This window comes from Triticum urartu, chromosome 5, assembly GCF_003073215.2.
Source record: "Triticum urartu cultivar G1812 chromosome 5, Tu2.1, whole genome shotgun sequence".
Taxonomy (NCBI): Eukaryota; Viridiplantae; Streptophyta; class Magnoliopsida; order Poales; family Poaceae; genus Triticum; species Triticum urartu.
This window is the reverse complement of record NC_053026.1, coordinates 546,465,043-546,537,131: the sequence shown is the minus strand read 5'-3', so window position 1 is coordinate 546,537,131 and position 72,089 is coordinate 546,465,043. Positions and strand designations below refer to the sequence as shown.

Sequence of the window (72,089 nt, the reverse complement as noted above, 5' to 3'; positions counted from 1 at the left end):
TACAAAACCAAATGCTTTGATCACACTATCAAAGCATTTATTCCAACTCCGAGATGCTTGCACCAGTCCATAAATGGATCGCTGGAGCTTGCACACTTTGTTAGCTCCCTTTGGATCGACAAAACCTTCCGGTTGCATCATATACAACTCTTCTTCCAGAAATCCATTCAGGAATGCAGTTTTGACATCCATCTACCAAATTTCATAATCATAAAATGCGGCAATTGCTAACATGATTCGGACAGACTTAAGCATCGCTACGGGTGAGAAGGTCTCATCGTAGTCAATCCCTTGAACTTGTCAAAAACCTTTTGCGACAAGTCGAGCTTTGTAGACAGTAACATTACCGTCAGCGTCAGTCTTCTTCTTGAAGATCAATTTATTTTCAATTGCTTGCCGATCATTGGGCAAGTAAACCAAAGTCCACACTTTGTTCTCATACATGGATCCCATCTCAGATTTCATGGCTTCAAGCCATTTTGCGGAATCTGGGCTCACTATTGCTTCTTCATAGTTCGTAGGTTCATCATGATCTAGTAGCATGACTTCCAGAACAGGATTACCATACCACTCTGGTGCGGATCTTACTCTGGTTGATCTACGAGATTCAGTAGTAACTTGTTCTGAAGTTTCATGATCATCATTAGCTTCCTCACTAATTGGTGTAGGTGTCACAGAAACCGGTTTCTGTGATGTACTACTTTCCAATAAGGGAGCAGGTACAGTTACCTCATCAAGTTCTATTTTCCTCCCACTCACTTCTTTCGAGAGAAACTCCTTCTCTAGAAAGGATCCATTCTTAGCAACAAATGTCTTGCCTTCGGATCTGTGATAGAAGGTGTACCCAACAGTCTCCTTCGGGTATCCTATGAAGACACATTTCTCCGATTTGGGTTCGAGCTTATCAGGTTGAAGCTTTTTCACATAAGCATCACAGCCCCAAACTTTCAGAAACGACAACTTTGGTTTCTTGCCAAACCATAGTTCATAAGGCGTCGTCTCAACGGATTTTGATGGTGCCCTATTTAACGTGAATGCGGCCGTCTCTAAAGCATAACCCTAAAACGATAGAGGTAAATCTGTAAGAGACATCATAGATCGCACCATATCAAGTAAAGTGCGATTACGACGTACGGACACACCATTACGCTGTGGTGTTCCGGGTGGCGTGAGTTGCGAAACTATTCTATATTGTTTCAAATGTAAACCAAACTCGTAACTCAAATATTCTCCTCCACGATCAGATCGTAGAAACTTTATTTTCTTGTTACGATGATTTTCAGCTTCACTCTGAAATTCTTTGAACTTTTCAAATGTTTCAGACTTATGTTTCATTAAGTAGATATACCCATATCTGCTTAAATCATCTATGAAGGTGAGAAAATAACGATATCCGCCACGAGCTTCAACATTCATTGGACCACATACATCTGTATGTATGATTTTTAACAAATCTGTTGCTCTCTCCATAGTACCGGAGAACGGCGTTTTAGTCATCTTGCCCATGAGGCACGGTTCGCAAGTACCAAGTGATTCATAATCAAGTGGTTCCAAAAGTCCATCAGTATGGAGTTTCTTCATGCGCTTTACACCGATATGACCTAAACGGTAGTGCCACAAATAAGTTGCACTATCATTATCAACTCTGCATCTTTTGGCTTCAACATTATGAATATGTGTATCACTACTATCGAGATTCATCAAAAATAGACCACTCTTCAAGGGTGCATGATTAGAAAAGATATTACTCATATAAATAGAACAACCATTATTCTCTGATTTAAATGAATAACCGTCTCGCATCAAACAAGATCCAGATATAATGTTCATGCTCAACGCTGGCACCAAATAACAATTATTTAGGTCTAATACTAATCCCGATGGTAGATGTAGAGGTAGCGTGCCGACCGCGATCACATCGACTTTGGAACCATTTCCCACGCGCATCGTCACCTCGTCCTTCGCCAGTGTTCGCTTAATTCGTAGTCCCTGTTTCGAGTTGCAAATATTAGCAACAGAACCAGTATCAATACCCAGGTGCTACTGCGAGCTCTAGTAAGGTACACATCAATAACATGTATATCACATATACCTTTGTTCACCTTGCCATCCTTCTTATCCGCCAAATACTTGGGGCAGTTCCGCTTCCAGTGACCAGTCTGCTTGCAGTAGAAGCACTCAGTTTCAGGCTTAGGTCCAGACTTGGGTTTCTTCTCCTGAGCAGCAACTTGCTTGATGTTCTTCTTGAAGTTCCCCTTCTTTTTCCCCTTGCCCTTTTTCTTGAAACTAGTGGTCTTGTTGACCGTCAACACTTGATGCTCCTTCTTGATTTCTACCTCCACAACTTTTAGCATTGCGAAGAGCTCGGGAATTGTCTTATCCATCCCTTGCATATTATAGTTCATCACGAAGCTCTTGTAGCTAGGTGGAAGTGATTGGAGAATTCTGTCATGACGCAATCATCCGGAAGATTAACTCCCAGTTGAATCAAGTGATTATTATACCCAGACATTTTGAGTATATGTTCACTGACAGAACTGTTCTCCTCCATCTTGCAGCTATAGAACTTATTGGAGACTTCATATCTCTCAATCCGGGCATTTGCTTGAAATATTAGCTTCAACTCCTGGAACATCTCATATGATCCATGACGTTCAAAACGTCGTTGAAGACCCGGTTCTAAGCCGTAAAGCATGGCACATTGAACTATCGAGTAGTCATCAGCTTTGCTCTGCCAGACATTCTTAACGTCGTTAGTTGCATCAGCAGCAGGCCTGGCACCCAGCGGTGCTTCCAGGACGTAATTCTTCTGTGTAGCAATGAGGATAATCCTCAAGTTACGGACCCAGTCCGTATAATTGATACCATCATCTTTCAACTTTGCTTTCTCAAGGAACGCATTAAAATTCAACGGAACAACAGCACGGGCCATCTATCTACAATCAAACATAAACAAGCAAGATACTATCAGGTACTAAGTTCATGATAAATTTAAGTTCAATTAATCATATTACTTAAGAACTCCCACTTACAAAGACATCCCTCTAATCTTCTAAGTGATCACGTGATCCAAATCAACTAAACCATAACCGATCATCACGTGAAATGGAGTAGTTTTCAATGGTGAACATCACTATGATGATCATATCTACTATATGATTCACGCTCGACCTTTCGGTCTCAGTGTTCCGAGGCCATATCTGCATATGCTAGGCTCGTCAAGTTTAACCTGAGTATTCTGCGTGTGCAAAACTGGTTTGCACCCGTTGTAGATGGACGTAGAGCTTATCACACCCGATCATCACGTGGTGTCTGGGCATGATGAACTTTGGCAACGGTGCATACTCAGGGAGAACACTTTTATCTTGAAATTTAGTGAGAGATCATCTTATAATGCTTCCGTCAATCAAAGCAAGATAAGATGCATAAAAGATAAACATCACATGCAATCAATATAAGTGATATGATATGGCCATCATCATCTTGTGCTTGTGATCTCCATCTCCGAAGCATCGTCATGATCACCATCGTCACCGGCGCGACACCTTGATCTCCATCGTAGCATCGTTGTCGTCTCGCCAAACTTATGCTTCTACGACTATCGCTAATGCTTAGTGATAAAGTAAAGCATTACAGGGCGATTGCATTGCATACAATAAAGCGACAACCATATGGCTCCTACTAGTTGCCGATAACTCTGTTACAAAACATGATCATCTCATACAATAAAATTTAGCATCATGTCTTGACCATATCACATCACAACATGCCCTGCAAAAACAAGTTAGACGTCCTCTACTTTGTTGTTGCAAGTTTTATGTGGCTGCTACGGGCTTAAGCAAGAACCAATCTTACCTACGCATCAAACCACAACGATAGTTTGTCAAGTTGGTGCTGTTTTAACCTTCGCAAGGACTGGGCGTAGCCACACTCAGTTCAACTAAAGTTGGAGAAACTGACACCCGCCAGCCACCTGTGTGCAAAGCACGTCGGTAGAACCAGTCTCGCGTAAGCGTACGCGTAATGTCGGTCCGGGCCGCTTCATCCAACAATACCGCCGAACCAAAGTATGACATGCTGGTAAGCAATATGACTTATATCGCCCACAACTCACTTGTGTTCTACTCGTGCATATAACATCAACACATAAAACCTAGGCTCGGATGCCACTGTTGGGGAACGTAGTAATTTCAAAAAATTTCCTACGCACACACAAGATTATGGTGATGCACAGCAACGAGAGGGGAGAGTGTTGTCTACGTACCCTCGTAGACCGGAATCGGAAGCGTTATAACAACGCGGTTGATGTAGTCGTACGTCGTCACGGCCTGACCGATCAAGCACCGAAACTACGGCACCTCCGAGTTTTTGCACACGTTCAGCTCGGTGACGATCCCCGGACTCCGATCCAGCAAAGTGTCGGGGATGAGTTCCGTCAGCACGACGGCGTGGTGACGACCTTGATGTTCTACTGTCACAGGGCTTCGCCTAAGCAGCGCTACAATATTATCGAGGATTATGGTGGAGAGGGGCACCGCACACGGCTAAGAGATCAATGATCAATTGTTGTCTCTGGGGTGCCCCCCTGCCCCCGTATATAAAGGAGTGGAGGAGGGGGCCGGCCAAGGAGAGTGGCGCGCCCAAGGGGGGGAGTCCAACTCCCACCGGGAGTAGGACTCCCCTTTTTCCTATTAGGATTAGGAGAGGGAAGGAAGAGGAAGGAGGGAGGAAGGAAAGGGGGGCCCGGCCCCCTCCCAATTCGGATTGGGCTTGGGGGGGCGCCCCCTCCCTCGCTCCTTTCCCTCCTTTCCACTAGGCCCAATAAGGCCCATATACCTCCCGGGGATTCCGATAACCTCCCGGTGATCCGGTATTGTCCCAATCTCACCTGGAACCTTTCCGGTGTCCAAATATAGTCGTCCAATATATCGATCTTTATGTCTCGACCATTTCGAGACTCCTTGTCAAGTCCGTGATCACATCCGGGACTCCGAACAACCTTCGATACATCAAAATATATAAACTCATAATGAAACTGTCATCGTAACGTTAAGCGTGCGGACCCTACGGGTTTGAGAACAATGTAGACATGACCGAGACACGTCTCTGGTCAATAACCAATAGCGGAACCTGGATGCTCATATTGGCTCCTACATATTCTACGAAGATCTTTATCGGTCAGACCGCATAACAACATACGTTGTTCCCTTTGTCATCAGTATGTTACTTGCCCGAGATTCGATCGTCGGTATCTCAATACCTAGTTCAATCTCGTTACCGGCAAGTCTCTTTACTCGTTCCGTAATACATCATCTTGCAACTAGCTTAAGTGATGTGCATCACCGAGAGGGCCCAGAGATACCTCTCCGACAATCAGAGTGACAAATCCTAATCTCGAAATACGCCAACCCAACATGTACCTTTGGAGACACCTGTAGAGCACCTTTATAATCACCCAGTTACGTTGTGACGTTTGGTAGCACACAAAGTGTTCCTCCGGTAAATGGGAGTTGCATAATCTCATAGTCATAGGAACATGTATAAGTCATGAAGAAAGCAATAGCAACATACTAAACGATCGGGTGCTAAGCTAATGGAATGGGTCATGTCAATCACATCATTCTCCTAATGATGTGATCCCGTTAATCAAATGACAACTCATGTCTATGGTTAGGAAACATAACCATCTTCGATTAACGAGCTAGTCAAGTAGAGGCATACTAGTGACACTTTGTTTGTCTATGTATTCACACAAGTATTATGTTTCCGTTTAAGACAATTCTAGCATGAATAATAAACATTTATCATGAGATAAGGAAATAAATAATAACTTTATTATTGCCTCTAGGGCATATTTCCTTCACCGGCGTCCCCCGCCGTCTCCCCTCACCTCGCTTCGGCTGCGGCTGCCGCACCCGTTTCCCCTCCTCCCACACCTTCCCTTCCACGCCATGCCTGTCGGCTTGTCCCAACCCACACCATGGTCACCCGCGGCCAACTTGGCAAATTCAAACCAAACCCTAAATACGCTGATGCCAATCTAGCTACCACGTCCACATCCTCTGTCTCCCCGGTTCCCAAGTCTGTGCATGCCGCATTACGAGATCCCCATTGGCTAACAGCAATGCAGGAGGAGTACAGGGCTCTCATGGCGAACCAGACGTGGAAGCTCGTGCCGCGGCCCGCCGGCGCCAACATTGTCACCGGAAAGTGGCTCTTCCGCCACAAATTCAAGGCGGACGGATCCTTGGAGCGGTACAAGGCGCGCTGGGTCGTGCAAGGCTTCTCCCAGCGCCCAAGTGTGGACTTTGACGAGAAGTTTTCGCCGGTGGTCAAGTCCTCCACGATCCGAGCCATGCTCTCCATTGCCGCTGCTCGGGACTGGCCCGTCCATCAAATGGACGTGAACAACACTTTTCTTCAAGGCTTCCTCACCGAGCGGGTCTACTGCCAACAGCCAGCTGGTTTTGTCGACGATCGCCACCCCAACCATGTGTGCCTCCTCGACAGATCGCTGTATGGTCTGAAGCAGGCGCCGCGGGCCTGGTTCGACCGCTTCGCCGCCTTCCTCCGCACCATCGGCTTCACAGCGGCACGCTCGGATCCCTCCTTGTTCGTTCTTCATCATGGCACGTTGGTGGCGTACTTGCTACCGTACGTTGATGACATCGTCCTCACCACCTCCTCGCCACGTGTAACGCCCTCGATGCGGCTATATCTCCCACGTGTCGAAGCACGACTTAGAGGCATAACCGCATTGAAAGTAATGTCGCAAGTGAGGTAATCTTCACACAACCCATGTAATACAATAGGGGAAAAAGATACATAGTTGGCTTACAATCGCCACTTCACACAATTACATGAATAAAGCATTACATCATCCAAATACAACCAAGGTCCAACTACGGAACCAAAATAAAAGAAGACCACCCCAAATGCTACACAGATCCCCGATCGACCCCAACTAGGCTCCACTACTGATCAACTAGAACGAAACAACACAAAGGACAAGATCTTCAAAGAGCTCCTCCTTGAGCTTTGTTGCATCATCTGCACGGACTCATCGGCACCTGCAAGCTGGTTTCGGAAGTATCTGTGAGTCACGGGGACTCAGCAATCTCACACCCTCGCGATCAAGACTATTTAAGCTCATGGGTAAGGTAAAAGGTATGAGGTGGAGTTGCAGCAAGCGACTAGCATATATGGTGGCTAACAAACGCAAATGAGAGCGAGAAGAGAAGGCAAAGCACGGTCGATAAAAGTATGATCAAGAAGTGATCCTAGAACAACCTACGTCAAGCATAACTCCAACACCGTGTTCACTTCCCGGACTCCGCTGAAAAGAGACCATCACGGTTACACACGTGGTTGATGTATTTTAATTAAGATCAACTTCAGGTTTTCTACAACCGGACATTAACAAATTCCCATCTGCCCATAACTGCGGGCACGACTTTCGAAAGTTCAAATCCCTGCAGGGGTGTCCCAACTTAGCCCACCACAAGCTCTCACGGTCAATGAAGGATATTCCTTCTAGCGGGAAGAACCGATCAGACTCGGAATCCCGGTTTACAAGACATCCCTCGACAATGGTAAAACAAGTCCAGCAAGACCGCCCGATGCGCCGACATCCTGATAGGAGCTGCACATATCTCGTTCTCAGGGCAACACCGGATGAACACTACGTACAGCTAAAACCAGCCCTCAAGTTTCCCCGAGGTGGCGCTGCAAGTGGCTCTAGTTTGGACCAACACTTAGACAAGCACTGGCCCGGGGGGGTTAAAATAAAGATGACCCTCGGGATGTACGACTCCCAAGGGAAAAAGGCTAGGTGGCGAATGGTAAAACCAAGGTTGGGCCTTGCTGGAGGAGTTTTATTCAAAGCGAACTGTCAAGGGATTCCCATTATAACCCAACCGCGTAAGGAACGCAAAGTCCGGGAACATAACACCGATATGACGGAAACTAGGGCGGCAAGAGTGGAACAAAACACCAGGCATAAGGCCGAGCCTTCCACCCTTTACCAAGTATATGGATGCATTAATTAAATAAGAGATATTGTGATATCCCAACAAAATATCCATGTTCCAACATGGAACAAGCTCCAATCTTCACATGCAACTAACAACGCTATAAGAGGGGCTGAGCAAAGCGGTAACATAGCCAAACAATGGTTTGCTAGGACAAGGTGGGTTAGAGGCTTGGTTCAACAATATGGGTGGCATGATAAGCAAGTGGTAGGTATCGTAGCATAGGCATAGCAAAAGAGTGAGCAACTAAGCAAGCAAAGATAGAAGTGATTTCGAGGGTATGGTCATCTTTCCTGAAATCCCGCAAGGAAGAAGAACGAGTCCATGAAGAAGACAAACGGACGAAGTCGAACGAATCATCACAAACGCGATGTTATCGGAACTAACCCGAAGAAGCAACACAGGAAAGAAAGCAAACAACATGGTAAACAACCACCACATAAGCATGGCATGATGCACAACCAAGTATGATGCATGTCCGGTTTAAATATGCATGGCATGGCAAAGTGCACAAACAAAACTACAAATTAAGTGGAGCTGAATATGCAACGAGTTGCATATAGACGAAACACCACAACAATTATTTAGTTCTCTCTCGTTTAGGTACCCAACAATATTAAAAGTTGATTAACATGGCAAGAGGTGAGGCATAACAAAACTACACCATCCAAACAATTTAAATGGGGCCGGATATAACAAATAGCGAATCCGGTAAATCCCCATATGCCTTAGCAATTTATTGCAACAACAATTTAAACATTTTAATTGTTGTTATCACGATGCGGATGACATGAACAAGTTTATGCAATTTTTATTAAAATTTGACAAGAGCATTATGAAGCATTTGTCACCGTGGTGGAAAGGAAAGGGGTGCCACGGCAACGATAACGAAAACGGTGCCACGGCAGCGTTCCGGTTCCGGTAACTCGATTGAGATACCGATGCAAAGGAGAAATGTGCGGATGCGTGCAAAAGATGGTGGGGCGCTCCCGGATTTCGGGTGTCCCATGAGACGACGGTAACAAGGCAAAAGAGGGGAAACGTGCATCGACAATTCGAACACGGTTCGAACATGAGCATCTCAAACATCGCAAGCATTCGATCACGGATGTCGTCTCGATGGTTATACCTTCGAAGCGTGCATTATCCGAACGGTTCGGGTCAAGCGGTGTAGTCGTTCACGATCTTCGTGGGAAGTAGTGGTACTCGGCGATGGTAGAGGAAGTAGTTGCTCACGGTTCATTGTGGGAAGTAGTCGTTCTCGTGGCGACGGTAGTAGTTCACGTTCTTAGTCTCACAAGTTTCCGTAGATGTTCAGGGGTACGGCGAGAAACTTGACGTCCACGGAGTCTTCGAGGGTCGACGGTAGTGGTACTTGGCAAAATGCACGTCGATGGTAGTTGTTCTCGTATCGTCATGGTACTTGGCGATTTCAGAGACGGCAGAAGACGAACTTGGCGGTTCTCGTTGACCTAGTACTTAGCGTTATTTCCGGTTCGGTGATCGTTTTAGGCGTCGGGCGTCGAGGTCTCCGGCCGTAGTGATACTTGGTGAATCCCGAAACGGTCTTGGCGTCTTCGCACGTAGGGGTACTTGTTCGTTTACTCCACGGTCTTGGCGGATCCACGCGATGGTAGTGGTACTCTCGAAGAGGTACTCGGCGGTCGTCGTGTAGATGTTCACGTGTCTTCGGCGACACTAGGATGCATCTTGGCGGTCTCGTCTCGGTCTTCAATCCAAAACGAAGCAAGGCAAAAACTCGGGGCGGTGGTACTTGACTCAGGAAGGGGCAGCGCTGGAGATGACGAGTTGCTGCTGAGCAGGGGAAGTCGACGCGGGGCTGCAGCAGAGGGACTCCGGTGAACTTGCCGGGTCAAGGCGAGGTCGCCGGCAGCAGGGGCTGCAACACGAGCGGCGGCCTCCTGCTGGTCGCGGACGGCGGCGTTACAGAAGGGGCAGCGGCAGCAGGGCTCGGTTGCGGGCAGGAGGAGAGGAAGACGGCGCGACGCTCTTCGGTGACGAGGAAGCAGGGCGTAGGCGCGGCGCTCCGGTTGAGGTACTTGGCGCGCAGGGGAACCGGGTAGGAGGAAGGAGAGGCTGGCGGCTGCGGTATAAGAAGCAACCGAGGCGCGGCGAACTTGGAGGCGGGGCGGCGTTGGGTGTGCAGGTACGCAGGGGCCGCGGGTGAGCTCGCTCGGGGAGCTCGTCGGGCGCATCTAGTCGATGACGAAGCCAACAGAGGCGCAGCGAGAGGAGCTCAGCCCCTGGCACGTGTGAGGACGGTAAGGAGTGGCGCGGCTCCTCGGTAGCCGGCGACGGTAGCGGGGCTGGAGGACGAGGGGGATCGGCGCGGGGTTCGTCCCAGATGAAGAGGGTGGCGGCGCTGAGGGAACGTGGGTAAAGAGAGGGGCGCGCACGAGCTGGGATCAAGGGGAGAGGCAGGTTTGGTCGTGGGGCTACTGGTAGCGCTAGAGGAGGAGACGAGGGAGAGTGGGGGTTGGGCTAGGGTTAGAGGAGTTAGGTGGGCCGATGGGCCTAAGTGGACGGCTAGGCTAGGCCTAGGAAGGCCGGCCCAATGGAAAGGAGAACATCCAGGACCTGCTGGACTGCCTCTCCTACTCTTCTCTCTTAACCAAAAAGAGAAAAATACAAATAGATAGATGGGAAAAAATAAAGAGAGGGTATGGATGGAATTTGGGCATGGAAGTTAACTTCCCGGACTCACAAGAATGATCTTGATCCAAGAAAAAATATAAATGGGCATGTGTACAAAGTTTGGATTGGAACTCGTTTGAATTAAATTGAGAAAGAAGTGGACGTTAGAAAGGTCCCAAAATGTTGAGATTTTTGGTAGACCTCCAGAAAAAGATAAAAGAATTTATGGGCGAAGTTTGAGGAGCAAACTCGAAGCAGAAAAGACATGAGATTATTTACAAGTGTGTTCATGGGTGATTCCGAAAATGGAATATTCAATATAGCTCCCTAATATCGGGAGGATACGTTATAAAGAGAATCATCATGTGAATTCCCTTGGTTTAAATGGACCGAAGATCCATGCAATTTATTTAGTTGATCTAAAATGCAAAGATTAATGACATGATGGCATGATGACACGATGCAAATGCACATGATGCAAAGATGAATGCAATGAACCAAACAAATCACACGACGAAACCTGGAAACCCTGGAAGACATCTGAAGCTCCGGTCTTGGGGCGTTACAACACTCCACCACTACGAGAGGATCTCGTCCCGAGATCTAGAATGGCACCGGAGGGAAAAACGGAAGAGAAAGAGAAGAGGTAAAACTAAGTTGCTTCTTTGACAAACGAGTGAGACCAAAGAACCTTGAAAAGGTTAAGCCATTTCGAGAAAAGAATAACGGAGATGACAAATTTGAAAACACTCCGTTAGAAAAGAGGGACAAGGAAGAACAACTTCGGGCAGCACTCCGATTGAAAAGAAAAAGGAATTGAATAAGAACTTGGTAAGGTGAGAAGATGCTTGATGAAATGACAACACACTGCCTCCGGAACTATTGAATGAATGGAGCAAGGGGTAAGAAAGGTCTCAGACAGCACTCCGGTTGAAAAGAGATGCAAGGCTTGATAAGGTGAAAAGAACTTGAGCAAAAGGCACAACCCTCCGGTTAAATGGATAGGCATGAAAAGAACATGATCTTTGACAAAACGAGATGATGGGTTGAAAAGAGCAACATGACAATGCCTCCGGAACAAAAGAATAGAAGATAGATAATTGAAATAGGAGAATGGAGAAGAAAAGGCCAACCTCTGCCCCAAAAGAGCTTGAAAATGCATCTTTAGGAGAAGGGTCGAACGGAGTTGTTGGAAAACCAACAACGAAAAGGATAATCTTGATATGATCTTATGGGATACATCTCAAATTATGAGGTGACAACCTGCCACTCACGGGAAGAAGAATTGGATTGATAAGAACAAGGAGACGAGAAAGCTATATCGCACTGGAAAGGATAAATGAAGAACTTGGATCATTTATAAGCGCCATAATAGCAACAAACCTTAGGGAAGGCTAGGTGAAATATAACCCAAGGTAACTCCAATGACGAGATTGATGGATTTAAAATACCTCATTCTTAATAACATGTGAATCATGAAACATGAACTCAAATTATTAAGAATGACATAATACCACCTCCAAAGATGCGGTAGAAAGAAATTGCACTCCGGATTGCAAGATGAAGAAAGCTTGAGCTCCCTAGAAATGAATCTCGATGAAAGCTTCGAGAAGGAATTAAGTCCTTGATGAAACACCATGTCGAGCCTCCATGAAGAACTCCGGTAACAAAGGAATGAAAAGAAAGAGAAATTGAAAACACAAGGTGAAACCTTGCAATGATTTAGATGGATCTCCGTGATAATTAGAGCTTGGAACTCCGGAAAAGAAAGATGAGCTATTGAACCCAAGAATTTGATGAGCCACCAGAATAGGGAATTAATCATTTGGGTGAATCAAGAATAAGAATTATGTTATGCTCATCCTTCACCAATTTAAATTGATGACAAGCAGCGGATTTGGCATACTACTTATTCTCGTAGAAAAGATTAAGATAGATATAGCACAAACTTGAGAAAAGACTTCAACGAACCACCGTTAGCATTTGGAAAGCACGAATGAATTGATATGATTACCAAGGAAGATGACTCTTGAACGAACCACCGTAAGAATTGAAAAAGAACAAATAAAAGATAACAAATCACCGGGAAGAATTTGCAAATGAACGAAGATGCTCAAGATAATCTAGATACATGAGAACGAAGGGATCACGAACTGATTAGAGATCACTTAAACGAAGCACCGGTAAGATTTGGAGAACCATAGCTGAAAGCTGAGAATGAATAAATTCTGAGATGATGGGCTCCGGAGAAACAAACTGAAAAGAATCTTGAATTGCTCCAGGTGGGTGAAAAGAATTCTCACGATCAAAACAATTATGAGAGGATGGCATCAAGCTTGAACCACGAGTCTCTGAGAGAACAGATAAGATATGGAGGAAAAAACTCTTCTTCGGTCTTCAAATGTTTAGACACTCCGGAAGAATCAAAATGAAGAGGTTGAGCCAACGATGAAAAGAATTTGACAGATCTTGGAGAAAAGCATTTGACTGATGATAAATCATTCTTACGTCAAACTTCAAAAAGAATTTAGGATAGCTCCGGAAAAATAAGAAGAGTCAGGTAAGATCCTGGTAAAAGACCTGTGGGTTAGGGCCCACTCAAAAGAAACACCGTTGAAATGATTGCTTGAAAAGAGAGATTCCACCAGTTGAATTAAATGGCTTGAATGAGGTGACATCCTCGAAGGATCTTGAATGAAAGCAGAGTGGAAACACGAATCTTCGAGATATCTTGAGCACTCCGGAACAATTGAATAGCGAGAAATGAATGAATATGAGGAGCATCGATATGAGAAGGCATTTGAAGCAAGGAAAAGAATATGATCAACACAGAAAAACTAGAATTGAAACCACCGGAGAAGAAAAAAAATTAAGGATGATGAACTAGAAGCTCCGTTAGTATCTTCATGAGAATCACCGGATAAGAACATTGAAGGAAAAGAATGGAGAGGCTTCACATCAATAAGATGGATACTCGATAAAGAAATCTGAGTCCTTAAAGAAAACAAGGGAGGGAGGGCGGGAAAAACAAAGGCAACTTGGAGATGGATGAAACAAAGAACATTGAGAAGAACTGATAATTGATCTTGTGAATGTTGAAGTGATCGGATCCACTTGAAGAGAGACACACCGGTAGAACAAGATTGGCATAACAATCTCGATTATCGAGAAGGATTAGTATTCACATCGGAGTATGAGAACACCATTTGGGGAAGGTATGGAATCAACACTTGACATTGAAGCAACTTGAATACCACAACTCCAAACAAAAACAAAGGATTTGCTTGCAGAATAAGCCGGAACAAACATATGATAGAAATTTCGTCTGAAGTTTTCGTGGTGGGGCCTACACGGGCTCGATCGTACAGCACCATCATGTACAAGGCAGTGCACATGACATACGAAGCGTCCCCGAGTCGGCATAGCCAATGACTCTTTAAGACACAACGAGGCCACTGTAAAACCAACCGTGAATAGGCGGACCACTAGACGTCGAACCCCAATTTCATATCATACATCTGTCGAAAAGATATCCTAAGAGCTACTTGAATTCCCACTTATGAACTCCCGAAACTTTTCGGTTATGCAATCAGGTGTTGGGGATACAGGGGAAGCATAATATCTCACCCAAAACTAACAAATCCTACATCCAGCTGTATCCATCCTTCAACAGATAACCAAGAAACTTTCGGAAATCGTCTACCTCAACCTTCGAAAAGCATCCGTTATACGAGTTATGGCAATACTCCCGAACTCCCGCCCCAGTACTGGGTGGCGTTGAGGTTATCTCACCAACAACTGCATAAAAGAGATTTTCGATGTCGGCAAAACTAAACTCAGGTATTCCAGAACTGCAGCGATAAAATTGTGACGACAACACCTCGGAGCTCAACTCCCCGGGACACTGCCACAACCCCTAAATGTCAGGAGGCACCAAGAACAATGTTCTCGTCACAAATCGATCGGAACGATTCCAAGATACCCGTGTGATCCTAAAAAAATTTAGTGAAATTTGAGAAGAGAAGAGTCAAAACTCTATGTCAGGATGCCTTACCAGAGCGATGAAGGGACTGGGGAGTAAAAACAATTCCTAAACTCTCCGATATATAATTCCTAAATGACTCAAAACATTTTTCTAGACTCAACAATGTCAGCTAATTCGATCAAGTAGTGGGGGCTCCTAAGGTCGGCGAAGGCTCTGATACCAACTTGTAATGCCCTCGATGAACCGGGTAGGAGGAAGGAGAGGCTGGCGGCTGCGGTATAAGAAGCAACCGAGGCGCGACGAACTTGGAGGCGGGGCGGCGTTGGGCGCGCAGGTACGCAGGGGCCGCGGGTGAGCTCGCTCGGGGAGCTTGTCGAGCGCATCTAGTCGATGACGAAGCCAACAGAGGCGCAGCGAGAGGAGTTCGGCCCCTGGCACGTGTGAGGACGGTAAGGAGTGGCGCGGCTCCTCGGTAGCCAGCGACGATAGTGGGGCTGGAGGACGAGGGGGATCGGCGCGGGGTTCGTCCCGGATGGAGAGGGTGGCGGCGCTGAGGGAATGGGGGTAAAGAGAGGGGCGCGCGCGAGCTGGAGATCAAGGGGAGAGGCAGGTTCGGTCATGGGGCTACTGGCGGCGCTAGAGGAGGAGACGAGGGAGAGTGGGGGTTGGGCTAGGGTTAGAGGAGTTAGGTGGGCCGATGGGCCTAAGTGGCCGTCTAGGCTAGGCCTAGGAAGGCCGGCCCAATGGAAAGGAGAACAGCCAGGACCTGCTGGACTGCCTCTCCTACTCTTCTCTCTTAACCAAAAAGAGAAAAATACAAATAGATAGAAGGGAAAAAGAGAGAGGGTATGGATGGAATTTGGGCATGGAAGTTAACTTCCCGGACTCACAAGAATGTTCTTGATCCAAGAAAAAATATAAATGGGCATGTGTAAAAAGTTTGGATTGGAACTCGTTTGAATTAAATTCAAATGAGTTCGAGAAAGAAGTGGGCGTTAGAAAGGTCCCAAAATGTTGAGATTTTTGGTAGACCTCCGGAAAAAGATAAAAGAATTTATGGGCGAAGTTTGAGGAGCAAACTCGAAGCAGAAAAGACATGAGATTATTTGCAAGTGTGTTCATGGGTGATTCCGAAAATGGAAGATTCAATATAGCTCCCTAATATCGGGAGGATATGTTATAAACAGAATCATCATGCGAATTCCCTCGGTTTAAATGGACCGAAGATCCATGCAATTTATTTAGTTGATTTGAGATGCAAAGATTAATGACATGATAGCATGATGACACGATGCAAATGCACATGATGCAAAGATGAATGCAATGAACCAAACAAATCACACGACGAAACCCGGAAACCCTGGAAGACATCTGAAGCTCCGGTCTTGGGGCGTTACACCATGCCTGCTCCAACATCTTCAGCGGCAACTCCTCTCCGAGTTCTCTATGAAGGACTTGGGCCCGCTGCAGTTCTTCTTGGGCATCCACGTCACGCACGACAAGGACGGCTTCTTCCTCTCGCAAGCCAAGTACGCCGACGAGCTACTCGACAGGGCGAACATGTCTGCTTGCAAGCTGGTGAGCACGCCGGTTGATAATCGCAGCAAGCTCTCCAACGACGCCGGGCCGCCTGTCGATGACCCCTCCGACTACCGCAGCATTGTGGGGGCGCTTCAATACCTGACCATGACAAGGCCTGACCTGTCCTACGCGGTGCAGCAAGCCTGTCTGTCGATGCACGACCCGCGTGCCCAACACCTTGCACTGGTGAAGCGCATACTGCGGTACGTTCGCGGCTCGTCGACTCACGGACTTCACATTCGTCGCTCGTCCTCCCTCGACCTCGTCGCCTATTCCGACACTGACTGGGCCGAATGCCCGGACACGTGCCGCTCGACGTCTGGCTATGCTGTCTTCCTCGGTGACTCACTCATCTCCTGGTCGTCGAAACGGCAGCCCACCGTCTCCAGGTCTAGTACGGAGGAAGAGTACCGTGCGGTCGCCAACGCTGTCGCCGAGTGCTGCTGGCTTCGTTAACTTCTCAGCGAGCTCAGCGTGCCTCTGCCCAAGGCCACCGTGGTGTACTGCGACAACATCTCCTCCGTGTACATGGCGGCCAACCCAGTTCATCATCGACGCACGAAGCACATCGAGCTCGACATCCACTTCGTGCGCGAGAAAGTGGCTCTCGGACAGCTGCGTGTTCTCCACGTCCCGACGACGCAACAGTCCGCTGACATGATGACCAAAGGCCTCCCGTCTCCTGCATTTCAAGAGTTTCAGTCCAGTTTGTGCATCCGCCCTCCGGACGCTCAAACTGCGGCGGGGTGTCAACCGAAACCCTCTTGACTCTCTCACGTAGGATTGACCAGGGCGTGCTCTAGGCATGAACCCCACTAACCTAGCGCACGTCGCCCATGTAACCTGCGCTATGCATGCACCTGCAACACTATATATTGGTGATCAACACGACGGGAGCACACAAGGTGCCATTTCCCCAATCCTCTACTTGCTCACAATAATCTTTTTTCTTCTTCTGAGAATCAGTACATAATCTTCTTTTAGTATGGAATCTGTTGTTGAAACGTTGAGGTTAGTTGTTATTTTGCAAGGCCTGATGGGGGGAAAGACGCAAATATACCAGGGGTGTATGTAAAAAATAAGTGAGTTGATCCTATCCCTACACACAAATCCAATGCACCATGAGGCATTGGAGCATGGTATCATGGGAGGCACCGTAGCACTGGATATTTTCCCCGGTGCAGCCGCATGCACCGCCGCCTCAAAACGCGAGTGCTGGAGGTGCTAATGGACCGCCCCGGGGACATTGGGGTGACGATGGTACAATGCGTATGGTGATGGTCAACACCGTGGTTCGTCGTCGATGGGTGGTGGCCGCGGATATGCTTGGCAGAGTGATGGTACTGCGGAGAGACCTTTTCTTGGTCCTCCGGGTGGTTTTGTTGAGGGGGCGTCTGGACCTGACTATCGGCAGCGGGGTGGCTACCGTGGTGTAACACCCTCGATGCAGCTATATCTCCCACGTGTCGGAGCACGACTTAGAGGCATAACCGCATTGAAGGCAATGTCGCAAGAGGGGTAATATTTACACATCCCATTTACTGAATAAGAAAGAGGTACAACGTTGGCTTACAATCGCCGCTTCACACAAGACATGAATATAAAGCATTACATCATCCAGATACAATCAAGGTTCGACTACGGAACCAAAATAAAAGAAGACCACCCCTAATGCTACAGATCCCCGATCGCCCCAACTGGGCTCCACTACTGATCAACTACAACGAAACAACGCAATGAACGAGATCTTCCTCGAGCTCCTCCTTCAGCTCGGTTGCGTCACCTGCAACTGGAGTTGGAAGTAACCTGTGAGTCACGGGGACTCAGCAATCTCACACCCTCGCGATCAAGACTATTTAAGCTTATAGGTAGGGAAAAGGGGTAGTGAGGTGGAGCTGCAGCAAGCACTAAGCATATATGGTGGCTAACTTACGCAAATGAGAGCGAGAAGAGACGGCAAAGCACGGTCGTGAACTAGAAGTGATCAAGAAGTGATCCTGAAACTACTTAAGTTCAAGCATAACTCCAACACCGTGTTCACTTCCCGGACCCCGCCGAGAAGAGACCATCACGGCTACACACGTGGTTGATGCATTTTAATTAAGTTAAGTGTCAAGTTTTCTACAACCGGACATTAACAAATTCCCATCTGCCCATAACCGCGGGCACGACTTTCGAAAGTTCAAAACCCTGCAGGGGTGTCCCAACTTAGCCCATCACAAGCTCTCACGGCCAACGAAGGATATTCCTTCTCCCAGGAAGACCCGATCAGACTCGGAATCCCGGTTACAAGACATTTTGACAATGGTAAAACAAGACCAGGAAAGCCAACCGAATGTGCCGACAAATCCCGATAGGAGCTGCACATATCTCGTTCTCAGGGCACACCGGATTGTCCAAGGTTCCGTTAGGCCAGCCCAGAGTTGCCCCTGGTGGCCACCGACAGCTGACAGGTTGGACCAACACTCAGAGGAGCACTGGCCCAGGGGTTTAAATAAAGATGACCCTAGAGTCTGCAGAACCCGAGGGAAAAAGGCTAGGTGGCGAATGGTAAAACCAATGTTGGACCTTGCTGGAGGAGTTTTATTCAAGGCGAACTGTCAAGGGGTTCCCATTATAGCCCAACCGTGTAAGAAACGCAAAATCAAGGAACATAACACCGGTATGACGGAAACTAGGGCGGCAAGAGTGGAACAAAACACCAGGCATAACGCCAAGCCTTCCACCCTTTACCAAGTATATAGGTGCATTAATTAAATAAGAGATATAGTGATATCCCAATAATAATCATGCTCCAACAAGGAAAGAAACTCCAATCTTCACCAGCAACTAGCAACGCTATAAGAGGGGATGAGCAAAGCGGTAACATAGCCAAACAACGGTTTGCTAGGACATGGTGGGTTAGAGGTTTGACATGGCAATATGGGAGGCATGATAAAGCAAGTGGTAGGTATCGCGTCATAGGCATAACAATAGAGCGAGCAACTAGCAAGAACAGATAGAAGAGATTTCGAGGGTATGGTCATCTTGCCTGAGATCCCGCAAGGAAGAAGAACGAGTCCATGAAGAAGTCAAACGGACGAAGTCGAACGGATCCTCACAAACGCGACGTTATCAGAACTAACCCGAAGAGGCAACACCGGAAAGAAGCAAACAACATAGTAAACAACCACCACATAAGCATGGCACGATGCGCAAACCAGTATGATGCATGTCCGGTTTAAATATGCATGGCATGGCAAAGTGCACAAGCAATCCTAGAAATTAAGTGGAGCTCAAGATGCAACAAGTTGCATATTGACGAAACACCACATCAATTATTTAGTTCTATCTCGTTTAGGTACCCAACAATATTAAATGTTGATTAACATGGCAAGAGGTAAAGCATAACAAAACTATACTATCTAATCAATTTAAATGGGGCCGGATATAACAAACAACAAATCCGGTAAACCCCATATGCATTAGCAATTTAAAGCAACAACAAATTTAAACATTTTAATTGTTGTTATCAAGATGCAGATGACATGTGCAAGTTTATGCAATTTTATTAAAAGTTGACAAGAGCATTATGAAGCATTTGTCACCGTGGCGGAAACGAAAAGGGGTGTCACGGCAACGAATCCGAAAATGATGCCACGGCAACATATCGGTTCCGGTAGCTCACGGAGATACCGGTGTAAAGGAAGGGTGGCGGGAGCGTGCAAAAGATGGTGGGGTGATCCCGGTTACCGGGTTCCCACGGATGGACGGCATGGCAACGAGGAGGACCGAGCAAGTGACAACTCGAACACGGTGCAAACATAGGGTGCAACTCATACAACACAAGCATTCGTTCTCGGACGTCGTCTCGGGGTTATACCTTTCGACGCATGCATTATCGGAACGGATCAAGTTCATAGAGAGAAGTAGGCGTTCTCGCGACGGCGGTAGTGGAAGTAGTCGTTCTCGCTTCTTAGATGTTCACACTCTGTAGGTGTTCGGGGTCAACAAGGAACTTGTCGTCCACGGGTCTTCGAGGGTTGACGGTACATGTTTTGAAGACGTTCGGGCGGGGGTAGCGGTACACGTTTTCGTAGACGTTCGGGGTCGTGGGTAGTTGAACATAGTCGTTGTTGGACTTGCCGGATCCGATACCTCCGGGCGTAGTGGTACACGTTCACGAAACAGGTCGCACACGTCGTCGGTAGATGTTCATTTGACGACCTTCAACGGCGGTAGTTGTTCTCGTTTCGTCGTGGAAGTAGTTGTACATCTCATAGTGGTACTTGACGATTTCGGAGACGGTGGAAGACGAACTTGGCGGTCCTCTTTGACCTGGTAATTGGCACCATTCCCTGTTCGGTGACCCTTGGACTTGGCGTTAACAGCAACAAGCCGCGATGCAGGGACTCAGCGCGTTCAACGCGTACGACCGACGCCTTGCTGGACTTGGTGCGGTCGCGAACGGGGCTGGAGGCGGACGGCGAGGTCCCGCGACAGGGCGTCCCACTGGACATCCACAGCGGTGGGCTCCTGCGAGACTGTGATGACGTGGAAGGGCACAGGGGCCCGTGCTCCCTTGCGACGGGGCGTACACCGATGAGAAGGAGGACGCGGCGAAGATGTGCTGGGCCTCGCTGCTCGTGGAGGAGGGTGCGGCTCGCCGGTGACGAAGGAGAAAACAGGGGCGCCGAACCACAGCAGCGGCAGCCGGAGACTGAGAGCACAGCGGCGGCGGACCAGCTCGAGGAGGAGATTGGCTCGCAGGGCCTCGGGCGCGGCGTGCAGAGGAGGAGGCACGGGCGCTGACGAGGCTGGGGGCGCAGGGACCGCTGTAGCGGCGGATCGGGAAGCCAGGGTGGCCCCAGGCAGTCGAGGTCGCCGGCGGGCTGGATCGCTGGAGCGGCGTGATGTGGTTCCTGGTGGCGGGTCGAGGAGGCGATGGCAGACGGCGAAGGCTTGGCACGGGAGGTGAGGAAGCGGGGTGGAGGAGGCTGCCATGAAGGGGCGGTGACCTGCAGGGTCGCCGGCGCGGGCACCATGGCCGGAGGAGCTCCGATGTCGTGCAGCCGCGAGCTCCTCACGAGCGGACGACGAACGCTGGGGGAGGAAGCCACGATGGAGGAGAAAGAGGGGTGCGGGATCGAGCGCGCGCTCTCTCTCCTCTCCCTAGCGATGCAAGGAAGGTGGGGATCGAGCAAGGGAGATGGCTGCGCTGCGGGAGGGACACGGGAGATGGCGATCGGGCCTCTCCTGGCGGCGCTGGTGGGAGGACGAGGGAAGGGAGTGGGGATCGGGCTAGGTTAGAATTATAGGTAGGTGGGCCGGCGGAGTGGGCCTAGGGTTAGGAATTAGGTGGGCCTGCGGGGGAGCAGGGCGGACTGGCTGGCCGGCCCAGAGGAGAGGGAGGCTGCTGGGCTCACCACTCCCTCCAAATTCTTTCATTTATTTAATTTATTGTTTATATAAATAAACAATCAACAAAGGGGGAAAATCCAGGGGTTTTGGTTAGGGATATGAGATATATAAATATATATCTGGAACCCTGGATTTATGTAGGGTTTGAATAAATTTCTCTGTCATTTTTAGAAGGTAGAAAAATAATTAGAGTTTGAATTATTCTCAAACTTCAATCATTTTTGAACCTGACCAAAACAACTTCGAATGGGATGAAATCTGACAGAGAGGGTGTAGGAAAGAGGCAAGATTTATAGGGAAAAGATGAACATTAATGGAGGAGGGATAAGGTCGCTTGCAAAGACATGAAAGAAGAAGGAAGTGAGAGGTGATGATGCATGGGTATGGCTTGAGAGAGAGATGACAAGGAAAATATATGAAGTTAAGACGGATACAAGAAGAGTTGAAGAGTAATGCAATTGTGTGATGGGTGATTCCAAGATAATGGAATATTTACAATAGCTCCCTAATAATAGTAGGAGACTTTTATATGTTATAAAGAGAATTTCACCATGTGAACTCCCTCGATTTAAATGGATCAAAGATCCATGCCATTTATTTAGTTGAGTTAAGAAAAGAAATGACATGATGTCATGATGACATGATGCAATGCACATGATGCAATGATGAATGCAATGAACCAAACAAATCACACAATGAATCTTGGAAAGCCTGGAAGGCATCTGAAGCTCCGGTCTTGGGGCGTTACACGTGGTCATCGTGGTGGTCGAGGTGGTTGTTTCCGTCACCGGCAGCCTCGTCCGCCTGCGGCCGTCGCGCAGACGGTCGCAGCCAGGGCTGCCAAGACGCCGGAGCTGTCCGGTCAGGCTATGGATTTGGTTACGGCGCTCGCCGATGCTGAGGTACCTGGGACTGAGATCACGACATCATCCTTGGTTGAGGCGGTAGATAGGGCTGACTCAGATAGAGCTTCCAGGTGGGCGCACAAGAAGGAGAAAATGTTGTGCTATCGCTGTGGATAGAAGGGCCACTTTATTGCTGAATGCATGGCTGAACTTTGTGATACTTGTGGCAAGCTGGCACATGATACGGGGGAATGCCCGATTTTGCATGATCAGGTGCCGTGTCTTATGATTTATGGAGTGTACTGTGATGAGTTGATGTTCTTTGAGTCTCCTAGTGCGAGGGAGGTACCAGAGGAGGCCCAGAGTATGACCACTGGGGTGGTGGAAGTTACCAAAGGAGATGTCTCTGAGACCCAGATTGTGCAGAGGCTTAAGGAGTTGGCTCCAGGTGATTTCTAGTGGGAGCTCCTTAGTCTCGAGGCCAACATGTTTAGGGTTGAGTTTCCTTCGGTTGAGGATTTGCAGAGACTTTTGAGTTTTGGGTTGTGCAGAGTACCTGGCACACAATGTATCCTGGAGTTCCATGAGTGGAAAAAGGTCGAGCCTCAGGGCAAGCCTCTTACTCAGGTATGGTTACATTTTTCGGGGACTCCTTCGAAGCCGATGCATGATGCTAGGGTCGTGGCTAGCTTGGGAATTATGGTTGGGAAAACAGAGAGAGTGGATATGGCTTTTACCCGAGCTCACGGGGTGGCCCGACTACTGGTGAGTGTTCTGGATATTGAGTTCGTGCCCGATGTGGTCAAGTGGACATATAGGGGCCAGATTTTTGACCTCGAGATTGAGTTTGAGGATGCTGATCTGTTTGCTGAGGCTATCAATGGGACTAATGTAGACATGCACGAGGGAGATGACAGCTTGGGTGCTAAGGAGGCACCAGTCGATGATGCTGGACGAGAGCTGTCCAACGGATCGGAGCCTGTTTCTCAGACGCCCGGGGATGGGATGGCACCACCCTCTTCGGTGCCAATGACTTCTCTGAGATTTGGGTCTTTTGAGCCTGCTTCTGCTCCTCCCAGACTCTAGAGTGACCGGATGGAGGTTTGAGCGCATGCTACCTACCCTGGATTTTGAGGATGCTGATAGTCCCGTTCTCGAGGGCTCGACGACCTCGGTCGAGGGAGGGGGGAGTTTGGGCAGGTGGCCACTCTTTCGTCCGCACCACCCGTTGTCTCACCTTAGGTCTTGGTACCGGTGATGGAGGTTGTACCTAGAGGAGGGGGTCCGGGGCAGGTGGCCACAGTGCCTTCTTCTCCTATTGCGGCGATGGAGCCGAAGTCGGTGGCTCAACTTAGAGGAGGGGGATCGGGGCAGGTGGCCTCAGCTCCCTCTTCACCTGTGGCGCCTAGGGTGACAGCACCCCTTGTGGAGCCAGTGAGTCCCTCTAGCCAGAGTGCCGGGGTGGGTGGGGAGTACGGGCAGGCGGCCCACGCACTTCCCTCCCCCGGCACGCCTGCGCGGCAGTGCCATGATTCGCTGCTGACGTTGGTGGCGCCGTGGAGTTCCCAGCCGCCGCTTGCGGCTGCTCTTGCTTCTTCGACGGGTGCAGCCCTGCTGGGTGTTGGGGGTGAGGACAGAGGCCCCATTCCGAGCAGGGTCACTCGGGAGCAGGTTATTGCTTTTGGCGGGATTCCGGATCCGGTCTTAGCGGGGCGACGGATGAGCTGCCGTCTACAGGATCATTCGGAGGTTGATGACATGCAGCAGCGGGGCGACGGATAAGCTACCGTCTACAGGATCATTCGGAGGTTGATGACATGCAGCAGCGGTGCGCCATGATGGCGGCCAAGCTTCGTGACATCGAGGTCACTACTGGTATGTCGGTTAATACCTCTAATTCCATTCTGCATTTTTATAATAATGAGATTATTAATTATGCAAACCAATTAGGAGTTTCACTAGGTAGCAATGATAGTGAAATCTCAAATTCCGTTAATGATATCCTGGATTTGGAAGCGGATCGCGCTTTAGAAATGATTCGAAACTTAGCAGCGGTTAAACCCATGAATGATTCCGATATTGATGCATTGGGGGTCAGGATGCTCAATAATTTTTCTGCGGATCTTGCACCATCCCATCCTGAGTCTGAGGGAGAGGATGAAACTTTTGAGGTTGCAGTTGTTAGGTCCACAGAGCCTGGTTGTGAGGACCGGTTGGAGGATGAAAACAAACCTAAACGCAAGTGGAAGCGGAAGATTTACCTGGCTTCGGCAGTGTGTAGGAGTGCTAGGATCCGTACTACTAAAAATTTTCATGACGAAATATGAAAGGAATCTTTTGGAATAGCAGAGGTTTAAAAGACTTGGCTAAAAGAACGTTTCTTGCAGATGCGTCTATCGAGCACAGGCTGGATTTTATTGCATTATCAGAAACTGGTAGAGATAATTTTTCGCCCCAGTTTCTCAGTACTTTATCGGGAGGTATCGATTTTGATTGAGATTGTCAGCCTCCGAGAGGAAGATCGGGTGGGATCTTACTCGGAGTTAGATGCGATTCGCTCGAAGTCCGAAGTATTGTGATGGGAGATTTTGCAGTTAAGTTTCGGGTGCGGTCGAAGGTCGATGGGTTTAAGTGGGCTCTAGTGGCGGTTTATGGTGCCGCGCAGCCCGAATTCAAACCAGAGTTCTTGGCAGATCTTGTTCGGATCTGCGGCTCTGAGCAGCTCCCAATCCTGGTTTGAAGGAAATGTGCCCTAGAGGCAACAATAAAGTTATTGTTTATTTCCTCATATCATGATAAATGTTTATTATTCATGTAAGAATTGTATTAACCGGTAACATAATACATGTGTGAATACATAGACAAACATAGTGTCACTAGTATGTCTCTACTTGACTAGCTCGTTGATCAAAGATGGTTGAGTTTCCTAGCCATAGACATGAGTTGTCATTTGATTAATGGGATCACATCATTAGGAGAATGATGTGATTGAAATGACCCATTCCATTAGCTTAGCACTTGATCGTTTAGTTTACTGCTATTGCTTTCTTCATGACTTATACATGTTCCTATGACTATGAGATTATGCAACTCCCGATTACCGGAAGAACACTTTGTGTGCTACCAAACGTCACAACGTGACTGGGTGATTATAAAGGTGCTCTACAGGTGTCTCCGATGGTGTTCGTTGAGTTGGCATAGATCGAGAATAGGATTTGTCACTCCAATTGTCGGAGAGGTATCTCTGGGCCCTCTCGGTAATGCACATCACTACAAGCCTTGCAAGCAATGTGACTAATGAGTTAGTTACGGGATGATGCATTGCGGAACGAGTAAAGAGACTTGCCGGTAACGAGATTGAACTAGGTATTGAGATACTGACGATCGAATCTCGGGCAAGTAACATACCGATGACAAAGGGAACAGCGAATGTTGTTATGCGGTTTGACCGATAAAGATCTTCGTAGAATATGTAGGAACCAATATGAGCATCCAGGTTCTGCTATTGGTTATTGACCGGAGACGTGTCTCGGTCATGTCTACATAGTTCTCGAACCCGTAGGGTCCGCACGCTTAAAGTTCTATGACAATCAGTATTATGAGTTTTTGTGTTTTGATGCACCGAAGGTAGTTCGGAGTCCCGGATATGATCATGGACATAACGAGGAGTCTCGAAATGGTCGAGAAGTAAAGACCGATATATTGGACAACTATGTTCGGACACCGGAAGTGTTTCGGGAGGTTTCGGACATATACCGGAGTACCGGGGGGTTACCGGAACCCCCTAGGGAGTATATTGGGCCTAATGGGCCTTAGTGGGAGAAGAGGAGGGGCAGCCAGGGCAGCCACGTGCCCCCTCCCCCTCTAGTCCGAATTGGACAAGGAGGGGGGTGGCGCCCCCCTTTCCTTCTCTCCTTTTCTCCCTTCCTTCTCCTCTCCTACTCCTACTTGGAAGGGGGGAGTCCTACTCCCGGTGGGTGTAGGACTCCTCATGGGGCGCGCCATAGGAGGCCGGCCCCCTCCCCCTCCTCCACTCCTTTATATACGGGGAGGGGGGCACCTCTTAGAGACACAACAATTGTTCATTGATCTCTTAGACATGCGCGGTGCCCCCCTCCACCATAATCCACCTCGGTCATATCGTAGCGGTGCTTAGGCGAAGCCCTGGGTTGGTAGCTTCATCAACACCGTCACCACGCCGTCGTGCTAATGAAGCTATTCCCGGAAGCTCTACAGGATCATGAGTTCGCGGGACGTCACCGAGCTGAACGTGTGCTGAACGCGGAGGTGTCGTACGTTCGGTACTGAGGACCGGTCAATCGTGAAGACGTACGACTACATCAACCGCGTTGTCATAATGATTCTGCTTACGGTCTACGAGGGTACGTAGACGACACACTCCCCTCTCGTTGCTATGCATCACCATGATCTTGCGTGTGCGTAGGATTTTTTTTAGAATTACTACGTTCCCCAACAGTGGCATCCGAGCCAGGTTTATGAGTAGATGTTATATGCACGAGTAGAACAGAAGTGAGTTGTGGGCGATACAAGTCATACTGCTTGCCATCATGTCATACTTTGGTTCAGCGGTATTGTTGGATGAAGCGGCCCCGGACCAACATTACGCGTACGCTTATGAGAGACTAGTTCTACCGATGTGCTTTGCACACAGGTGGCTGGAGGGTGTCAGTTTCTCCAACTTTAGTTGAACCGATTGTGACTACGCCCGGTCCTTGTTGAAGGTTAAAACAACACTAACTTGACGAACTATTGTTGTGGTTTTGATGCGTAGGTAAGAACAGTTCTTGCTCAGCCCATAGCAGCCACGTAAAACTTGCAACAACAAAGTAGAGGACGTCTAACTTGTTTTTGCAGGGCATGTTGTGATGTGATATGGTCAAGGCATGATGCTATATTTTATTGTATGAGATGATCATGTTTGTAACGGAGTTATCGGCAACTGGCAGGAGCCATATGGTTGTCGCTTTACTGTATGAAATGCAATCGCCATGTAATTGCTTTACTTTATCACTAAGCGGTAGCGATAGTCATAGAAGCAATAGATGGCGAGATGACAACGATTCTACGATGGAGATCAAGGTGTCGCGCCGGTGATGATGGTGATCATGACTGTGCTTTGGAGATGGAGATCAAAGGCATAAGATGATGATTGCCATATCATATCACTTATATTGATTGCATGTGAAGTTTATCCTTTATGCATCTTATTCTGCTTTGATTAACAGTAGCATTATAAGATGATCACTCACTAAAAATTTCAAGGTACAAGTGTTCTCCCTGAGTATGCACCATTGCAAAAGTTCGTCGTGCCGAGACACCACGTGATGATCGGGTGTGCTAAGCTCAACGTTCTTATACAACGGGTGCAAGCCAGTTTTGCACATGCAGAATACTCAGGTTAAACTTGATGAGCCTAGCATATACACATATGGCCTCGGAACACTGAGTCCGAAAGGTCGAGCGTGAATCATATAGTAGATATGATCAACATAGTGATGTTCACAATTGAAAACTACTCCATTTCACATGATGATCAGTTATGGTTTAGTTGATTTGGATCACGTGATCACTTAGATGATTAGATGGATATCTATCTAAGTGGGAGTTCTTAAGTAATATGATTAATTGAACTTAAATTTATCATGAACTTAGTACCTGATAGTATTTTGCTTGTCTATGTTGTTGTAGATAGATGGCCTGTGCTGTTGTTCCATTAAATTTTAATGCGTTCCTTGAGAAAGCAAAGTTGAAAGATGATGGTATCAATTATACGGACTGGGTCCGTAACTTGAGGATTATCCTCATTGCTACACAGAAGAATTACGTCCTGGAAGCACCGCTGGGTGCCAGGCCTGCTGCTGATGCAACTGTAGACATTGTGAATGCCTGGCAGTCGCGTGTTGATGACTACTCGATAGTTCAGTGTGCCATGCTTTACGGCTTAGAATCGGGACTTCAACGACGTTTTGAACGTCATGGGGCATATGAGATTTTCTAGGAGTTGAAGTTGATATTTCAAGCAAATGCTCAGATTGAGAGATATGAAGTCTCCAATAAGTTCTATAGCTGCAAGATGGAGGAGAATGGTTCTGTCAGTGAACATATACTCAGAATGTCTGGGTACTACAATCACTTGATTCAACTAGGAGTTAATCTTCCGGATGATAATGTCATTGAAAAAATTCTTCAATCACTGCCACCAAGCTACAAGAGCTTCGTGATGAGCTATAATATGCAAGGGATGGATAAGACAATTCCCGAACTCTTCGCAATGCTAAAGGTTGCTGAGGTAGAAATCAAGAAGGAGCATCAAGTGTTGATGGTCAATAAGACCACCAGTTTCAAGAAAAAAGGTAAAGGGAAGAAGATGGGGAACTTCAAAAAGAACTGCAAACAAGTTGTTGCTCAGGAGAAGAAACCCAAGTCTGGACCTAAGCCTGAGACTGAGTGCTTCTACTTCAAACAGACTGGTCACTGGAAGCGGAACTTCCCCAAGTATTTGGCGGATAATAAGGATGGCAAGGTGAACAAAGGTATATGTGATATACATGTTATTGATGTGTACCTTACTAGAGCTCGCAGTAGCACCTGGGTATTTGATACTGGTTATGTTGCTAATATTTGCAAATTGAAACAGGGACTACGGATTGAGCGAAGATTAGCTAAGGATGAGGTGATGATGCATGTGGGAAATGGTTCCAAAGTCGATGTGATCGCCGTCGACATGCTACCTCTACATCTACCTTCGGGATTAATTTTAGACCTGAATAATTGTTATTTGGTGCCAGCGTTAGGCATGAACATTATATCTGGATCTTGTTTGATACGAGACGGTTATTCATTTAAATCTGAGAATAATGGTTGTTCTATTTATATGAGTAATATCTTTTATGGTCATGCACCCTTGAAGAGTGGTCTATTTGTGTTGAATCTCGATAGTAGTGATACACATATTCATAATATTGAAGCCAAAAGATGCAGAGTTGATAATGACAGTGCAACTTATTTGTGGCACTGCCGTTTAGGTTATATTGGTGTAAAGCGCATGAAGAAACTCCATACTGATGGACTTTTGGAACCACTTGATTATGAATCACTTGGTACTTGCGAACCGTGCCTCATGGGCAAGATGACTAAAACGCCGTTCTCCGGTACTATGGAGAGAGCAACAGATTTGTTAAAAATCATACATACAGATGTATGTGGTCCAATGAATGTTGAAGCTCGTGGCGGATATCGTTATTTTCTCACCTTCATAGATGATTTAAGCAGATATGGGTATATCTACTTAATGAAACATAAGTCTGAAACATTTGAAAAGTTCAAAGAATTTCAGAGTGAAGCTGAAAATCATCGTAACAAGAAAATAAAGTTTCTACGATCTGATCGTGGAGGAGAATATTTGAGTTACGAGTTTGGTTTACATTTGAAACAATATAGAATAGTTTCGCAACTCACGCCACCCGGAACACCACAGCGTAATGGTGTGTCCGAACGTTGTAATCGTACTTTACTAGATATGGTGCGATCTATGATATCTCTTACTGATTTACCGCTATCGTTTTGGGGTTATGCTTTAGAGATGGCGACATTCACGTTAAATAGGGCACCATCGAAATCCGTTGAGATGACGCCTTATGAACTGTGGTTTGGCAAGAAACCAAAGTTGTCGCTTCTTAAAGTTTGGGGCTGCGATGCTTATGTGAAAAAGCTTCAACCTGATAAGCTCAAACCCAAATCGGAGAAATGTGTCTTCATAGGATACCCAAAGGAAACTATTGGGTACACCTTCTATCACAGATCTGAAGGCAAGACATTTGTTGCTAAGAATGGATCCTTTCTAGAGAAGGAGTTTCTCTCGAAAGAAGTGAGTGGGAGGAAAGTAGAACTGGATGAGGTAACTGTACCTGCTCCATTATTGGAAAGTAGTTCATCACAGAAACCGGTTCCTGTGACACCTACACCAATTAGTGAGGAAGCTAATGATGATGATCATGAAATTTCAGGTCAAGTTACTACCGAACCTCGTAGGTCAACCAGAGTAAGATCCGCACCAGAGTGGTACGGTAATCCTGTTCTGGAAAACATGTTACTTGACCATGGTGAACCTACGAACTATGAAGAAGCGATGGTGAGCCCAGATTCCGCAAAATGGCTTGAGGCCATGAAATGTGAGATGGGATCCATGTATGAGAACAAAGTGTGGACTTTGGTTGACATGCCCGATGATCAGCAAGCCATCAAGAATAAATGGATCTTCAAGAAGAAGATTGACGCTGACGGTAATGTTACTGTCTACAAAGCTTGACTTGTTGCGAAAGGTTTTCGACAAGTTTAAGGGGTTGACTATGATGAGACTTTGTCACCCGTAGCGATGCTTAAGTCTGTCCGAATCATGTTAGCAATTGCTACATTTTATGATTATGAAATTTGGCAAATGGATGTCAAAACTGCATTCCTGAATGGATTTCTGGAAGAAGAGTTGTATATGATGCAACAAGAAGGTTTTGTCGATCCAAAGGGTGCTAACAAAGTGTGCAAACTCTAGCGATCCATTTATGGACTGGTGCAAGCCTCTCGGAGTTGGAATAAACGTTTTGATAGTGTGATCAAAGCATATGGTTTTATACAGACTTTTGGAGAAGCCTGTATTTACAAGAAAGTGAGTGGGAGCTCTGTAGCATTTCTAATATTATATGTGGATGACATATTGTTAATTGGAAATGATATAGAATTTCTGGATAGCATAAAAGGATACTTGAATAAGAGTTTTTCAATGAAAGACCTCGGAGAAGCTGCTTATATATTGGGCATCAAGATCTATGGAGATAGATCAAGACGCTTAATTGGACTTTCACAAAGCACATACCTTGATAAAGTTTTTAAGAAGTTCAAAATGGATCAAGCAAAGAAAGGGTTCTTGCCTGTGTTACAAGGTGTGAAGTTGAGTAAGACTCAATGCCCGACCACTGCAGAAGATAGAGAGAAAATGAAAGATGTTCCCTATGTTTCAGCCATAGGCTCTATCATGTATGCAATGTTGTGTACCAGACCTGATGTGTGCCTTGCTATTAGTTTAGCAGGGAGGTACCAAAGTAATCCAGGAGTGGATCATTGGATAGCGGTCAAGAACATCCTGAAATACCTGAAAAGGACTAAGGATATGTTTCTCGTTTATGGAGGTGACAAAGAGCTCGTCGTAAATGGTTACGTTGATGCAAGCTTTGACATTGATCTGGACGATTCTAAATCGCAAACCGGTTACGTGTTTATATTGAACGGTGGAGCTGTTAGTTGGAGCAGTTCTAAACAAAGTGTCATGGCGGGATCTATGTGTGAAGCGGAATACATAGCTGCTTCGGAAGAAGCAAATGAAGGAGTCTGATGAAGGAGTTCATATCCGATCTAGGTGTCATACCTAGTGCATCGGGTCCAATGAAAATCTTTTGTGACAATACTGGTGCAATTGACTAGGCAAAGGAATCCAGATTTCACAAGAGAACCAAGCACATCAAGAGACGTTTCAATTCCATCCAGGATCTAGTCCAGGTGGCAGACATAGAGATTTGCAAGATACATACGGATCTGAATGTTGCAGACCCGTTGACTAAGCCTCTTCCACGAGCAAAACATGATCAGGACCAAGACTCCATGGGTGTTAGAATCATTACTGTGTAATCTAGATTATTGACTCTAGTGCAAGTGGGAGACTAAAGGAAATATTCCCTAGAGGCAATAATAAAGTTATTATTTATTTCCTCATATCATGATAAATGTTTATTATTCATGTAAGAATTGTATTAACCGGTAACATAATACATGTGTGAATACATAGACAAACATAGTGTCACTAGTATGCCTCTACTTGACTAGCTCGTTGATCAAAGATGGTTGAGTTTCCTAGCCATAGACATGAGTTGTCATTTGATTAATGGGATCACATCATTAGGAGAATGATGTGATTGAAATGACCCATTCCATTAGCTTAGCACTTGATCGTTTAGTTTACTGCTATTGCTTTCTTCATGACTTATACATGTTCCTATGACTATGAGATTATGCAACTCCCGATTACCGGAAGAACACTTTGTGTGCTACCAAACGTCACAACGTGACTGGGTGATTATAAAGGTGCTCTACAGGTGTCTCCGATGGTACTTGTTGAGTTGGCATAGATCGAGATTAGGATTTGTCACTCCGATTGTCGGAGAGGTATGTCTGGGCCCTCTCAGTAATGCACATCACTACAAGCCTTGCAAACAATGTGACAATGCAAACTAATGAGTTAGTTACGGGATGATGCATTGCGGAACGAGTAAAGATACTTGCCGGTAACGAGATTGAACTAGGTATTGAGATACCGACGATCGAATATTGGGCAAGTAACATACCGATGACAAAGGGAACAACGTATGTTGTTATGCGGTTTGACCGATAAAGATCTTCGTAGAATATGTAGGAACCAATATGAGCATCCAGGTTCCTCTATTGGTTATTGACCGGAGACGTGTCTCGGTCATGTCTACATAGTTCTCGAACCCGTAGGGTCCGCACGCTTAAAGTTCTATGACAATCGGTATTATGAGTTTTTGTGTTTTGATGCACCGAAGGTAGTTCGGAGTCCCGGATATGATCACGGACATGACGAGGAGTCTCGAAATGGTCGAGACGTAAAGATCGATATATTGGACGACTATGTTCGGACACCGGAAGTGTTTCGGGAGGTTTCAGACATATACCGGGGAGTATATTGGGCCTAATGGGCCTTAGTGGGAGAAGAGGAGGGGCGGCCAGGGCAGCCGCGCGCCCCCACCCCCCTCTAGTTTGAATTGGACAAGGAGGGGGGTGGCCCCCCTTTCCTTCTCTCCTTCTCTCCCTTCCTTCTCCTCTCCTACTCCTACTTGTAAGGGGGAGTCCTACTCCCACCGGGAGTAGGACTCCTCATGGGGCGCGTGATATGTCTCCAACGTATCTATAATTTTTGATTGCTCCATGCTATTATATTATCTATTTTGGATGTTAATGGGCTTATTTTTACACTTTTATATTATTTTTGGGACTAACCTATTAACCGGAGGCCCAGCCCAAATTGTTGTTTTTTGCCTACTTTAGAGTTTCGTCGCAAAGGAATATCAAACGGAGTCCAAACGGAATGAAACATTCGGGAGCGTTATTTTTGGAACAAACGTGATCCAGGAGACTTGGAGTGGACGTCAAGAATAAATCGAGGAGGCCACGAGGCAGGGGGCGCGCCCTCCACCCTCGTGGGCCCCTCGTTGCTTCACCGACCTACTTCTTAATCCTATATATATCCACGTACCCCGCAAACATCCAGGAGCACCATGAAAACCTAATTCCACCGCCGCAACCTTCTGTACCCAAGAGATCCCATCTTGGGGCCTTTTTTGGAGCTCCGCCGGAGGGGGCATTGATCACGGAGGGCCTCTACATTAACTCCATGGCCTCCCCGATGATGTGTGAGTAGTTTACTTCAGACCTTCGGGTCCATAGCTAGTAGCTAGATGGCTTCTTCTCTCTCTTTGGATCTCAATACAAAGTTCTCCTCAATTCTCTTGGAGATCTATTCGATGTAACCTTCTTTGCGGTGTGTTTGTCGAGATTCGATGAATTGTGAGTTTATGATCAAGTTTATCTATGAACAATATTTGAATCTTCTCTGAATTCTTTTATGTATGATTGGTTTATCTTTGCAAGTCTCTTCGAATTATCAATTTGGTTTGGACTACTAGATTGATCTTTCTTGCAATGGGAGAAGTGCTTAGCTTTGGGTTCAATCTTGCGGTGCTCGATCCCAGTGACAGAAAGGGCAACGACACGTATTGTATTGTTTCCATCGAGGATAAAAGGTTGGGGTTTATATCATATTGCACGAGTTTATCCCTCTACATCATGTCATCTTGCTTAAGGCGTTACTCTGTTCTTATGAACTCAATACTCTAGATGCATGATGGATAGCGGTCGATGTGTGGAGTAATAGTAGTAGATGCAGGCAGGAGTCGGTCTACTTGTCACGGATATGATGCCTATATACATGATCATGCCTAGATATTCTCATAATTATTCGCTTTTCTATCAATTGCTCGACAATAATTTGTTCACCCACCGTAATACTTATGCTATCTTGAGAGAAGCCACTAGTGAAACCTATGGCCCTGGGGTCTATTTTCCATCATACAAGTTTCCCATCTACCTTATTTTGCTATCTTTTACTTTCAATCTATATCATAAAACACCAAAAATATTTATCTTATTATTATCATCTCTATCAGATCTCACTCTTGCAAGTGGTCGTGAAGGGATTGACAACCCCTTTATCGCGTTGGTTGCGAGGTTCTTATTTGTTTGTGTAGGTACGAGGTGACTCACGCGTGGTCTCCTACTGGATTGATACCTTGGTTCTCAAAAACTGAGGGAAATACTTACGCTGCTTTACTGCATCACCCTTTCCTCTTCAAGGGAAAACCAACGCAGTGCTCAAGAGGTATCAAGAAGGATTTCTGGCGCCATTGCCGGGGAGATCTACGCCATGTCAAGACATACCAAGTACCCATCACAACTATTATCCTTCGCATTACATTATTTGCCATTTGCCTCTCGTTTTCCTCTCTCCCACTTCACCCTTGCCGTTTTATTCGCCCTCTTTTTCATTCGCCCTTTCTTTTGCTTGCTTTGTCGTTATGGCTAGTCCTTTATCTACTCCTTTATCTCCCGAGAATGAGGTCCTTAGTTTTAAACAAAGGGAGGGAGAAAATCTAAAAGATGCTTGGTTCAGAATTTGCAATGCACAAAATAGATCTATTAGGAAGCAATCTTCTTCCGTTCTTCTTTGCAATTTTTATGTAGGCATCAGTCCTTGGAATAGATATATTCTTGATACCATTACCGGAGGAAATTTCTTGGGTAGCCATACTTTTGATTCTTATAATGCTATGATAGATTTGTTTGGCCCACCACCTCTTTTGGTTAATGGAACTATTTTAACTTTGGAACACGTGATGCAACGGCTTGAAATTATTGAAAATAAAGTAGCGACCGTAGAGTTTATTGAAAATTTGGATATAAAGATCCATAACCAAATTACCCAATACGGATCTAAGATAGGAGTTGCTCTTAAATTTTTTAAAGAAAAGGAACCTATGGTTAATGAAAAGATAGATAAAGATTCCACTACAATTGATAAAATTGAGGATATTATTACCAACCTAGGGTCTGGCTTTTCTTCTGTGAAAAATACTCCTCCTAATTCTAAGATTGACAAATTGATGTATGTTCCTAAAAATAAGGGTGAAACCTCTAGTAAGGGAAGTGCGGATCTCAAATCCATAAGTGTTCACCCCAACATTCTCACTATCCTTAAGGAACCTTTTGCTACAAATGATTTTCTTGATTTCGTGCCTAGGAGTTTGATAATTAATAAAAAGAAAGAAAGTCGTAAGAGTTATAGGTGTCTTCTTGAAGAATTGTCTACCAAAGATGGCAATACCTAGATCTATCCTCGCTTTTATGCCTAGCTAGGGCCGTTAAACGATAGCGCTTGTTGGGAGGCAACCCAATTTTATTTTTATTCTTTGCTTTTTTCTCCTGTTTAGTAATTAATAATTTATCTAGCCTCTGTTTTGGTTGTGTTTTTTGTGCTTAATTAGTGTTTGTGCCAAGTAGAACCGTTGGGAAGACTTGTGGAAAGTCTTTTTGATCCTGCCGTAAAAAACAGAAACTTTAGCGCTCACGAGAATTTCTGCCATTTTTTATTGGAGAGTGATATTTAGTTAATTTGTTTTGCATATGATTAATAGATAAATTCCTCACGTCCATAAATTTGTTTTAGAATTTTTGGGGTTACAGAAGTTTGCGTTAGCTACAGATTACTACAGACTGTTCTGTTTTTGACAGATTCTATTTTTCGTGTGTTGTTTGCTTATTTTGATGAATCTATGGCTAGTAAAAGAGTTTATAAACCATAGAGTAGTTGGAATACAGTAGGTTTAACACCAATATAAATAAAGAATGAGTTCATTACAGTACCTTGAAGTGGTGTTTTGTTTTCTTTCGCTAACGGAGCTCACGAGATTCTCTTGTTAAGTTTTGTGTTGTCAAGTTTTCAAGTTTTGGGTAAAGATTCGATGGATTATGGAACAAGGAGTGGCAAGAGCCTAAGCTTGGGGATGTCCATGGCACCCCAAGGTAAAATACAAGGATACCAAAAAGCCTAAGCTTGGGGATGCCCCGGAAGGCATCCCCTCTTTTGTCTTCGTTCATCGGTAACTTTACTTGGAACTATATTTTTATTTGCCACATGATATGTGTTTTGCTTGGAGTGTCTTGTATGATTTGAGTCTTTGATTTTTAGTTTACCACAATAATCCTTGCTGTACACACCTTTTGAGAGAGACACACATGAATTGGAATTTATTAGAATACTTTATGTGCTTCACTTATATCTTTTGAGCTATATAGTTTTTGCTCTAGTGCTTCACTTATATCTTTTAGAGCACGGCGGTGTTTCTATTTTATAGAAATAATTGATCTCTCATGCTTCACTTATATTATTTTGAGAGTCCTTTAGAACAACATGGAAATTTGCTTTTAGGCATTATAAAAACTTTCATATAAGTGCATTGAATACTAAGAGAAGTTTGATACTTGATGATTGTTTTGAGATATGGAGATGGTGATATTAGAGTCATGCTAGTTGAGTAGTTGTGAATTTGAGAAATACTTGTGTTGAAGTTTGTGATTCCCGTAGCATGCACGTATGGTGAACCGTTATGTGATGAAGTCGGAGCATGATTTATTTATTGATTGCCTTCCTTATGAGTGGCGGTGGGGACGAGCGATGGTCTTTTCCTACCAATCTATCCCCTAGGAGCATGCGCGTAGTACTTTGTTTCGATAACTAATAGATTTTTGCAATAAGTATGTGAGTTCTTTATGACTAATGTTGAGTCCATGGATTATACGCACCCTCACCCTTCCATAATTGCTAGCCTCTCTAGTACCACATAACTTTCGCCGGTACCATAAACCCACCATATACCTTCTTGAAAACAGCCACCATACCTACCTATTATGTCATTTCCATAGCCATTCCGAGATATATTGCCATGAAACTTTCCACCGTTCCGTTTGCTATGACACGCTTCATCATTGCCATATTGCTTTGCATGATCATGTAGTTGACATCGTATTTGTGGCAAAGTCACCGTTCATTTCATACATGTCACTCTTGATTCATTGCATATCCCGGTACACCACATAGAGTCATATTTTGTTCTAAGTATTGAGTTGTAATTCTTGAGTTGAAGTAAAAAGAAGTGTGATGATCATCATTATTAGAGCATTGTCCCAGTGAGGAAAGGATGATGGAGACCATGATTCCCCCACAAGTCAGGATGAGACTCCGGACGAAAAATAAAAAAAAAGAAAAAAAGAGGCCAAAAAAGAAAAAGAAAAGAAAGAAGGCCCAAATAATAAAAAGGAAAAAAATGAAATGAGAGAAAAAGAGAGAAGGGACAATGTTACTATCCTTTTTCCACACTTGTGCTTCAGAGTAGCACCATGATCTTCATGATAGAGAGTCTCTTATGTTGTCACTTTCATAAACTAGTGGGAATTTTACATTATATAACTTGGCTTGTATATTCCAATGATGGGCTTCCTCAAATTGCCCTAGGTCTTCGTGAGCAAGCAAGTTGGATGCACACCCACTTAGTTTCTTTTGTTGAGCTTTCATACACTTATAGCTCTAGTGCAACCGTTGCATGGCAATCCCTACTCACTCACATTGATATCTATTAATGGGCCTCTTCATAGCCCGTTGATACGCCTAGTTGATGTGAGACTATCTTCTCCTTTTTTGTCTTCTCCACAACCACCATTCTATCCCACCATAGTGCTATATCCATGGATCACGCTCATATATTGCGTGAAGATTGAAAAAGTTTGAGAACATCAAAAGTATGAAACAATTGCTTGGCTTGTCATCGGGGTTGTGCATGATTTAATATTTTGTGTGATGAAATAGAGCATAGCCAGACTATATGATTTTGTAGGGATAACTTTCTTTGGCCATGTTATTTTGAGAAGACATGATTGCTTTGTTAGTATGCTTGAAGTATTATTATTTCTATGTAAATATTAAACTTTTATCTTGAATCTTTTGGATCTGAACATTCATGCCACATTAAAGAAAAATTACATTGAGAAATATGTTAGGAAGCATTCCACATCAAAAATTCTGTTTTTATCATTTACCTACTCGAGGACAAGCAAGAATTAAGCTTGGGGATGCTGATACGTCTCCAACGTATCTATAATTTTTTATTGCTCCATGCTATTATATTATCTATTTTGGATGTTAATGGGCTTATTTTTACACTTTTATATTATTTTTGGGACTAACCTATTAACCGGAGGCCCAACCCAAATTGTTGTTTTTTTGCCTATTTAAGAGTTTCGCCGAAAAGGAATATCAAACGGAGTCCAAACGGAATGAAACCTTCGGGAGCGTTATTTTTGGAACAAACGTGATCCAGGAGACTTGGAGTGGACGTCAAGAATCAATCGAGGAGGCCACGAGGCAGGGGGGCGCGCCCACCCCCTGGGCTCGCCCTCCACCCTCATGGGCCCCTCATTGCTCCACCGACCTACTTCTTCCTCCTATATATATCCACGTACCCCGCAAACATCCAGGAGCACCAGAAAACCTAATTCCACCGCCGCAACCTTCTGTACCAAAGAGATCCCATCTTGGGGCCTTTTCCGGAGCTCCGCTGGAGGGGGCATTGATCACGAAGGGCGTCTACATCAAATCTATGGCCTCCCCGATGATGTGTGAGTAGTTTACTTCAGACCTTTGGGTCCATAGCTAGTAGCTAGATGACTTCTTCTCTCTCTTCGGATCTCAAATACAAAGTTCTCCTCAATTTTCTTGGAGATCTATTCGATGTAATCTTCTTTTGCGGTGTGTTTGTCGAGATCCGAAGAATTGTGGGTTTATGATCAAGTTTATCTATGAATAATATTTGAATCTTCTCTGAATTATTTTATGTATGATTGGTTTATCTTTGCAAGTCTCTTCGAATTATCAGTTTGGTTTGGCCTACTAGATTGATCTTTCTTGCAATGGGAGAAGTTCTTAGCTTTGGGTTCAATCTTGAGGTGCTCGATCCCAGTGACAGAAAGGGAAACGACACGTATTGTATTGTTGTCATCGAGGATAAAAAGATGAGGTTTATAACATATTGCATGAGTTTATTCCTCTACATCATGTCATCTTGCTTAAGGCGTTACTCTGTTCTTATGAACTCAATACTCTAGATGCATGCTGGATAGCGGTCGATGTGTGGAGTAATAGTAGTAGATGCAGGCAGGAGTCGGTCTACTTGTCGCGGACGTGATGCCTATATACATGATCATGCCTAGATATTCTCATAATTATTCTCTTTTCTATCAATTGCTCGAAAGTAATTTGTTCATCCACCGTAATACTTATGCTATCTTGAGAGAAGCCACTAGTGAAACCTATGGCCCCCGGGTCTATTTTCCATCATACAAGTTTCCCATCTACCTTATTTTGCTATCTTTTACTTTCAATCTATATCATAAAAATACCAAAAATATTTATCTTATTATTATCATCTCTATCAGATCTCACTCTTGCAAGCGGTCGTGAAGGGATTGACAACCCCTTGATCGCGTTGGTTGCGAGGTTCTTATTTGTTTGTGTAGGTACGAGGTGACTCGCGCGTGGTCTCCTACTGAATTGATACCTTGGTTCTCAAAAATTGAGGGAAATACTTACGCTGCTTTACTACATCACCCTTTCCTCTTCAAGGGAAAACCAACACAGTGCTCAAGAGGTAGCAGCGCGCCATAGGAGGCTGGCCCCCTCCCCCTCCTCCACTCCTTTATATATGGGGAGGGGGGCACCCCTTGGAGACACAACAATTGATCATTGATCTCTTAGCCGTGTGTGGTGCCCCCCTCCACCATAATCCACCTCTGTCATATCGTAGCAGTTCTTAGGCAAAGCTCTGCGTCGGTAGCTTCATCAACACCGTCACCACGCCGTCGTGCTGACGAAACTCTTCCCGGAAGCTCTACTGGATCATGAGTTCGCGGGACGTCGCCGAGCTGAATGTGTGCTGAACGCGGAGGTGCCGTATGTTCGGTACTGAGGATCGGTCGATCATGAAGACGTACGACTACATCAACCGCGTTGTCATAACGCTTCCACTTACGGTCTATGAGGGTACGTAGATGACACTCTCCCCTCTCGTTGCTATGCATCACCATGATCTTGCGTGTGCGTAAGATTTTTTTTTTTGAAATTACTACGTTCCCCAACATGGTTGGGGGTGATTTCAACATTATTAGAAGGCAAGAGGAAAAGAACAATGATAATTTCGAAGGGAGGTGGTCGTTCATGTTTAATACCATTATTGAAAGCTTGGATCTGAGAGAGATATAGCTTTCGGGTAGAAATTTCACCTGGGCCAACGCGTTGCCAAATCCGACGTTTGAAAAGCTGGATCGAGTCCTAGCGAGCATCGAATGGGAATAGAAGTTTCCCTTTGTAACGGTCCGGGCACTTTTGCATGGTATTTCGGACCACGCACCTTTATTTGTGGACTCTGGTGAGGCAACCAACATGGGGAACAAAAACTCTTTTTCGTTCGAACTAGCTTGGTTTGAATGAGAAGGCTTCTTGGATCTCGTAGCCAGGGAATGGGCTAAGGATGCAGGAGGCAGAACTGCGGTTGAGCGATGGCAGAATAAGATAAGGCACTTGAGAAGTTTCTTGCGTGGGTAGGCTAAGCATCTTAGTGGGATTTATAAGGTCGAAAAGGAAATGCTTCTTACACTTATTCAGTCCCTAGATTTAAAAGCCGAATCCACAATTCTGCCAGCCTCGGAGCTTCATGCTAAGCTTGAGGCGGAGATGAGATTGAAAGAGCTTCTCCGTGAAGAGGAATTAAAGTGGGCGCTGCGGGCTAAGGTTCGCAAAGTTGTCCAGGGGGACGCGAACACTCGATTCTTTCACATGATCGCCAATGGCAAGCACAGAAAGAAGAGGATCTTTCAGCTTGAACAAGATGAAGGAACGATTTTAGGAAAGGAAAACCTAAAATTATACATAACCAAATACTACAAGAAGTTGTTCGGGCCTCCAGAGGATAATTGTGTATCTCTGGATGAGTTTAGGATTCAGGATATTCCTCAACTTGCTGCTGATGAGAATGATATTTTGATTGCCCCTTTTTCCGAGAAAGAGGTGTTTGAGGCCATTTCACAGATGAAAAACAATAAGGCTCCAGGACCGGATGGATTTCCGGTGGAGTTCTATAAAAAATGCTAGCATATTATTAAGGGGGACTTGTTACCGATGTTCCATGATTTATTCTCGGGACAGCTTCAGTTATTTCACCTGAACTTTGGAACGATAACCCTGCTTCCTAAGAAAACAGAGGTTGTGAGAATTGAGCAGTTCAGGCCCATATGTCTTCTTAATGTTAGTTTCAAAAAATTACCAAGGTTGGGACCAATAGGCTCACGCAGATTGCGCATTCTGTGGTGCAGCATTCCCAAACTACTTTCACGCCGGACAGAAACATCCTAGAAGGGGTTGTGGTCCTTCATGAAACGCTCCACGAGATTCACACGAAAAAACTAGATGGAGTGGTTTTCAAGGTGGATTTCGAAAAAGTGTACGATAAAGTCAAATGGCCTTTCCTTCAACAGGCCTTACGGATGAAAGGTTTTGATGAATCCTGGCGACGCCAGGTAGAATCTTTCACGCAAAAAGGGAGTGTTGAAATTAGAGTGAATGACGACATATGTCATTACTTCCAGACACATAAGGGCCTGAGACAAGGTGATCCGATGTCTCCTATTTTGTTTAACATTGTGGTTGATATGTTGGCAATTCTAATAGGAAGGGCTAAGGAGGCTGGTCAGGTGGGTGGCTTGGTGCCTCATCTAGTTGATGGAGGTGTGTCTATCCTACAGTACGCTGATGATACGATCATCTTTATGGAGCACGACTTGACAAAAGCGAGAAATATGAAGTTGGTGTTATGCTTATTTGAACAATTGACCTGATTAAAGATTAACTTTCATAAAAGCGAATTATTCTGTTTTGGTAGAGCCAATGAGGAACAAGAGGCTTATAGGAAATTGTTCGGGTGCGAATTGGGAATTTTACCTTTTGCTTACTTAGGTATACCCATTCACCATCGTAAGTTGACAAACCGAGAATGGAAGTGTATCGAGGATCGCTTTGAGAAGAAACTGAGTTGCTGGGAGGGCAAGCTCATGTCATACGGAGGCTGATTAATTCTTATTAATTCGGTGCTCACGAGTATGCCTATGTTTCTCTTGTCTTTCTTCAAAGTCCCAGTTGGAGTTAGGAAAAGGCTGGACTTCTATCGATCCCGATTCTTCTGGCAGAGTGATGAACTAAAAAAAATATAGACTCACCAAATGGGATATTATTTGTCGACCAAAAGACCAAGGGACTCTTGGCATTGAAAATCTTGAAGCAAGAACAGATGTCTTCTCAGCAAGTGGCTGTTTAAGTTATCTGTTGAGACTGAGGCCACATGGGCGCAGATTCTCCGTAGTAAGTATCTGCAGTCCAAAACTTTGTCCCAGGTGACAGTGAGACCGACGGACTTGCCTTTTTGAAAGGGGCTCATGAGAGTCAAATCATCCTATTTCAATAGGACAAAGTTTATAATTGGTAATGGCACTACCACTCATTTCTGGGAGGATACTTGGCTAGGAGAGACGCCACTCGCACTTCAGTACCCGTCCCTTTATAGTATTGTTCAACGACGTGAGGCTTATGTTGCAACGACACTTCAGTCCATCCCTGTTAATATTCATTTTAGGAGGACGCTTGCCGGCAATCATTGGGAAGCGTGGCTTCATTTAGTGAGTAGAATGATGGAGGTTCAGCTATCTCAACAGCCCGATCAGTTGCGCTGGAAGCTCACTAGGTCTGAAGAATTCATAGTTAAATCGATGTATCTCGATGTTATCAACTCTAGCGCCATTCCTACTTCCAAATATGTTGGGAAAGTCAAAGTTCCTTTGAAAATTAAAGTGTTTATGTGGTTTGTACATAAACAAGTCATATTAACTAAGGATAACTTGGCAAAGTGCAACTGGACAGGATCTACTAGGTGTAGTTTTTGTGATCGGGATGAAACTATCAAACACCTTTTTCTTGAGTGCCCGTTGGCCAAGGTTTTGTGGCGGACGATGCACGTAGCCTTTAACATTACTCCTCCAAATTCTGTCAGCACGTTATTTGGAACGTGGCTTAATGGGATAGAGTCTGAAACAGCTAGAAACATTCGCGTAGGAGTATGTGCTTTATTATGGGCAATTTGGAACTGCAGAAATGATTTGGTTTTTAACAGAACAACGAATATTCATTTTTTGCAGGTTATCTTCCGCGCCACTGCGCTAATCCGTATGTGGTCGCTACTCACTCCGACGGAGGCCAGTGAGCGTTTGGTTACTGTGTCTATCCGGTGAGAGATGATAGCACGAGATATCTTCAATCGGATTGGATGGCGGTCATGTAATAGGATAGGCAATTAGTTTTCATATCTTTCTTATGCCAGCCGGTTGTGGCCTTTTGGCTTTTCTGTTTTTGGCCCTTTGGCTCTTTGTGAGCTTGCCCCTACTTTTGTTTCAGACTTTAAGACCTTGTTGAACCTATTTGCTTATTTATAAAGTTGGATGTATGTATCGTTCTGATGCACAGACCGGAGAGTCCTCCATTTTCAAAAAAAAAAAAGGATTGTACTCTAGGGAATGATCGTTTGGAGAGTTGTAAAATTGCAAGTTGGATATGGATGGGCTTATTGGGTGGCCTGTTCCGTCCACGGGCCTTGTGGCTTATTAAATCTGAACTTCATGGTTGCGATGACTCTATTTCAATTCTGGATTCTTGTTTGTAATTCAGACTTTAGAAACCATACTGTTGTTATCTTTTTTGTGAAGAGAAACATTTTCCCCATAACTAGTGGTATGAAGAACTATGAAGGATATATAAAAAATTACGAAAAAAATAGCTAGCTTGGGGTTACAAAATTTGCAATGCTTTCGGAAATTGTAGCCTTGTGCGGAAATACTTTAGGCCAAACTTCAGGATTAAACTTCGTATTGGCTTCATATATGAACACTGCCTAGCTCGGGAGTGACTACTATATATGTACTATGTCAAAATATCATGACTAGCGAGTACCGACTACAGACACAAGAAATTTGAATACATGCACTGGTCTCGAAATAATAGTTTTGTATGCATTAAACCCAGGGCCGGCCCTGGGGCATGGGCAGAGGGGCGGCGGCCCAGGGCCCAGGCCGAAGGGGGGCCCATGATGTGTATACATATAGAGTATAAGCAAAAAAATAGATAAGGAAAAAATTGTGTGGAAAAATAAATGAGATGTGCTTGGCCCGTCAGGTAGCTAGGTAGAAAGTTAAAAAAAAGGTAGTTAGGTAGAGATTAGCGAAGCATCAGCCATGACGGCCGCACAGCGCACGCGTATAAATGTGAAGCAAATCAATCGGAAGATCTGGCTTGTGCCTTCAATCGTCGGTTCATCTTTCGTCGTATCGTCGGCCCGTCGCTCCGCCGCTAAGCACCTTGGCCGCTCGTTGTCGCTGCTGCGCGCGGCAATCCGGCAGACTGTTGTTGCGCTGTGCGGCCGTGCCGGCAACCCGGCCATCCGGCAATAGGTTAATACGTTATACGTATGTGAGCGTCAGGACTCAGGACAGTACGTATCCACGACTCTTGATCCATTCATCGATCCCTCAATTTGAGTAGTTTCTTTACTAGGTATTCAACTATCCATCTAAAGTTTCAAAAATTTTATGTATACTCTTCTACATAGTATACATTCAAACATCCTAATCTTTAGTCATTCTATGTCCATATCTAGGGTTTCGATCATCCGATCTATAAATTTCTAATTCTTTATATACTCTTTACTTTTATATAATTTTAGGACACAGCATGCTACGTTGCCTAAGAAGCTTTTTCGGATGATAACTCATCTGATGTTGATCTTGATGGTGCTCTTAATGACTTTGCATCAAGAAACGCCCGAAGAAACCTTTTTTGAAGCAATGGAGTATTATTGTTGTCAATGGAGTGAGTCGAATTTGTTTCTTTTTTGAGGTAATCATGTCATTTTAGTTTTGTTTTGCTATCTTTTGAGTATTTCTGTCGTAATATGGCATTGTCCAATACTTATAATAGTCAAATTTCAAACTAAAGATGTGTGATTAAAAGATTACTCTTATATATATGTTTAAGTATCACACGCACACATACATATATATATGATCTTACGACATAGGGGCCCATGTCATCGAGTTCGCCCAGGGCCTCCCAAAACACAGGGCCTGCCCTGATTAAACCCCGGCCCCCGGATTTGAAAAGAAAATCTGTATACCCTCTATGGAATTAACCTCATAATACCCTGGTTTGTGGACATAAGCAATTTAAAATGTAAACAGCTGAACCCTTTTACTTTTGGATGTACTCTTGTTTTATCAACTTTATGAGATTGGGGACTATATGATCCTTAATTCAAAAACAAAGAACTTCAGACATAAGACAGAACAAAACAACTTCTAGTTACAAATCTGCAACAACAACAATATATGATATCATAACCTTGCAATAAAATTCTTAAGACCAAACTTCAAAACTTCAAACTGCAGCCATAGAAAAAGTTGAAAACCGGACAAGGCCAATGCCTTTTCAATTGATCACAACCCAGCATTTAAACAAGGCATTGTCTATCTGAAGCTGGTAAATAAATAAGCAGTGTCCTGTACTGAACAAGGGATGGATGAACTCAGAAAGCAGCGCAATGCTAGTAGCGATTGTGGCACAATGTGAAGCTCAACTATTTGAAATGCTTACAAGTTCTGAACTAACAGTTCACTAATTAGCACATACAGTTCTTGCTTAGCACATAGCTAGTCGAACCATTAATATTTCTCTGAAGGATACAATGACCAAACAAAAAGGAACTTTCTGGACGGATGATTGCAAATCACATGCAGGACTTGTAATTAACCTCATGTTCATGCCTTTGATTTTCTTTTCCCAAGTAAACTAGGAGCAACGTGGGACATTAGAAGATCCTTAATAACACCAGGGCAGCTCTTGGTTAAAAACTGGAAACCTTCAGACTCCATGGCCCCATCCAGATTCACTGGCGAGCTGAGGAACACCAAGCATGCCGCCTTAAGCTCGTGGCAGTGGTGCTGCTCCGCCAAGGCCAAGATAGTCGCCACGGAGCTCGTATCGATATGATTGCACAACTTATCTTCACAAATCAGCTTCAGCCTCTCGAGATCATACCTATCTGTTGCAACCAGCAAATGCTGAGCCATGGCAGATTCCTCCTGTTGATCCATATCAGGCAATGCATCTGTGTACATGAAAGCAAGCAGAGCCTTGAACACCTCTGCCTCAATGGCATCTATACATATGGGCTCAGTGGTGGTGCTCTCCTTCATGTTCCCAAAGAACTCTGCTCTGAAGACCGGAGACCGTGCCGCGAGCACCAAACGGTGTGCCGAGAATGTCTTCCCGCCGACCCGGAATTCGACATCGACGCCCGCCTTGCTCGACAGGAGATCCCCGAGGTGCCGGTGTATGTCGGACGGTGGCACCACGATGGTTGGTGTCTTCCGTGCGTGGAACTCGCTCATGACAGTGACATCGACCTTGACAGCGAAGGAATCGTCCTTGAGAAGCTCTGATTTCTCCAACTCATCCCTTTTGATGTACTGTTTGAATCCCCAAGTTTTTTCCACGGAGTAGTTTCTGGTGCCGGTTCCCCAGCTATAGGTCGGCGCCGGATTCCCATCTTGGTCGAGCAAGCTGAACTTGGCTTGTGCCTTCACGGCCTCGGCCTCGGCGACGGTACCATCGAATTCGAGAAAGACGGATATGTAATCGATATCTTCGTTCTTGTTCCCGTTGGGATAGTAGCGAACATGCCACGTGCGGCCTCCCACCTGGAACGGGCAAGAGTCGATCCACTCGCCATTGGGGAGCTCCTTGGTGCGCGAGTAGCCGACGATCTTCAGCAAGTGGTAGCCGCTCACGGCGCCGGCGATGATGGAGGAAGCGGAGCCGGGAACGGAGGGGAGACCATTGCCGCTGGCATGCCAGGAGGTCGACATGGTGTATGGCTTGCTCAGTTTGGCTGATCGCGGTGAGACGGTGTCACGGCGAGGGTCTGTCTTATTTTATAACGGGACGGCGAGGGTTGTGGGTGCTGTCTCGAGGGCTACACGGAAAAGGCAACTGCAGTCCGTTCCGGACACAGGCCGCGTACGTACGTACGATGCAGATCCGACGGTGCCATCTTCTTCTTTTGAGATGAGATAGCTAACGTGCCATCTCGAACAAGTAAACACGTGCTATACTGCACAGTTTATATTTTGTAGAGTAGCCAAAGGCCCTCTTTTTTATTGGCAATTTAGAGTAGCCAAAGACCAAGGTATTTCCCTAATGCAAGAGCATATGATCGTGGGAAATTTCTTCTTCTTGTATTTACAGTTCTTGTTCATCATCCCCGGTTACATACTAACCGGCGCAGTTTCACTAGAGGACTGCCTCCATGGACGCATGTCCGTTCTGCACCCTTTCTAGAACTTCTGAGCATCTTCACCATCCGTCAATTTTTAGTTTTGGCTGCAGGTCCGACATGCTCTTCACTCAAATGTGACCACTTGCAGCATGGTTTAAGATCTTTGGGACGGCCTCCCTTTTTGTATAGTGGGCTCTATAGTTCTTAGAGCATCTTCAGCCTTTGGCCCTCAGGAGGCGCTAAAAATCGCCGCCTGAAGGCGTACCGGCGCTAACCGGGCGCTCGAAGCGTGATGCTCCCCAGTCGCCGCGTCCATGTTTTTTTTTGAAAAACAAAATCCGGCACAAACAAGACACAAATTCAACCAAATTTCAGCGGGTTCATAATATATTTAAAATATTTTACAAAAGAAGAAAAAAACACTACTAGACCCGCCTTGCCTTCGCCGTTCCTCGCCGCCCGCGCCCGCAAAGCTCTAAATGCCGAGGAGCCTGTAGAACTTCGTGTAGTCGCCGCCGTCGTTGTCGTCATCGTCGCCTCCTCCGCGGCCGCCGTCCCTGCTGCTTCCCTGCCTAGGGTCTCCGACGCGCGGCGGGTTGGACGGTCCGGGGGCGTCCTCGTCCTCGTCGCTGACGAGGATCACGACGCCGTTCTCGTCCTCGCGCCCACGCTGGCGGGCAGCTATCTTCTCCAGGGCTCGGCGCTGTCGGACCATCTCGTCGCGGAGGTAGTCATCCCGCGCCCACTTTAGGGCCTCCTCGTTGGAGAAGCCGCGCCAGACTATGGCCATGTACTCCGTGGGGAGCCCGGGCTCCACCTTCGGCCTGACGAGCCGGGCAGAGGTGGGGGAGGACTCGGCGATGCGAACGCCGGAGCTGCGGGTGCGCTGGCTGGCCGACGCGTCCTGGGGCTCTGGCTTGTTGGGGAGGAGGGAGGGAGAGACAAACGACGAGGAGGACGCCGGGTCCATGCGTCTCCGGGTCCACGAGCTCCCCGCCGGCGGGAGAAGGAGGGAGGAGTGGGGTAATCCAGCCTGGGCATGTTGCCGCCCTCGATGTACTCGAGGACGACCTCCAGCGTGCGGCCGGGTACGCCCCACCATCGACGGCGGCCGTCGGAGTTGAGCCTTCCGGAGGGCACGACGCCGTTGGTGGCCTCGAGCTGCTCGGTGTGGCGGCGACGGAAGTACTGCTCCCACATCGGGCCGTCGGGGACGTACCTCGGCCCTTCCCTCGCTGCGGCAGAGAGGCGCGGATGCGGGCGATCTCCGCACGACGTGCTGCCCCGGTGGGCGGCGGTGGCACCGGGACCCCACCGGCGCTGATCCTCCAAGCCCCGGGCACCCGCATGACCGGCGGGATCGGGTACTCAGCCTCATAGAGAAGCCGAGCTTCGTCCTCGTGAAGGTGTCGGCGGCCGAAGCCGTTCGGCGCCGCGCCATCGCCTGGAAAGCGCTCGGCCATTGGGTGAACTGGAGACGGCGAGAAGAGAGAGAGGAACGGGGGCGTCGAGGAACTGGGGCGTCGAGGAACGGGGGCGTCGGCGGTGGAGAGTCTGTGCTTCACCGGTGCGGGAGGGGTCGGCTTATATAGGCGGCGCCGTGTGTACGCGTGGCGGGCAAGGGACGGGCGTCGTCCCGTCTTCACTGCGCCGCCCGTGAGGCACTAATGGAGGAGGCTGACCGGCGCGGTAGCGCGCGGCAGTTTTGGCATTGATTCCGCCGCGGGAACCGAGGCGATGAGGACGACGAAGCGACGAGAAGAGCCGAGTCGCTGCCAAGGAGGGCCCGCCGATTTTCGCGCCAAAAATGGTTCGGCCGGCGCCCCCAAGCACCCCCCAGCGTGCCGGGTTCGGCCTGGGTCCGCCGGCGCCAATTTCATCCCGAGCCGGTGAAAAAAGGGCCTTTGGGGACGCGACTGGATCGATTTTTTGGCGCCGGCGGCTGAAAAATCGCCTGAGGGCCTTGTTGGGGCGCGGCTGGAGATGATCTTATCTCTGCATTATGAGATCTGTCCAACTGTTCCGTCTCAAAAAAAAAAAAAATCTGTCAAAGACGCGCAATTCAAAGGTTTGCTGTAACGATGATTGAGCTTACCTCCGTGGTATTCCATTGTTGCGATGATGACTTTGATGCTTTGGTCCAATTGCTGCTCAAACTATGTTCGCCAATCTTGCCACTCATGTTTAATTTGGCGGCTGTGTAGTGCCGCCTTGTACCTCCTTTCTCTTTGTTCTCTTTCACCTTATAAAGAACTCTGTTTTCTGTCTTCTCCGATAAATGTAAAATGTTTCATGCTGGCTTTTGTGCGCCGTAGTTTCCTCAAGAGAAAACTATATATACTATTGAATTTGGCCCAGAGTAGATCAATGACCCACAAAGTTGATGCTCTAGCTCAAATTTACAGTTAAGGGAAGCGAGTAATGCGGTTATTTTCAACTATTCAGAACCCAGTGAGATCCTTTGCAGAGCATAAGCAACACTAGGAACAAACATGAAGACACATAGCCCATTATCCCTGATACGTAGTTAATACAGGAACCACATGACACGTGAGAAACACAAACTGCTACGTACAATTGTTCATAATCGCCGATTACTATGCAAAGCTCGTTATTGCTAAGTGCTGTCATTCACTCATTTGAAGACATATCCATGGTCATCGTTCCAGTGTAAGGTATGTTCATGTGAAAGATTCCAGCATAGTGACAGACAGTCCCAGAACTAAGAAACATCTAGCTGCAAGAAGCGAAGGGAAATTAAGTTCTACTCCCTCCGTTCCATATTAGTTGATGCTGATGTACGTAGTTGTATTTCAGTGCATGATACATCCGTTTCAGCATCAACTGATATGGAATGGAGGAAGTATTATACAAGAATTTTGAACATGTAATGAGCCAATTAACATTCAAACTACAAAGCGATGTGTTTATTACAATCACAAGATTATCTGAAATGAACTTCTGCACAGGCACTGACGTCTTGGCAAGTAAACAGCTGAACCCTTTTACTTTGGATGTACTCTTGTTTTATCAATTTTATGAGATTGGCGACTATATGATCTTTTTCTAGAATGACTATATGATCCTTAATTCGAAAACAAAGAGCTTCAGATATAACACAGAACAAAACAGCTTCTGGTTACAAATCTGCAACAACAACAAAACGGAATGGGACCAAACTTCAGAACATTAATAAGCTACCTTAGCAGCCACTAGCCCACTACTATGTCAGAAATCATCACTACAAACTACAGCCATAATTTTATTTTTTGAAACCCGACGAATACTTTTTGAGAATAAAAATATAAAGCATGGCAAATTCCTTGTACGTCTCCTTTTAATTAATATGCAAATTTGCCATGTAAGATCTTCATAGTTTTAAATAGCCGGCTATAGCTCCGCTATAGCCTTTTCAGCAAGGTGCCGCTAAATGGTTGCCTTCACAAATAGCTTGCTATAGTCCGCTTTAACCCGCTATAATTCCGCTATAGCTGATTTGGAGGCCTACCGCTATTTTCCATAGCCCGCTATTTAAAATATTTCTTTCTTTTGTCTGCATTTTTTGGACCCCTGTATTTGTTTTTGTTGGTTTTTTCTTAGCAATTTCATGTTATATACAATGCCAAATCCTTTTATTTTTCTGATGGCATGCATTAGGGCTGCGGGCAGTAGCTATTCAGATTTTCTCTCTCTCTCTCTGTCATTTCCGTTGTTGCTCATCTATTTTTGGGTCTGTCTAGGACACATCCAGATGTGACATAACTATGTCACATCTAAACTGTTGTCCACTATGTTTGTGGTCTATTTTTTTTTGTTCTAGTTTTTTTCTTTTTTGTTGCTGCATTATATATTTGTGGGAGCTTAGATGTGACATTCTTAAAAAACATCTAGATGTGAATTAGACAAATTGATCTTTGAAGTAACTCATGGTCTCTGGCAGAATAGTTTTTATTTCAACATATTTGATCAGGTCGGCATAAACCTGCCAAGCACTGTCAAACTTAACCTCAGTTATGAAGCCACAAACTTCTCGCTGTATAAACAGTAGTTTCCAGAACCACAATCCAGCATTTCAACAAGAACCATAGTTTATGCGAGCCTGCTAAGTAGTGAACAGAGTTTGCCTGAACAGATATCAGAAGGCAGTACTATAAAAATATTGCAACTCAAGAAAGCAACAAAAACAAATAAAAGGAACTTCTGAAGTTTCATCTAATTAGCACAAATAGTTCTTGCTTTGCACATGGTTGTCATGCCGTTGAAGATTCTCCACAAATGACACAGTGGCCAAACAAAAAAGAGACCGAGGTACTACATTGCGTTTGTGAGAAAAAGATACAAGTAATACTACTAATACGAGTATCAGATACCATGCAGTCTTTAGTACCTTTCTAGAAATATGATTGCAAATGACATGCGTGCACTGAAACCTCATGTCCATGCCCTTGACTTTCTTCTCCCAAACTATCCAGTAACAGACTTGAACATGAGGAGATCTTTCAGAACAGCAGGGCAGGTCTTGGTTAAGTACTCAAATCCCTTGGACTCCATGACCGCATTCAGATTCGTCGACGAGCCTAGGAACAACAGGCATGCCTTCTTAAGCCCATGGCAGTGGTGCTGCTCTGCCAGTGCTAGTATGGTGGCCACAGAGCTCGTATCGATACAATTGCACAGCTTATCTTCACAGATCGGCCTGAGCCTCTCCAAACTATACCTATCTGCTGCGACAAGCAAATGCTGAGCCATGGCATACTCATCTGCTTGATTCGTATCAGGCATTACATCATCAGTGTAGATGAAAGTGAGCAAATTGCTGAACACCTCTGCCTCCATGTCATCTATGTGTATGGCATTTTTGGTTGTGCTCCCCTTCATCGAACCAAAGAACTCAGCTCTGATAACTGGAGAGCGCGCTGCAAGCACCGACCGGTGCGCCCGGAACTTCTCCCCGCCGACAAGGAATTCGCCCTATAGTGAGTCGTATTACAATTCACTGGCCGTCGTTTTACAACGTCGTGACTGGGAAAACCCTGGCGTTACCCAACTTAATCGCCTTGCAGCACATCCCCCTTTCGCCAGCTGGCGTAATAGTTGTGTGTGCTGAATGAGGAACTGAAAAATGCTGGCTATCCCATTTCTGAGGAGGTGCAAGTAATGGTGGCTCTGAACTCACTTCCGCACACTTGGGAACAATTTAAAATATCATTCTGTCACTTTGAAAGATGACTGAACATGCGCAATTTGAGGCATCATTTGCTCATGGAAGAAGATAGGAAAACTTCACTAGGGAAAGAGAGACACTCACATCATCAGGAGTTGCACCTTGGTGAAGATAGGAGGCGTTGGCAGAAGAAGCATCAAGGAGGTGATTTGAGAGACAAAATCAACACGAAGAGAAACTGGGATGATCATAATGGAAGAGGTCCAAACTCTAATTTTGATAAGAGGAAATTTAGATGTCATGGTTGTGGAGAGTATGGGCAATTTAGAACTGAGTGCAAGAATAAGAAACCTTATAAACAAGATGCCAAGTCTAAGAAGCAGCACCATGACAAGCATCAGGGCAACAAGAAGGATATTTCTTCTCTTGATGGTACGTATAATCTATTTGCTTGTTCTGAATCATTGTTTACTACTTGATGGGTAGTAGACTCTGGTTACACTTTGCATATTGCAAGGAATAGTGTTGGTTTCACTTTTTTTTAAATCCATACCAAAAGGAACTATATTTATTTATCTAGGAACAACTGCAAAAGCTGATATTTTGGGCATTGGTGATTATACACTCAAACTCCCTGGTGGAGGAAATTAATTTTGAAAGACACGGCCTATTCCCCTAGCATGACAAAGAATTTAATCTCTGTTTCTAGACTGGAATCTATTGGTTTTAAGGTCTTATTTGGAGATGGCAGAGTTAAAATACTGATGAATGGAAATTTAGTTCAATGAGGAAATAGATTTGACGGTCTATACTATATTGAGGATTTTATGGACATCGATAGGATGGATTGTATGGTGACTGAACAGAACTCGGTAGTGAGGAATATAGATGGGAACAATAATTGTTCAGAGTCATACCTCTGGCATCTTCGCTTGGGTATATCTCAAAGAACAGAATTAAAAGGCTAATTAGTTCTGGAATTTTAAACTTCAAGTGGGAAGACTACGACATTTGCGAGGCATGTGTTGTAGGAAAAATGACCAGGGCGCCTTTTCCTAAAGCGTCAAGGTCTACTGAACCACTTGCTATTGTTCATTCAAATATTTGTGGCGAGATGTTTGTACCTACATTTGGACAAAAGGTCTATTTCATTACTTCTATAGATGATTTCTCTAGATACGGCTATGTTTACTTAATTAAGCATAAGTCAAAAGGTTTTGACATGTTCAAGGTATTTAAAGCTGAGGTAGAAAATCAGTTGAACAAAAAGATCAAGGTGCTTAGAACTGATCGTGGTGGTGAATACACATCAGGAATATTAGATGAGTTTTGCAAGGAAAATGGAATTGTTCATCATTATACCTTACCTTATATTCCTTAGCAAAATGGCGTAGCTGAAAGGAGGAATAGAACTTTAATGGACATGGTTAGGTCTATGATGGCATATTCTGATCTTCCTTTATATTTTTGGAGAGAGGCTCTTCATACTGCTGTTTATTTGCTTAATCATTCGCCTTCTAAATATGTTAGTTCTACTCATGAATTATGGAAAGGGAGGAAACCTATATTGTTGAACTTAGCAGTGTGGGGATGCAATGCACAGATTAGAGTACCTAGTCAACTAAGAACAAAACTGGAACCAAAGAATTTTCCAGGAATATTTATTGGATATGCTTCTGGTTCTAATGGCTATAGATTTAATGAATCAGAGAAGAAAATGTTAATTGAAAGTAGAGATGCCGTTTTTCTAGATCAAGATACACCTCGCCGTGCCAAACGTGCGAGAGTGGAATTATTGACAACCCCCTTAGATACTAGTGTTGAAACTGACTCTAATTAACAATCAGGAAAACCAAGCTAATGGCAACGCAAATGTTGAGACTCATATACCTAGTTTACCTAGGAGAAGTGGGAGGAATATAGCAGCCCCATCATACCTTGATGATTATTATTATGTATTTATGGGGGAAGTATACTCTAAAACTTCTAGTTTACAGAAAAAACCAAAATCTTTTAAACATGCCATGTCTTGTTCAGAATCAAAGTTATGGATGGAAGCCATGCATGAGGAACTAAACTCCATGGAAAATAATAAAGTTTGGGAATTGGTTGATCTACCTAATGACCGGAAGGCAATTGGATCAAAGTGGATTTTTAAAAGAAAACTAAATGCTTGGTAATGTTGAAAAATACAAAGCTAGGTTGGTTGCTAAAGGGTACACACAAAGGGAAGGAGTTGACTTTGTGGAAACTTTTTCCTCTGTAGCCAAATTTACTTCTATTCGTATTATTGCTGCGCTGACTGCTTATTTTGATCTGGAACTTCATCAAATGGATGTTAAAACTGCCTTCTTGAATGGTCATTTGAAGGAAGAAATTTATATGTCTCAACCTGATGGTTTTATTGAAAAGGAAAAATCAAGGAAATGTGTGTAAGCTAAATAGATCCATTTATGGGTTAGGCAAGCTTCGCGGCAATGGAATATCTTGTTTGATGATGCTATCACATCATATGGGTTTTCTATGATGGAAGAAGATCATTGCATTTATTTTAAATTAGTGGGAGGAAATTTTACACTCTTGTCACTGTATGTTGATGATATACTTATTGCTTCTAGTAGTAAGGAAATGTTGATAGAAGATAAAACTTGGTTATCTTCTACATTTGAAATGAAAGATATGGGAAACACTTCCTATGTTCTAGGAGTGGAAATACTTAGAGATCGGAATAAAGGAACTATGGTTTTGTCTCAAAGGAATTATCTAAAATCTGTTCTTAAAAGTTTATCTATGGAAAACTGCAAGCCTGCTTCAGTGCCCATGGCTGTAGGAATTAAACTCAGTGAGGGGATGTATCCTATAACTCCCGATGAAAAGAAGAGAATGGAAAGACTCCATATGCTTCTGCCTTGGGATCTTTGATGCATGCCATGTTATTTACACGCCCTGATTTCTGCTATACTGTTGGAATGTTCAGTAGATATCAAATGAATCTAGGAATTGGGCAGTGGAATCAAATTAAACATGCTCTTTATTATGTTCAAGCAACACTGGATTATTCACTTTGTTTTAACCAAAAGGATCTACAGCTGTAGGGCTATACTGATGCTGATTGGCAGGGTGATTTGGACGACCGGAAGTCTACGTCTGGGTATCTATTTACATTAGCTGGTGGCGCTATATCTTGGCGTAGTAAGAAGCAATATTCGGTGGTGTTATCTTCCATGGAGGCGGAGTTTATTGCTGTGTCAGAAGCTATGAAGGAGGCGGTGTGGCTGAAGGAATATCTTTCGACTTTGAAGATTGTTGAAAGTGCTAGCAAACCAGTGGTGGTGTATTGTGATAATCAGGTTGTAATAAAGGTTTCCAGATATCCCAAGTTCAACAACAAGATCAATATATTGAGGGAAGGTATCACTATATACGTGACGTAATTAATATACTTAAGTCAGTTTCTTTAGAGTTTCTACCTAGTACTGATATGGTTGCTGATCCTTTGACTAAGTCACTTAGTCAGGTGGTATTTGGTAAGCATGTCCAGGCTATGAGTTTATGAATTCTTGAATGATCGTTTTCGACAAGTGGGAGATGTTGGGATTATATGTCCCGCAACTATATTCAAATACTTATTATCATTAATATTCGGAATACCTCGTATGGAATTATACATGTGTTTTGTGCATGGAATTATTATTGCTGGAATGTACTTAGGTGTTGCATGCTTAGGGAAGCTGGTCAGTTATCGTTGAAATACAATATGCTTTATATATTGGAAAGACTACCCGGGCACACTGATAATTGGAAGAAACTAGATCGTGTAATTAGATTACAGCCCTAATGTTGATCTACATAATTAGAGGAATTTATACTCTATTATGAGGCGTTGCTCACAAGCGCGTGCTTCGGGGACTCGATGGATAGCATCCGCTAACGAACAAATTATATCGTGATTGGTAGTTTGATCTGGACTCTATCTACTAGGAATCTTAAAACTGTATAAGACGCAGACTCTTTGAAAATGCAGTATAGAAGATCCCTACCACCTTTTTTTCGAGAATGACGGGAGGGGGGGGGCACACGCCCCACCGGTTGTTATATATTACTCGGAGGACTTGGCAGTCATACATCGTTTTTCATCGAACGGATAAAAAAACTACAAGCTAAGAAGCGAGAAAAAAAAAAAAAAGAGGGGGGGGAGGCTAAAGAACCGAGAGGAAAAAAAGGCGGATCGTGAGGAGACGATCCCGGGAGGGAGCATCGAAGCGGCGGCTCTAGAGCAAGAGATTGTCAGCCGCCTTACTGAGAATGTCGCCGGCGTTGCTCCCGATGGCGTTGAAGGTGGCGTTGTTGCGAGCCTTCCAAATCTGCCAAAGAAGCACATAGAGGCTGTCTCTCCAGGCCGCCGTCATGGAAACATCTGGCGGCGTAGAGTCAAGAATTCCCCTAATCGTGAGGAAGGGGCCCATCCCCAGCCGGTCCCAAGTGGAGGCCGCCCGACTGCAGAGAGCGAAGATATGAGCTGTGGACTCCTCGCCTATGCAGGAGGCACATGTGCTGGAGGGGGCGCAACTCTTCGCGAAGAGGTTCTGCCTGATGCTGAGGCGATCACGGGTCAGCAGACATGCGAAGATCTTGAGCTTCCGAGGGAGACGGGAGCTCCAAATGTCGATGGAGGTCTGGCAGAGAACCCCGCGCGGGGAAAGGAGATGAAACACCACACGCGAGCTGAACTCGAGGCGCTCCCCCCACGCCATGAACCTGCAGTCCGGGGCGTCGACCAGCACGAGGTCGCGAATGAGAGCCTGCACCTCCACCAGCTAGGCGGCAGCGACGGAGGAAAGGCGCGGCTGGAGATGCAACCCTTCGGCGGCAACCGCCGCCACTGAGGCATTATGCCGCGTGGAGTGGGAGAAGAGGGCCGCATAGTAGAAGCAGAGAGAGCCGCCGGGCCGCCACCTGTCGTGCCAGAAGGAGGTGGATCGCCCATCCCGGAGCTCAATCCGGGTGATAGCCCTGTACGTCGGGAGGCCCTGGGAATGATGATCTCAAGAAACGACAACGCAGAAGAGCGGTCGCCAACGTCTCCCCTGATGTTGTTGAGGAACCAACTCTTCCATGGCGGGCAGTCCGGCTGATGAAGCTTGTGAACGAAGTTGAGTAGAAGACAATTGTTCTGGCGACGAAGATCACGAACCCCGAAGCCTCCCTCCTGCACATCTGCATCCCAAGCAATTAGACAGCGGGCCCCGGAGCAAGTATCCTTGCCGGTCCAAAAAAAGGCACGGCGCCTACGATCGATCATCTCAACCACACCAGAAGGTAGCAAGTAGGAGCACATAAAGTAAGTAGACAGGTTATTAAGGACAGCGTTACAAAGGACCATCCTACCATCGGACGAGAGAAGGAGGGCTCGCCAACCAGAGAGGTACCGGTCGAACGAGCGGATGAGGGGGTCATAAGCAGATAAGGGGAGTTTAAGCGGGGACAAGGGGAGGCCAAGGTACGGTTGGGGGAAGGAGGAGATAGGGCAGCCAAGAATGGATGCCATGGTAGAAGACATGTCGGGGCTACAGTGCATGGGAATAAACCCAGACTTGTGGAAGTTAATAGCAAGGCCGGTGGCAAGGGCGAAAGCATCCAGGATGTTTTTGAGGTGTGTAACGGAGGGGATGTCTGCGCGGCAAAGGATAAGAGTGTCGTCAGCGTATTGCAGGACAGAGCACGGAAGGGAGGGGGAAACGGGGTGGGTGAGCCGACCCTTCGACCAAGCATCGTGAATAAGATGTTGAAGCACATCAGCAACGATGATGAAAAGATACGGGGAGAGGGCGTCACCCTGGTGAAGGCCATTACGACAGAGGATCCAGTCTCCGGGGACATTGTTCAAAAGAATCGAGGTGTGACCAGTGGTAAGGATATCACGGATCCAACCACACCATCTCGAGTCGAAGCCCCGAACGGAAAGGATGGTAAGAAGGCTGGACCAGTTAACCGAGTTGAAGGCTTTCCGGAAATCAATTTTCAAAACAACGGTGGGGGCTTTCCGGTTGTGACATGTGCGAAGGAGGTCGGTAGAGTAGACAATATTTTCCGAGATGCACCGGCCAGGAAGAAAGCCAGTCTGGTCTGGGTCAACAAGCGAGTGAATGTATTTTTGCAACCGAGAGCACAACGCTTTGGTGATGGCTTTCATAATGCAGTTTTGGAGGGAGATGGGACGGAAGTCCGAAGGAGAGCGGGCGGCCTCAAACTTGGGAAGGAGGACAAGGAAGGCTCTATTAATGTGAGAGAGGTCAAGGGTCCCCGCATGGAAATCGTGAAAAACCCCTTCAACGTCAGCAACGACAGTGTCCCAAAAAGAGACAAAGAACGAGGGGCCGAACCCATCGGGGCCCGGACTGGAGAGGCGGTTCATGGCGAGGAAGGCCTGACGGATCTCATCAGACGTGAAGGGGGCTGACACATCAGCGGCGAGAGGGTTCGCATCTGGGTAGAGAGCAGAAAGAGAGAACCCCCAGCTGCAGGTGGAGGTGATCCCCAAAAGCTCCTTATAGAAGCTCCGAAGAGCAGAGGCTTTGTCGTCGTGCGAGAAAAGATCCACCCCGTCCACCGAGAGGACAGGGATGCAGTTTTTGCGGAACCGGGAGGAGACAGAGGCATGGAAAAAACCAGTGTTCTCATCCCCCTCAAAGGCAAAGCGAAATATAGCGCGAAGTTTCCAGTAAACGACCCGCTCCTTAATAGAGACATGCAGGGCATCAATAGTAAGAGAGCGAAGAAGACTTCTAGGTGAGAGAGAGGACGCCTTTCCTCGATATGATCGAGGAAACCGATGAGGACCCGGCAGTCCTGCTCCCGACGGGCCGCCGGCGCAACCCGTTTTGTCCACCGTTTACAACATAACCGGACCTGACGAAGACGAGCTACCAAACGAGCAGTGGGGTCGGGGCGCGAGGCAGAGGCCCAAGAAGCGTCCACCGCTGATCGAAAGGAGGGGTGCAAGGCCCAGGATTTCTCGTAACGAAAAATACGGGTTTTGGGGCGGTGGAGGAGATAGCAGCGAGGAGAGGGACGTGATCGGACGTGGAGCGTGCAAAAGAGGAGAGGGTGGAGGTTGGAAACTTGGCATCCCAGGCCACGTTGATCAGGACCCGGTCGAGGCGAGCAAGAATGGGAGACGACTGGCAGTTAGACCAGGTAAAGAGGCGGTCACGGAGAGGGAGGTCAATGAGGGAGAGAGCATTGATGTAATTATTGAACAGACCTGCTTCAGAACGACAAAAGTTAGAGTTGTTGCGATCCTCGGGGGAGCGGGTAAGGTTGAAGTCTCCAAGAAGGCACCATGGAGTGGAGTCTCTAGGGGCATGGTTGGCCAGTTCGGCGAGGAAGCCAGCCTTGGAAGCATGGTCGCAGGGCGCATAGATATTCGTAACACGGATCAGGGTGTTTATCGTAGCAAAGGAGGAGATCAACCAAGAGGGCACGAGTAGAGGAGATGTCGTGCACGAGAGAGAAGATGCGGTCATCCCAAGCTGTGCAAAGGCCACCGGACGCCCCACAAGAGTCAACCAGGAGGAGCGAGCGGAGCGAGGGAGGGAGGAACGAGTCGGTTTTTCTTGTAGGGGGGAGTCAAGTTTCGTCTCCTGGATCCCAAGGAGAGCTGGATGCATGGCCTCGAAATCTGCACGTACATCACGACACTTGCATGCATTCCCAAGCCCACGCACATTCCACGTACACAGAGAGAAGGTACTAGTCATGGGCATCTGAGAGGCTCCAAACAGCAGACAACAAAAGGAAATACGCAGGCTTGATAAGAAGAACAAGTGGGCCTAAGGCCATTACAAACCCCACGGGGGGAAAAGAAAAAAACATTAAAGGATACAGTACTCCGGCAACCCCACAATGGGGCCCACGGACGGGAGCACGAGATCAAGCCTACGTAACTAAAACATGGGGAGGGGAGGCAAGGACATGCAGTGGCCCGATGACAGAGATGGCAGAGATTGGGAGCGGGGGGGGGGGGGGGGGGGGGGGGGGGGGGGGGGGGGGCAAGAGGATGCATGTCGCTCATGGCGCATGGGAAGCCACCTCAGCGCGGGCCCCAGCCGCCAGAGCGTCAAGGTCAACACCGCACGATGCCCCCAGGTCTTGAAGCAGACGGAGCGGGAGAGGCGTAGCAGCGCCGTCATCAGCGTCGATGCCGGCCGCCCTGATCGCAGCACGGAGATAGGGAGACCCCTTGGAGGAGTCAAACCGAGCCGCCTTGACCCGCTCAAGCATCTTCACATAGCCGGCCGGCTCCTTCCCGGCGAGGCGGAGGCTGCGGCGCCCGGCAGTGAACGACGAGTCAACGGAGCGCTTGCGGAGGCCACAACGCTTGCACGCTGCATGCTCATGCTCGTCGTTGCGGAGGTCGGAAGGCTACATGAGCGGCGAGGGATGCAGCATAGGGACACCCTCCTCAAAAGTAGCCATGGAGACCACGACAGAATAGAGCGAGGAGTCAGAGACGGCACCAGACGCGGGCCCCTCCTCCACGACAAGGGGAGTAGCAGGCGGGAAGAGGGAGCACCAGCGCGCGGGGAAGAGCTCCGAGAGGAGGAAAGAGAGGCGACGCCCGATTTCGCGCCGGAGGCGGGCCACGCTGGTGCTATCGGCAGCGTCGGGGTAGCCAGCGGGAGGCGCCGGGGCTGTAGGAGCCGTAGCGAAGGAGAGGGAGCCAAACCCGCACAGGCTCTCTGTGTCGATGTCGTCCATGGCCGTGGAGCGACGCACACGCGGTGAGGGAGGCGGAGAGCCATCGGCAGGCTCGAAGTGGTGGGAGGAGACAGAGGAGCCATCTTCATCCACAGTCCAGGAGCGGACATGACGGATGGCAACGTCCGTGGACAGGTCACCATCGAAGTTGCGGAGGAGGAGTGCATGCGGCACGTCATCCGCGTGCTCCAAGCGGATGACGAGGCGCACCGCAGAGAAGTCGAGGTCGTTGAGGCAGTGGGGGTCGATGCAGCACACGTTGCCGATGGAGCGCAAGGCGTTGCGGATGCCACCCTCATGCCAGTGCTCGAGGGGGAAGCCGGTGGCGGAGAGCTGGGCGAAGCAGGTGTACTCCCAGCCGAAATAGTTCTCGCCGTTCTCTGGGCGCTCGAGCATGATGATGTGGCCGTCGAAGGGGAGGGGGAAGAACTCGCGTAGGGCGAGCTCACGGGCATGCTCCGACGAGAAGATCACCATCATGGCGCCGTAGTGGGAGGCGGCCAACCCAACGGAGGGGTTGCCGGCCCGCTGCTCGAACGCACGACAAAGGAGGTCCGCCGGGCAATGCGATGGCGGGTCGATAAGCGCATAGGCGAAGCGCTGGGAGTGCGACATGTCCGCCACCAGCGGCATGAAGCACTCCGCATACTCCGGACGGCAACGGCCGCCCCCCGCTTGACTGCCCCGAGAGCTGCCGGGAGCGGAGGTGTGGCCACCCCCGGCTGCAGGCTCAGCAGTGGCCTCCCCCGAGGCGGCACTGGAGAACGGAGGAGCGCCACGGGGAAAAGGCGTCGGCGGACGCGAGAAGAAGGGCACGGTGTGCTCGGCTTCGACCTCGCGGTAGTACCACATCATCCAGTGCTCCCGGGGCGGGGTGCGAGCGGGGGAGGTGGAGCGGGAGCGGGACGGGGACCGGCTAAGCGTGTCGGAAAGCCTGCAAGGCGACAGAGGGAGCGGTGAGACAGGAAGGGAGGGCGAGGTAGGAGAAGGAGGAATGAGGACCAAAGGATCAAACATACATTGCGAGCTAATGTGGCCGGAGCGACCACAGTCCCGGCAGCGGACGGGGTCTCGGCAGTCACGGACAAGGTGGCGCGAGGAGTAGCACTTGTGGCACAGAGTCTTGACCGGGGATGGCAAGAAGGCAAGGAGGCGCCGTTTGTTGGGTGGAGGTGGAGACGGGGAGAGCAGAGCTTCCTTATAGGACCGGGGCGGGATGGGGGCGCCGCTTGCAGCAGAGGGCGCCAGCGAAACGGGGGATGGGGGTGTGGCGCCGCAGGACGCATCACGCTGCACCCGGATTCCCGCAGGGAGGGAGGGAGGGGGGCGGGATTCGCGCCTTCGATGGACGGGTCGGGGGTCTGCAGAGGACGAGCGAGGGAAAGAGGCGAGGTAGGAGAAGACGGAGCAGAGCGCAGGGGTATGGTGGCACCACGCATGTTGCATCTGGGGCCAGTGATAAGCCGAACGGGAGGGAGGGATGCGTGTCAGCAGTCACACGCGGGTGGGGCGCCGAGCCATCCAGAAAAGCAGGCACGCGCGGGGGAGGGCCACGGGTTGCAGGGCAGGCTGACAGGAGGGGAGGGGGTGGGATTGATTGCATGCATGCATGCAGGGATACGGGCGGGAACCAGGGCACGCGCCGCCGCTTCAGGGGCACTGGGGATTGCGTGGCATGCATGCACCCTAGCACGCGCGGCACCATCCACTGCTTCCCGCCGACGGTGATGGAGGATGAGCTCCGTCCTACCAAGGCGCAGACGCGCCGTGGCGACCACGAAATTGGCGTCGGCCAGCGAGGCGGCCAGGGAGCAAAAGTAGTCCGGGCCATCCGCGAGGATGGAGAAGCAGTCCGGGGCATCCGTGAGAAGGAAGTTAAGCGCGTGTTTAATGAAGAACACATTGACCCGGGAGGAGGGCACAACTGGAGTGATCCAGAAGCGGCAAGAGCTAGTCGGGAATAAACGAGCGAGGGGCGAGGCTACCATGGTGTAAAAGTTGAGAAGAACGAAGTCGAGGAACGCCGCACCTGGTTTTTTGAAGGCAACCTGGCCGGGTTTCCCCAGCTGGAATCCTCGCAACAGGGCCTCGAGGTCATCATTGCCGGGAGGCGGCGCGGGGTTGCAACAGGGCTTGGACGGCGCAGGGGGCGAGACAGCGACAATGGTGTCGCCGGCCCGGGGCACGCCTTGGACACGCCAGGGGAGGGAGAGCGGCGAGCACGCCTCCCCGGGCAGGAGGTCGGAGAGGCTCCCAAGGAGGCAGGGAGGGGAGGCGGGCGCTTCCTAGGGCAGAGGCGGCGAGGGATCGCCCGGCGGCAACGAGAGGTCGCGGGAGCGAGGAGCTCATCCGTTGCTTTCTCTTGCCTACAAGCAATCATTAATGGCATGCGATCCCTACCACCTAGCCTCGCATATGCGTTTGTGAACGGCACCATAAAAAAGCGTAGAGAAATAGTGATAGAGCACAACATATTTCTAACGAGACGGTGGGATCACTATGCATGGTGTTTCTTGCGCCTGGAACTCGCTCATGATTGTAGTGACATCGACCTTGACATCGAAGGAATCGTCCTTGAGATGCTCTGATTTCTCTAGTTCCTCCCTTTTGATGAACTTCTCATATCCAAAAGTTGCATGCACCATGTAGTTGTTCGTCATGGTATGTTGAGTATAAGATTATGAGAAAGTATAGGACAGACTAGGATTTTGTCCTACCTTGTCTTATACTTCAAGTTGATCATTGTATTCTTATGTATATGCTGACGAGGCTCAAGTAATACAATGAACAATTCCACCAAACTCCTCTCTCCCTTCTAACATGATATCAGTTTCTGGGTTCTAAACCTTAGCCGTCGCCGCCACTTCCGTGCCCGCGCGCCGCCTCCGGGGCGGTCGGCCTTCATGACCGCCGCCGGGGGCCGCGTCTCCCGTGCCTAGGGTTCGTCCGTCGGTCGTGTTGATCGGCTGCCCTAGAGAGTCTTCTTCCTGAGCCCTTGCTCCTGGTTTTTCTCTCTCCCACCGCTCATCTTGATCTGCGTTTTCTTTTTGGTTTTCCGATCTATGCTTGATCGGTTTGCGTCGCCCGCCGCAGCCGTCGACCCCGTGCGCCTCTACTCCGAAACTGTCATGACCGGTTGGCTCCTTCACCTACACGGTGGCCTCGTGCAACAGGCGGCCCCTCATAGTCGTTGTCTGCGCGCCGGTCTGCCCGTTGATCTACGCCGACCGTCTCTGCCCTCTCCGACCGGGACACGTGCATCACCTCCACCCGATGGCCTCGCGCCATGCGGCAGCCAATCATAGCCGCCGCTCACGCGCCAGCCCGCCAATCGATCCATGTCACCCGCCTCCGCCGCGTCTGCACGGCGGCCCTGTGGTCTACCTCGCCGGCCTCATCCACGGCTGCATCGGGACGGCTGTGCCAGGCTCGTCGGCTGCCTCAACACGGGCGCTGTTGCAACATTGGTCACTTGGGCCTCACTGCCCGGACGCTGGCGCTGCTTTGGCAGCCCAGGTGCGGGTGCTAACACGCTCGTCCGCACGACGTCCACCATCGCCGGCTTCATCTCAGACTCCACGGTCACCACGCCTCCACCGAGCGGCGTCCCCGACCTCGCGCGCGATCGGCTTGATCACCCGCTCGGCGCCGCGATCCGCCTCATCTACGCCGCGCGACTGACCTAACCCGTTGGTTACGCGCGCCTCCGCATGTCCCGTGAAGATTGTCCCCGAGTTCAGTGTGCCCCTCCATCGATCGAGCAACGGGCTGCCGCTACGTCGCCCCGTCGGGCCGCAACGCCGCCGTTCCATGATTTTCCTCGCGGCTGCATCAACTCGCGCATCGCCGCTGCGTCGCCCCTACGGGCCGTAGGGCCACGATACACGGTCCCAGCCACCGCCCGAGGCTGTCCCCGCGGTTGCACCGATCCGCGCTCCGCCGCTGCACCGTCCCTTCGGGCCGTAGCGCCGCGGCCCGTGGTCTCCGCCGTCGCCCTGAGGTCTTCCCGCCGTTGCCCCGACCTGCACACCATCACTGCGTCGCCCCTTCGGGCCGTAGCGCCACGGCCCGCGGTCCACTCCACCGTCACTGATAATCCCCAAGTGCAGGGAATCATCATAGCAATTCCCAAAGGTGGAAATGATAAGTATGGAGTGTCGAACCCACAAGGAGCTAAAGGTAAGATCAATATTCTCTCAAGCCCTATCTGCCACTGATACGACTCTACGTACACTGAACGTTTGCTTCCAACTAGAAACGAGAAATAAAACTACGTTGTGGGTATGAAGAGGATAACTTTGCATGATATTCGAGAGCTAAAATATGAAAGTAGGTGATGTTATCATAAAGTTAGAATATATTACTAAATATAAATAGCGAGTGTGGAATAATGATGGGACGGTGTGCGGAATTGTCCTAGGCAATTGTTAACAAGACCGATAGTCGTCATTGCAATTTCATATGAGGGACAGGCATAAGCTAACATACTTTCTCTTCTTGAATCATATGCACTTATGATTGGAACTCTAGCAAGCATCTGCAACTACTAAAGATCATTAAGGTAAAACCCAACCATAGCATTAAAGTATCAAGTCCCCTTTATCCCATATGCAACAACCCCCTTACTCGGGTTTATGCTTCTGTCACTCAAGCAACCCACTATAAGCGAATCATGAACGTATTGCAACACCCTACAACAGGAATCCCTCACGCTTGCGCGACACGGAGGGCACAATAGATCAACACCAAAATAAAACATACAACTCGTACCAATCTAGATCATCAATCACCCCAAAGACAAAGGATATCTACTCAAAACATCATAGGATGGCAACACATCATTGGATCATAATATGTGGCATAAAGCACCATTTTCAAGTAGGGATTACGGCGGGGTGCGGGAGAGTGGACCGCCTAAAAGAGATGAGGATGGTGATGTTGATGAAGACGATCACCACGGCGATGATTCCCCTCTTGATGGCACTCCAGTGCCACCAAGAGAGAGGAGGAGAGGTTCTCCCCCTTGTACTTCCTCCTCCATGGCCTCCCCCCTGGATGGGGAGAGGTTCTCCCTCTGGTACTTGGCCTTCATGGTGATGATGGCCCCTCCGGGATCCTCCTCCATGCCCTCCGGTGATGATGGCCCCCTCCGGCAGGGTGCCAGAGAGGGCCTAGATTGATTTCTCATGGCTACAGAGGCTTGCGGTGGCGGAACTTCCAATATAGGTTATTTTCTGAGGGTTTCCGTATTTATAGGAATTTTTGGCATCGGTTTCACATCAGGGGGGTCTCCGAGTCGTCCACGAGATAGGGGCCCACGCCTAGGAGGGTGGGGCGCGCCCCCCACCCTCGTGGACGGCTCGAGACTCTTCTGGCCCAACTCTTTTACTCCAGGGGCTTCTTTTGGTCCATAAAAAATCATCAAAAATTGGCACGTCAATTGGACTCCGTTTGGTATTCCTTTTCTACAATACTCAAAAACAACAGAAAAACAGAAACTGGCACTGGGCTCTAGGTTAATAGGTCAGTCGCAAAAATCATATAAAATAGCATATAAATGCATATAAAACATCTAAGATGGATAATATAATGGCATGAATACTTCATAAATTATAGATACATTGGAGACGTATCAGTATCCCCAAGCTTAATTCATGCGCGTCGTCGAGTAGGTAAATGATAAAAGAAATAATATATGAAGTGTGAATGCTAGCAAGTGCATAAGTTTCATCAATGATAGTTCCAACCACTTTTTCTAGCATCATTATATACCATAACAGTAGCTCAACTCATGAAACTTCTCATGATCAAGTAACAAGCTATTCACATGTTAAAGTATAGATCATAAACTTTCTTGAAAGCTAACAAACCGTTCTCTTAGTCATCAAACAATTGCAATTCATCTTATTTTCAGGAAGGGTCTATGTAAGTGCTTTGATTCAGCAAACTCCACATACTCAACTATCATTTAATCTTTCACAAGTGCTAACACTCATGTGATATTTATGGGTTCAAAGTTTTAATAGGACACAGAGAAAGATATGGGCTTATAGTTTCGCCTCCCAACCTTTTACCTCAAGGGTAATGTCAACAATAATAATTTATGAGAACCTACATCCAAGTGGATATATATATATATATATATATATATATATATATCTGGATCGATCCAACACAAAGTGCTTCCCAAAGGAAAAAGTGTAAATAGGAAAGGTGATGACCACCATGACTCTTGTATAGGGGTAGAAGATAAAAGTAAAAGATAGGCCCTTCATAGAGGGAAGCAGAGGTTGTCATGCCCTTTTATGGTTGGATGCACAAAATCTTAATGCAAAAGAATGCCACTTTATTTTGCCACTTGTGATATGGACCTTTATTATGCAGTCCATCGCTTTTATTTCTTCCACATCACAAGATCGTATAAAGCTTATTTTCTCCACATTAATAGATCATACATATTTAGAGAGCAATTTTTGCAATCTTAGGCGCTTGAGTCTTCCTTGAATATTACCTTGGGGTACCTTGGGCATCCCCAAGCTTAGGGTCTTTCCACTCCTTATTCTCCTCATATCGATATCTCACCCAAAGCTTGAAAACTTCAATCACACAAAACTTAACAAAACTTCGTGAGATAGGCTAGTATGATAAAGAGTAAACCATTCACTTTGGTACTGTCAAAGACAAGGTTCATAATTGTTCTCCCACAATGCCTACTGTACCATATCATTTCAACAATTTATATTGAGAAATATAAGCCATAGAAACTAGAAAACAAGCAAACAAGCAAACTATGCAATGAAAACAGAATCTGTCAGAAACAGAACAGTCTGTAATGATCTGAACACCAACCATACTTCTGCTACTCCAAAAATTCTGAAATAAATTGGTGGACATGAGGAATTTGTCTATTAATCTTATGAAAAAAGAATCAACTCAATCGCACTCTTCTGTAAAAGATGGAAGCTAATCTCGTGAGTGTAAAGTTTCTGTTTTTTTACAGCAAGATCACATTAACTTTCACCCAAGTCTTCCCAAAGGTCTTACTTGGCACTTTATTGAAACAAAAGATATAATACATGATTAATACAGTAGCTTAATAATGATAACACACAAAAACTGTACGGGTAAATATTGAGTTGTCTCCCAACAAGCACTTTTCTTTAATGCCTTTTAGCTAGGCATGATGATTTCAATGATGCCCACATAAAAGATAAGAATTGAAACATAAAGAGAGCATCATGAAGAATATGACTAGCATATTTAAATCTAACACACTTCCTATGCCTAGGGATTTTGTGAGCACATAATTTACAGGAACAAGAATCAACTAGCATAGGAAGGAAAAACAAGTATAACTTCAAAACTTTAAGCATATAGAGAGGAAACTTGATATTGTTGCAACTCCTACAAACATGTATTCCTCCCTCATAATAATTTTCAGTAGCATCATGAATGAGTTCAACAATATAACCATCACATAAAGCATTCTTTTCATGATCTACGAGCATAGAAATTGTACTACTCTCCACATAAGCAAAATTCTCCTCATTCGGAATAGTGGGAGAAAACTTCTTTTAAATCCACTTTAGATGATAGTATTATTCATACTCCAAAAGATATAAGTGAAGTTCTTGGAGCATTCTACAATTAATATAGACTAACCAATATCCAAGCTCAAAATATATAAGTGAAGCACACGAAGCATTCTATAAAACCATAATCAAAAGATTTAAGTGAAGCACAATGAGCAATTCTATAAGATCATACTTAAAAGATATAAGTGAAGCACATGGAGCATTCTATAAACCAATGAAGGTTTATCTCATACTAGCATGGAACTTAAAGGAAAAACAAAAACACAAAGGACACAAATCATGTGAACAAAACAACAACCGAGGTATACCGATAATTGTTGAAGAAGAAAGATGGGATGCCAACCGGGGAATCCCCAAGCTTAGATGCTTGAGTATCCTTAGAATATTTACTTGGGGTGCCTTGGGAATCCCCAAGCTTGAGCTCTTGCCTCTCTTTATTCTTCTCATATTGATAGCTCCCCGATCTTCAAACATTTCATCCACACAAAACTTTAACAAAAACTTTGTGAGATCCGTTAATGTAATAAAGCAAATTACTACCTTTAGGTACTGTTGCACACTCATTCAATTTCATGTTAGACCTATATATACTTGATACGTCTCCAACGTATCTATAATTTTTGATTGTTCCATGCTATTATATTATCTATTTTAGATGTTTATGGGCTTTATTGTTCACTTTTATATTATTTTTGGGACTAACCTATTAACCGGAGACCCAGCCCAAATTGTTGTTTTCTTGCCTATTTCAGTGTTTCGAAGAAAAGGAATATCGAACGGAAACCGAACGGAATGAAACCTTCGGGAGAGTTATTTTTGGAACGGAAGCAATCCAGGAGACTTGGAGTATACGTCAGGGAACCTTCGAGATGGCCACAAGGCATGGAGGCGCGCCCCCACCCTCGTGGCTCCCCTGACTGACTTCTTACGCCTATATATATCAATATACCCTAAAAACATCAGAGAGCAAAATAGATCGGGAGTTCCGCCGCCAGAAGCCTCTGTAGCAACCGAAAACCAATATAGACCCGTTCTGGCACCCTGCTGGAGGGGGGAATCCCTCTCCGGTGGCCATCTTCATCATCCCGGTGCTCTCCATGACGAGGAGGGAGTAGTCCACCCTCGGGGCTGAGGGTATGTACCACTAGCTATGTGTTTGATCTCTCTCTCTCTCTCTCTCTCGTGTTCTTGAGGTGGTACGATCTTGATGTACCGCGAGCTTTGCTATTATAGTTGGATCTTATGGTGTTTTCTCCCCCTCTACTCTCTTGTAATGGATTGAGCTTTCCCTTTGAAGTTATCTTATTGGATTGATTCTTTAAGGATTTGAGAACACTTGATGTACGTCTTGCATGTGCTTATCTGTGGTGACAATGGGATATCACGTGATCCACTTGATGTATATTTTGGTGATCAACTTGCGAGTTCTGTGAACTTATGCATAGGGGTTGGCACACGTTTTCGTCTTGACTCTCCGGTAGAAACTTTGGGGCACTCTTTGAAGTTCTTTGTGTTGGTTGAATAGATGAATCTGAGATTGTGTGATGCATATCGTATAATCATACCCACAGATACTTGAGGTGACATTGGAGTATCTAGGTGGCATTAGGGTTTTGGTTGATTTGTATCTTAAGGTGTTATTCTAGTACGAACTCTATGATAGATCAAACTGTAACATCCCAAATTTGCAATTTGGAATGTTATACACTAGATCATCATGCATATCATATTTTCTTGCATTTTGGTTGATCCTAGAAATTTCACGCAACTCAAGGACCCTCGGAGAGAGTTGGAGATTTCGTCATTTTCATATTTGAGTTTTCTCAAATTTTGAAAAGAGGATCATTTGATTTATTTATTTTATCTTCAATTATTTTTCCGGTGTCAAAATATATGAGAGAGGGAATAATATGACTTTCCCAAATTTAGGAAAAAATGAAGATTTAATAAATAGATCAAATTTTGGTTTTGCCGGAGTTTTATTTGCATTTTCTTTGGATAGGGAAAAAATGCGCGTTTTCAAAAATTGCATTTTTGGTCCGTAGAAAAGTTCATTTTGTTCGGCTCATTTTTAGGAGTCGGGGAAAATTTACTTTAGGAATTTTGGAGCCCGTTTAGATTTTCTTTTCTGTGTTCTTCTCCGCGCGAAACCGTTTAAAAAAAGAAAAAAAATCCAGCAGGCCAGCCGGGCCAAGGCCCAGGCCAGCTACCGCCTCCCCAGCGCAGGCAGCCGGCCGCGCCAGGCCATCGCGCGCGCCAGGCGCCAGAGGCAGGAGCTGCCGCCGCCCCTTTTTTGATTCCTAGTAGGACTTTAGTCCTACTCCGTTTCCTCTTTTTCTTTCCTATTCCTACTCTATTTCTTGCCCCCTACCCCAAGTTTTCTCCTCCCCTCCCC

At 46.6% G+C, this 72,089-nt stretch overlaps 1 protein-coding gene across 1 annotated transcript; it reads right to left on the bottom strand.

Moving 5' to 3' along the window:
• Positions 1 to 46,655: 46,655 nt before the first annotated feature.
• LOC125507354 (BTB/POZ and MATH domain-containing protein 2-like) lies at positions 46,656 to 48,158 on the bottom strand. Its single transcript, XM_048671957.1, has 2 exons — positions 48,143 to 48,158; positions 46,656 to 47,788 (listed from the first exon to the last, which is right to left on the bottom strand). The coding sequence occupies exons 1-2, from the start codon at positions 48,156 to 48,158 to the stop codon at positions 46,656 to 46,658; spliced, it is 1,149 nt and encodes a 382-aa protein (XP_048527914.1).
• Positions 48,159 to 72,089: the final 23,931 nt, after the last annotated feature.